The following is a 72,089-nucleotide window of genomic DNA, read 5'->3' on the forward strand; positions in this document are numbered from 1 at the left end:
GGTAGTACCAAAGTTCTATACAATAGCTGGTAGTACCAAAGTTCTATACAATAGCTGGTAGTACCAAAGTTCTATACAATAGCTGGTAGTACCAAAGTTCTATACAATAGCTGGTAGTACCAAAGTTCTATACAATAGCTGGTAGTACCAAAGTTTTATACAATAGCTGGTAGTACCAAAGTTCTATACAATAGCTGGTAGTACCAAAGTTCTATACAATAGCCGGTAGTACCAAAGTTCTATACAATAGCTGGTAGTACCAAAGTTCTATACAATAGCTGGTAGTACCAAAGTTCTATACAATAGCTGGTAGTACCAAAGTTCTATACAATAGCTGGTAGTACCAAAGTTCTATACAATAGCTGGTAGTACCAAAGTTCTATACAATAGCTGGTAGTACCAAAGTTCTATACAATAGCTGGTAGTACCAAAGTTCTATACAATAGCTGGTAGTACCAAAGTTCTATACAATAGCTGGTAGTACCAAAGTTCTATACAATAGCCGGTAGTACCAAAGTTCTATACAATAGCCGGTAGTACCAAAGTTCTATACAATAGCCGGTAGTACCAAAGTTCTATACAATAGCTGGTAGTACCAAAGTTCTATACAATAGCCGGTAGTACCAAAGTTCTATACAATAGCTGGTAGTACCAAAGTTCTATACAATAGCTGGTAGTACCAAAGTTCTATACAATAGCTGGTACTACCAAAGTTCTATACAATAGCTGGTAGTACCAAAGTTCTATACAATAGCTGGTAGTACCAAAGTTCTATACAATAGCTGGTAGTACCAAAGTTCTATACAATAGCCGGTAGTACCAAAGTTCTATACAATAGCTGGTAGTACCAAAGTTCTATACAATGGCTGGTAGTACCAAAGTTCTATACAATAGCTGGTAGTACGAAAGTTCTATACAATAGCTGGTAGTACCAAAGTTCTATACAATGGCTGGTAGTACCAAAGTTCTATACAATAGCTGGTAGTACCAAAGTTCTATACAATAGCTGGTAGTACCAAAGTTCTATACAATAGCTGGTAGTACCAAAGTTCTATACAATAGCTGGTAGTACCAAAGTTCTATACAATAGCTGGTAGTACCAAAGTTCTATACAATAGCTGGTAGTACCAAAGTTCTATACAATAGCTGGTAGTACCAAAGTTCTATACAATAGCTGGTAGTACCAAAGTTCTATACAATAGCTGGTAGTACCAAAGTTCTATACAATAGCTGGTAGTACCAAAGTTCTATACAATAGCTGGTAGTACCAAAGTTCTATACAATAGCTGGTAGTACCAAAGTTCTATACAATAGCTGGTAGTACCAAAGTTCTATACAATGGCTGGTAGTACCAAAGTTCTATACAATAGCTGGTAGTACCAAAGTTCTATACAATAGCTGGTAGTACCAAAGTTCTATACAATAGCTGGTACTACCAAAGTTCTATACAATAGCTGGTAGTACCAAAGTTCTATACAATAGCTGGTAGTACCAAAGTTTTATACAATAGCTGGTAGTACCAAAGTTCTATACAATAGCTGGTAGTACCAAAGTTCTATACAATAGCTGGTAGTACCAAAGTTCTATACAATAGCCGGTAGTACCACAGTTCTATACAATAGCTGGTAGTACCAAAGTTCTATACAATAGCTGGTAGTACCAAAGTTCTATACAATAGCTGGTAGTACCAAAGTTCTATACAATAGCTGGTAGTACCAAAGTTCTATACAATAGCTGGTAGTACCAAAGTTCTATACAATAGCTGGTAGTACCAAAGTTCTATACAATAGCTGGTAGTACCAAAGTTCTATACAATAGCTGGTAGTACCAAAGTTCTATACAATGGCTGGTAGTACCAAAGTTCTATACAATAGCTGGTAGTACCAAAGTTCTATACAATAGCTGGTAGTACCAAAGTTCTATACAATAGCTGGTAGTACCAAAGTTCTATACAATAGCTGGTAGTACCAAAGTTCTATACAATAGCTGGTAGTACCAAAGTTCTATACAATAGCTGGTAGTACCAAAGTTCTATACAATAGCTGGTAGTACCAAAGTTCTATACAATAGCTGGTAGTACCAAAGTTCTATACAATAGCTGGTAGTACCAAAGTTCTATACAATAGCTGGTAGTACCAAAGTTCTATACAATAGCTGGTAGTACCAAAGTTCTATACAATAGCTGGTAGTACCAAAGTTCTATACAATAGCTGGTAGTACCAAAGTTCTATACAATAGCTGGTAGTACCAAAGTTCTATACAATGGCTGGTAGTACCAAAGTTCTATACAATAGCTGGTAGTACCAAAGTTCTATACAATAGCTGGTAGTACCAAAGTTCTATACAATGGCTGGTAGTACCAAAGTTCTATACAATAGCTGGTAGTACCAAAGTTCTATACAATAGCTGGTAGTACCAAAGTTCTATACAATAGCTGGTAGTACCAAAGTTCTTTCACTTTAAAACTTGAAAGATAAGTTCAAGTTCCTGTTCTGTTTATTAAAGTTTGCAAAAACTTCAAAGCTTATCTTCTGAATTTAGCCACAAGTTCTGCTTTTACGCAAATTGTTTTTAAATATTTTTTGCTCAAATATAAAAAACAGAAGACCAGAACTTGTGTAAACCAAACGTATACATATTGAGACGAGCAGGAGTTAAAAACAAACCTGTTGAGAGGATAAACAGCAGGTTGTAATTAGAGTAGTAAAGAGGTTATAAACTAGGTGAAACAAAAATGTAATAACTGCAAGGCTCAGTCCCAAAGAGTCTACTGTATGTAATATCTGTCTGAGTCATCTTGTTGATCGTCAGAATTAAGGTTTGAGTATTATTACTGGAAGTCAGTCTAGACAAATTAAATTGAGTCTCTCATTCCAAAAGTTAATCAAGTTGTTCTTAGTATTAATTTTGTCCCTGTGTCAATAGTCAATGGTTCGGGTAGTGTTAGTGGGTAAGTCCTAAAGTCCTAAAGTCCTAAAGTCCTAAAGTCCTAAAATCCTAAAGTCCTAAAGTCTTGAAGTCCTAAAATCCCAAAGTCCTAAATCCTGACATTTGCAAAGTCATGGAAGGGCTGCATAAGACTGGGCCTTGCGATTAAGGTGGAGTCGGTTGAAGTTGTAATAAAGGAATGAGAGTTTGAAAGAGAATACGACAGAATGAAACTTTACATCTTGTTGTGGAGACTTCCTGTCAAAGAGAAATCAGAGTTTGGTGTTTACAGGCAGATTTAGTCTGTCAGATTTTATTTTTATAAAAATGACAACCATGATGAAACACAAAACATCAAAATGAATGTTTTATGTCGTGACAGAGAAAGCAATTTTAGTACTAACTTGTAGCTAAAAGCACTGACTCAAGTTATTATGTCACACTTTAGAGGTTTGTTTAAGAGCTCTAATTATCTAATTTTTAGAAAGCGCAAAACTTTTGGTTTCTATGCTTTGGTTATGACAGGACAACTCCTTAAAACAGGCAATTGACAGCTTATGTTAGCATCGTGCTAGAGTGTTATGAAATTCTTTTTCTTCTTCATTCATTCGTATGAAAAGAAAAAAGATTTTTTTCTGAAATAAATTCTTCTTTCATTCTTGCCTGCCTCTACTCTCTACTCCGTGTACTACCATTATGTGCAACTCTATTCCCTTCTCTCAATTGATTCCCTTTATTCTTAGCATCTCATCTCTGTTGCTATTACATTGGGGTTGTCATTCATCAATTCTGAACTGTTCCTGCATCTTTCTTTGTCATTCTGTGGCGGCCCTTATTAGTTGTCTGCTGTGTTCATTCATGTTGAGGGTAAACAATTGAAGCTAGTCACAGAAAATTGTTTTTGTTTATTTTAATCAAGAATTTGCTAAAACTATTATTCAAATACTTTAAACAGTAAAAAAATTGAAAGGTCATTGTTTGCAAAAAAGATTAAATAAATTTGTGTAAAAATATACAGTATACTGTATATTATAAACTATATATGAAGTATATACTATATATGAAGTATATACTATAAACTATATACTATATACTAAAAACTATATACTATAGACTATATACTATAAACTGTATACCATATACTATAAACTATATACTATAAACTACATGTATATGCTATAAAGTATATACTACAAACTATATACTGCAAACTATATACTACAAACTATATACTATAAACTATATACTATATACTATATACTATAAACTATATACTATTAACTATATACTATAAAATATATACTATAAACTATATACGTACTATAAACTATATACTATAAACTATATACTATAAACTATATACTATAAACTATATACTAAATACTATAAACTATATACTATAAACTATATACTATAAACTATAAGCTAAATACTATAAACTATATACTATAAACTATATACTATAAACTATATACTATAAACTATATACTAAATACTATAAACTATGTACTATAAACTATATACTATAAACTATATACTATATATTATAAACTATATACTATAAACTATATACTATAAACTATATAATATTAACTATATACTATAAGCTATATACTATTAACTATATACTATAAACTATATACTATAAACTATATACTATAAACTATATACTATATACTATAAACTATATACTATAAACTATATACGTACTATAAACTATATACTATAAACTATATACTATAAACTATATACTATAAACTATATACTAAATACTATAAACTATATACTATAAACTATATACTATAAACTATAAGCTAAATACTATAAACTATATACTATAAACTATATACTATAAACTATATACTATAAACTATAAACTATATATTAAATACTATAAACTATGTACTATAAACTATATACTATATACTATAAACTATAGACTATAAACTATATACTATAAACTATAAACTATATACCATAAACTATATACGATAAACTATATACTATAAACTATATACTATAAACTATATACCATAAACTACATACTATATATATCACTAGCTAGCTAAGCAGTAAAATCAATTATCTCCCTTACATTGAGTACCATCTAAGTAGTTCCCAAACTTTTGGTTACATATTTGGCAGTACATGTTTCTGCAATAAAAACTCTGCTACAAAACTGCTACAAAAACTCATCCTGGATTGCAGTTTTAGCAAATTCAAAATTTAAAATAAAATTGGCTGTGATGCATGAGTTATCCTCTCTTGTTAAAGCACTCAGCAAGGCAAAGAGTATTCTGTCTGAAATACTTTCAACAATTCAAGCAAAAACTAAATAACAAGCCACTTTAGTGAAATGCGGGATCATTTTTGTCTATACAGGACGCCGTATTGAAGCAGCTTAATGCATTGCTTACTTGTACTAGTAGTAAACCAATAATTTATCATTTTTACAAAAAATAAACAAAACGGCATTTTATCTGATCAACTATTACACTTTTTTCAAACTGAAATTATGAAAATAAACCTATTTCCTTCCATACTTTTTTCCAGCAGGATGGATGGCGATTGTGCAGAAAGTACGCATCGGCTTAGTGCATTAGATATGCAAATATTTTATTTCATTGAGTCTCCGAGTCCTTATTTAGTAGTACAAGTAGCAGTGAATCTGATGATTCAGACATTGCCTGTTAGCTTCATGTAACCAATGTTTCTAGGAAAAATAGAATTGAGTGAAATATTTTATGACAAGTTTCCAATGTTTTTTAATCTCAATTTTGAAATTCACTTACAATTATTATTAACAATATTTACACCCTATTTAAAACTAATTCATTTGGTGAGAAAAATGTACTGATCACTCCTATTTTTATTTCATGGCAGTTGAACTGGCACTTTTCAAATTATGGGAAAGAATCTAAGCCCTCGTCAAAAACAACGAAGTTTTCGCAAACTAATTATGACCCAGCTAAAGAATTCATAAGGAACGACTTAGCTAGCAAAATCGTTAGTAAACACTAAAAGTATTAAAACTGAACTGCCAACTTTTTACAATACTTACATTTAAATAAGGCAGTGATCAGGGGTAGTGACTGGTAAGCAAAGCCAGAATCAGGGAAGGAAAACTCCGCTATTTTAAGAAAGGCGGTCACAAATATTGATGCAAGCGAATCAGGTATGCAAGCAAAATCTGTGACATCACTAATTTGTGCAGAGGTCATGACCTATAACTAATCTATTTCTGTAGCTCATTATATATTAAAATTAAATGACTTGAGAATTTTTCTAAGACTATAAACAAATATTTAGTGATTATTAAAATCACTATAAAATCATAAGCTATAAAAGTACATCATGAATAAAGATATTTTATGAGTTTTCACAAATAAGCTATAATTGTGAAATTATAAATAAGATAAGATACATATACAAATAAGATACATACAAAATTGTATGTATCTTATACTCAAATATTGCCTTATCAGGTCTCATTATAGCATCATTTGACCTTGAACTTATTGGTGTGTTTATCAGCACCAACCTTCAGATAGAAGGTCTTATATCATTCTGGCTGGTATTGTAACTGCTGCATTATTGTTTTTTGTTGTTTTCATGGTAAGCACTTTTTTGGTGATCAGTATTGTATAGTGACACACGATATGTGACACATTATCTTGATGACACGCAGAGCAGGTGGCACTCAAGTGTAAGACAATTGCATTAACCTATTGTCCATTCAGACCTACCCTTCTATATGCTCATATATGAAATACAGTGATCCTACTTCACATTTTACCTTTTACCATCTCTGCCTCTCAGATCATTTTGTGTATTTCCATGCTAACCCGTTAATAAAGATGAGAAAAGAGGGAGGGGGGAAAGGGGCAGGTTCAAAATAGATTACACCATAATTCAAACCAATGAATAACCAAGTTGTTAGCCTGTGGGTCTGTTAAGTAAACAACTAGATTTAGAAACAAACTTTTTGTTTGTCAAAGGCTACATGAATGAAGGCTTCTACTCAGAGTAACTGTTTTGACAGCAGAATCTTTCAGAGTTGTCCTCACAATCATAGAACTGAACATGATAGTCCAGTTTTATAAGCAAAACAACATGAGAAACTAAGGATTTTAATTATAGGCTATATTTATTGTACCAAAACTGACACAAAATATATAAACGATGGTTTATCTAACACATGTAGAAAACTATATTTCCAAGTTTCTATATATTTCTATATATTTCTCTATATTTGTCGCTATTTCCAAATTTTTTCATAATTTACCACCAATGCTGTTTTCATTATGAAGATAAAAGAGAGGATTAGTGATGTACAGTCAAACATGGATAACTCGAACTTCACGGGACCGAGCAAAAGTGTTCGAATTATCAGAGCATTCAAGTTATCAGAGCACTGTCACAAGTCCATGTATTTACTTATTTATTAGTAGATACATGTACATATACAAACTATAATATAAATCAAAAGCACAAATGGCTTGTTTCAAATTAAATGCTTCTAATGTAAAGTTTAAAACGTTTTTATGAAAAAGTATAGAGATTTTTCTATCACTTGAGATTGGTTTGTTGTTTGAGGTGATGTTATTGCCAGGACGTTTTTTTAGATTGACATTGGCAAAACTTGATCGTTGTTGAAATACTCAAAAGAAAAGACATCTTTTTCTTTTGAGCGTTTTACCCACGATCAATTTTGCCGATTTTTCTTGAAGTTTATGCAACTTCAAGAAAAAGTTACCAAAGAAAAATCCCTTACTTTACCTGGGATTCGTTAAGAGCAACACTCCGAGGCAGTTCAATTAAAAGTTTTAGGAGGTTTAACGGTACATTGTATATCACTCACGCTTTTTGAATGGATACTTATTGAATGTACACACGTATTCTGTGTTTAGGTCAAACGATGAATAGTTTTTTTAGCTAAGACAACGTATACGTTTAATAAAAACAATTTTAAGACGTTTTAAACATTCAACATTCCGACGTTGATTCAACACGGAATCAACATCGGAAAACTATTCGTCACGGGCTAGCCGGGTCACGCACTCAAGGATTTTCGCCACGCACATACAAAACAACATGCTGTTTTTGTTTTGTATGTGCGTGGCGAAAATCCTTGCGCCCGTGACCCGGCAAGCCCGTGCTATTAATCGTATAGCAGTATAAATCAAATTTGACCAAACCTTTAGAAAAGTCGTTGACAAAATTATTTTGCCGATGGTGGTAATAACAACGCTTATGAATTACGAAAAGATGAGGTTTACCTCTATGGCTTTGAATAAAATGATTTTCTAAAGCGATAACAACCGTTTCGGTAGCCGTTGGGCAAAAAAACAGTTCGAATTAACAGTGTTGAGTTCGAGTTATCTATAGCAATTTATCATTACCTGGGAACGGACCAAAGAAACCGTTCGAATTAACCATGTTTTCGAGCTATCCGTGGCCGAGTTATCCATGTTTGACTGTATTACCAAATCAGCTATTAAAATGTGGAGTTGTCAGCACTTCAACAAACCTTTGGACATGCAGACCAAAGAAGACAAATCCGAAACTAGTTTTATTATACATACATGTAAGTTCAAGAACTATTAGAGCTTGATTGTCATGTCTTTCCGACATTGCATAGCATGCAATGTCGGAAAACTGGTAAACTAGTAAACTGGAAAACCTTTATTTAAAATGAGATATGGTTCAGTCATGATAGAGAGTCATTAATTATAAAGCCAAGTAGTTTAGAGGAAAATTGTCTGGATATGATACTGTGGAATATAGAAATTGTCAGAGAGAAATTCAATGGTAGATTTACTAAGATATAGTGAGACTTTGAGATGTTAAGAGACATTTGTCACGCATCAGTGTTGGATAAGTGTTAGGCTTGCATTTATTTTAGATTTGAGGCATGAATGGTCAGTTTTGGATATAGAGAATAAGTTATCATCATCATAAGCATGAGGTGTGCTATGGAGTGGTAATTTTAGTAAATCATTCATAAAATTTGAAAAAGTGTTGGTGCTGTGGCTAGTTGATGATTTTCTCGTCACACACACAGAATACAATCAGTCAAAGCACATTATTCGCAGCAAGTGATTACACGTACACAGCAGCACTGCTCTATCGAGCCTGCACAATTGCTCTATCGAGCCTACTGCAATGTTTACATAAACATTCCTGTGGCATCTACTCACTGCGAGCACTGTCAATGGGCAACTATAGTTGAAGCTGACAAGAGTAAGCTGTCAGGCTGTAAGCATTACGCACACTGATGATACAGTACAAATATTAGCAAGTATTACTTATACAGAAAAGCATGACATAAGACACAAACAGTATTAAATGAATACTACTTCAACACGTTCAGACAATTCCTATTTACACCTCCTCCCGATTTCTAAATCACATCAGTCAATTACATTGAAATCAGCCAACCATTGTGGTGGGCGGCGTTCTCTATGGCTGACACGAGCCTCATTATGTTCTACTATTTCTTGATTAGCATTGTTTTCGTTTCCAATGTCTATGTAATTATCGTCATCGGGTGGTAATTGGTATGGTAAATCTATAGAAACTTTTGCATCATTGGCTGGATTACTTGGTGAGATTCGATGACAAAGCCGCAGATCTGCTATGTGTCGTGGTATTTCATCTACTTTAGCAGCAGTGTTTGATAAGAGTGCTGTGATTCTGCCAGTCGGCCAAATCGTAGTATACTTTGACTTGACTGGCTTCACATAAACTATATTTCCGGGCTTAAATAGATTCAAGTGCGTCATGTCTCAGTGAGTTGGTTGCAGTGTCAGGCAGCAATCTTAACTGGTAGTTGAACAGTGATTCAGCGGGTGCTACTTTAGCAAAATTTGGAGTGTGGTTGTACCAATACAGCATCTCCTGAACACTTCCGCCAGTCCTGGCTAACATACGTTTTATATAGTCCTATGGTTTCTTTCTACAATCCCATTCCCTGAGGCTTTATGTGCACAACTAAACAAGTGCTGCAAATTCCATTTCTTAGCAAACGCGGAAAATTTGTTACTTTTATAGCATGACCCGTTGTCAGAAAATAATTGCACTGGCGAACCTCGTTCACAAAATAACTGGTCTAATTCCGCAACTACTGCTTCATATGTTTCATTTCGCAGCCTCCTCCAGATTGCAAATCTGCTCCAGTGTAGTGTGTAATATCTGTGGCTAGTTGCCACCAGTTATCTTCCACAATTAGACTTCCTTTTTCCTACTTAACAGGAGGTGGATCGACACGCTTGCATAATTGACTCTCTGAAACAACCTGCTCAACATCTGCATGACTCACTGCTTGACCACATTTATCCTGTGCTGCATAAAGTGTTCTGTCAACTCCAAGATGGTGTGTGTCATGCAAATTCCTTAACATATCTCTGATTTTAGAGTTTGCAGCACGTGTGCATGCAGCAGCACACACCCTTTCCTTCAGCCACTTCTTGGGTACTCGTGTTAGTTTGTCAGCAATATTGTCCTCCGATCTGACCAGTCATATTTCCAGGCTCAACTGATAAACCTCTATCAATTCACTAGTCATACTCAGCCGTCTGCCTATAATCATTTCACCAAGGCCACCTACTTTTGGCCTTTTTGCATCAGAAATGATCAATTTCACCCAGCCGTACACTGTTAGAAAAGCCATACTTTCCACACTGAATGATGGACCACAAAGTGTATGTTACATTAGACCCGGTGCACATGCGAAAGTTAGCGAGGAATGCGCAGGGCACTTTGTGGAGATTTAAATCCCCAGAAAGCGATGTTGACTATACCTACATTGAAAACCTTCATAAACTCCAGGAAGATATCGGGCTAAGACTTGCTAACAAGCTGACAAAACGCCACATGAGCTGGAAAAATAAGACCATGAAAGTCAAGCTCGCCGCTGAGATGCTTAGTTAAAACTATCACCTCCAGATATGTCAGAATTAGAATTTACCATGAGGCTACAAAGGTAGCAGCTAACAAGAGTAATCTCAGATCAAGGCTCAGCTGACTGGCAGTCTTTAGTCATGTGTAGCATGTCACAATATGTCTAGAAAAGTATACCATTTGTCGGTTGTTTTCTACGATTTTTCTGATGTTGTTTGCATAACACCTAAGACCCAACATTTATATTCATGGCAGACTGCGATCAGTGTACCATTTATCATTGTGTATGCATTTGAAATCAGTTGTACACCTAGCTACCCGGCATGTTAGCCCTCAGCATAGGGCAACATTGATAATTTTGCAATATTTTTGAATAGATCCATATACATTTTTACTCGCACTTTACATATGAAATATTTTACTTTATGTTTATAAATTTGCAGGGTAGGAAATGCATAGTGTATAAGCTTTGTATCTAAAATTTTAAACCAATATCTTGCGTACTTTAGTAGTTATGTCAAATTACATGCAGCAACAAAAATGTCTCTTCATTCTGTCAATGTAAACTATGATGACTCACTTGCCTGACCAGCTGCAACTGCAAGTGAACAAAGCATTCACGTTGCGTCACAAAAATGTGGTTATTTATGTGCTGTATATTTATGTATTTCACCGTGGCTTCGGATTGCCCAGTCTAGTATAGTTAATACATGTAGGTCTATTTTTCACTGATTTTTACCCACGGAACTAGTACTCGGATTAACTTTCCGATATGGAACATGCATTACGTATCGCTATCAGTCTAAAAGTCATGTGGCTGCCATTCCAGAGCACCCACATGGCTCTGTTTACAATTATTGCCACGTATTTCCTACCATTGACTGACGCTAAAGTAAATGCGTAAGCCAATCGAGTTAACTTTTGCATACAGGGTTTGGACCAGAAAATTCACATCCATTTTAACCGTTTTCAACTATCTATATCTACTTCCTTCATAATAACAATTTTACTAGGACGATATCGCGAAAAAGTTTGATACGACTTGTTTGTTAGTATGTGATAGATGCGTGTGATTCAGAGAATAATGCTATGCGATACTAACTATAATTTTAGTAATTATTTTGCGTCGGAAAACGATGATGAACGTGTACTCAATGTATATGATGCTACTGTAAAGATTTTCAGAATTTGGTAAAATCGTACGAATTTTTATGGCTTTAGCCAGCAAAGCTCAACAATTTTTTTATATGTTGTGACATTTGCTGTGTGCTAGTGGACAGTTCTAGTAGTTTTTCACAAAGTATCATTGGATTATGAGCATATTTAGATATGTTTAATAAAAGTTTCAAAACATTCTGTCATTTGACAAGTTGTCCAGGGATATTGGTGTTGAGCATATTTAGGGAGAAATTATGTTAGCTACAATTAATCTAAATTCACACATACATCGGTGATAAATGTGCTCTGTTATCTTTTTCTAATTTGACTATGTTTGGTTTATGCCCTTTTGAGTAGTTTGAGTGAATTAATTTGATTACTACTGGTTCAGGTTGTTATGTGTGTTCAGGGAGGAATCAGGTTATACATAGTTAACCCTAAACCACACACAACATCAGTTTTAAATTTGCTTTGTCATCTTATTCTTTCTTTACTATGCTCAGCTGTACACTTTTGCTTAGCTAACATGAACTAATTTAATTGTTGCTGGTTCAGACACTAGCGAATGTGTTTAGCTACTGTGAGCAATAATGATATTCTTCAGTAAAAGATACTTTTATATTCTATAATACAACAATTAAAAACCACAACTAAAAAAGTTCTGAAACAATAATATTAAAGACAAAAGGTTAAAATAATCAATAAAAGATACACCCTTACTCGAACAATCGAATGGACAATTATAGAAGTGTCTATCTCCATCGATTTGTTTGTTTGCTCAATAGCAACAGTTTGATTTTAATGGGGCAGAAGTGCTCCTTTCTCTATGGTCAAAATTTGTATTTGGAGAAATTGATCTCAAGGTCCAGAGGCTTACACATTGAACCATTTAGAACTTTCACTGAAAAGAAACAAAAAATAGTGCATTTTTACATTATTATAATTTTTAATAAAAATTTAACAGAAAGGGCTTATATAGTATCTATTACTACATTAACATTATTACAATCATTTCTTCATGTACAAAAAAGAAGAACATTTTTCCCTTGACAACTGCCAGGGTTTAAAGAGTTAAAAAATTTGTTTTTATGTCAAGGAGTAAAAAACTATGATCAAGGTTTATTGTTTTATTTCTACTATTTCTATTTCTGGACTAATGACAGTAATAAACAGTATCTATTAAGTTTTTGTTTCCTACTACTTAAAAAATTCCATATAACGTAAAGTTTCAAGTCGGGCAAGTTCTAAAATTTGATTTGAGCGTTAATTTAGTTCGTCGCACTTGCAAAAGAAAAATGACATGCATGTAGCGATATATTTATTATATATACCATTTTTGGAACAATTTCGATAAACAATTGATAAATCATCAGATGTGTCTACAAAACAGAGAATAGAATAGCTGCGCAATTGTTCTTAAATACAAAGGCGATCGATTTTATTCTAACCTTGACCCCTGGATGCAGATGGACGGTGAACAGTTGGTACCACTTTTTGTGAATGGTATTGTCAACATATAAAATTCTTGTAGACATAAAATATTGGTTATTAGTTTTACTTTGTAGAAGAAAACTTTGCTATTTAGAAAAAATAAGCAAATCGTTGTAAGTGAATGTTGAAGGTGTGCGCTCCCGTCAACTTGTAAAATTACCGCAATCATGGTCTAGAAAACCAGTGAATATTATCAGAAAAAGGAGAAAGGTTGTCGATGCAAACCAATAATACTGCAGTTACAGTAAGCCCTCAAATTAAAAGAGTTAAGTCAAGTTTTTCCATTTTTGTATGCCAAAAGGGGTGAGTTTGGAAAAATCTTACAACAGATTGAGCAATTTACATGCATTTTGCTGTTCTTATAACGTAAAATCCCTATAACGTAAACGTTTCTAGAACGGATTATTTACGTTGTAGGAGTGCCTACTGTATATGTTATATACAAATGTATATAATATATATATATGTGTAATATATTTTATGTTATATATTTTATTTATATAAATATACATATATATATTTCTTTCTCAAAGTATGTCACAAAGTATGTTACATGTCGGAACTCCGGCTATAGATCTTAAAATCTTGGAATAAATATTCCGTACCGAAGAGGATTTGATCTTGGACCAAGCAGTTTACCAGTCTTACGCCTAGCCCACTAGACTACGGAGCTCGAATTGCTGCACAGCTGATATAAATCATTATATCACAGCAATACCTAACTGCTTTACGTTTGACGCGGGTCATAGCATAACGTCACGAGAAGCTGTTCGCTCACATTATTAAACTGGCTAATAGCAAAACTCTCACTACTTCTCATTGTTTATAAGACAAAAAACTTCTCATGATATGCAGTTTGAAAGTTAGCATGGCAAATGTTGTTATATGTTAAATACAAATCAATGTTCTGTCCAAATACTTTTCTACTACACGGGCAACGCCGGGTGGCACAGCTAGTATATATATATATATATACATTGTATATATATATTATACTTCCAACACTATACATGTATATATATAGTGTTGAAAGTATAATATACTTTCATCACTATATACACACTTTAGGATATATAGTATAATGCTAGTATATTATACTAGAGTGTCGGAATAGGTTAAAGTTACATGTACTTATCTTTTTCCAGGTTGATGTGTTTCTCTGGTGTCACGACAGGTCTGTTTCGCGCTTCTGCACTCTTCAGATGACTGCTGGTGTGACTGGGCGAACTGTTTCTATGTAGCAACTCTATCAGTGATTGTCATTCACCAACAGGAAGTAACTGCCATTTTCATCTGAGTTCCTGTCACAGCAAGGCAAGATGTGAATGAAACTGCTCTTGTAAGATTTATTTCATCTGAGTTCCTGATGGGTTCCTGAGGCAACACTTTTAAAGCCACCTTTGAAAGCTTTCAATAAGATGGTATCATTGAACGCCAAAACTTCCTAATAACACAATCTTTAAATGTATCATGTATGTTTCTCTCTCCCTCCCCTCTTTCCCCCTCCCCCTCTCTTCCCCCTCCCCCTCTTTTCCCCCTCTCCCTCCCTCTCTCTCCCCCTTCTCCCTCCCCCTTCTCCCTCCCCCCCTTCTCCCTTCCCCTCTCTCCCCTTCTCCCTCCCCCTTTCTCCCCCCCTCCCTCCCCCTTTCTTCTCCTCTTTCTCCTCCTCTTACTCCCTCTCTTTCTCCCTCTCTTTCTCCCTCTCTTTCTCCCTCTCTTTCTCCCTCTCTCCCTCTCTATCTCAATCTCTCCCTCTCTCTTCCTTTCTCTCTCTCTCTCCCTTCCTCTCCCCCTTTCCCCCTCTCCTCTCTCTTCTCCCTCTTCCCCCTCTCTCTCTTTCCCCCTCTCGCCTTTCCCCTCTCCTTCTTCCTCCTCTCCTCCCCCTCTTTTCCTTCTCTTCCCGCTCCCTTTCCCTCTGAAGTTTGTTTGTAGTCCTGTCTAATATTGTTTAAGAGTATCCATGAGTTGCGACCTTCAATGCATTATGGCATCATGAGTTTTTATTCTGTTTCAGCTATTTAGTTGAGATTTTAGCAGCAGCTTTAATCTTCTGATGTTATCCTTGCTGATGTCTTCCTTTATTTTTCAATCTTTTATGTCCGATTCCAGCTCACACAGATATTTGTAATCTTTTTGTAAGCCTCTCTCTCATATTTTCTCCATCATCTGTCTTTTTCCTTCTTGCTATATTACTATGTCTGGGCATCATTAAAACCACAACTTCATCTTTATCATTATTGTTATTACTAGAAATTCCACGGTCATACATCCCACGACCAAAGTGATATTGGAAAAAAGAAAGGGTACTGATGGTTGAGAAATGCAATATTAGCAGTCAAATGGCACTGCAGTGCAATAGGATAACTGCAATGGTAGCTGTAATGTACTGGGTGTGGGTGTTATTATATACAACAAACAGCAATAATGAAAGAAAAGATTATATGTTTATATCTCTCCCCCTGCAATAGGAGAAATGCAATATTGGCCAATATTAGAAGTAAAATGTACTGATATTATTAGAATAACCAATATTATTAATATAGTAATACAGTAATAATAGAAAACCAATGAACAATTTTATTTACATTTACAAACGTCATATCTAACAATTTCAAGAAGTATCAAAAAGAATATCCAAACTTAGTAATAGTAATACAGTAATAATAGAAAACCAATGCACAATTTTGTTTACATTTCAAAACGTCATGCATAGCTAACAATATCAAGAAGTATTAAGAAGAATATTCAAACTTATAATTAAATATCGTAATCTCATAAAAATCGTTAGAAAAAAATATCATCTTCATTTCCTTTACTTCCACTGCGTTGGACATCAGTTAGAATACCAAATCACTCAAATGTGTCTGAAATGTCAGTTAATTTGAAATCGGCAAAAATAAAACGATTTCAGTACTCCTTACGTTAATTACCGAAACCTTCGGCAAATCGACAATGCTATAGACTGGTGAAAAGTGCACGTTATATTTTCATGAAATGCGCACGACTTAATCGTTCTATTCTTTGTCGCTCGGCGTTTCAATTTCCGGTCTTAACTTTTATAAAAGTGAGGCTTAACAAGTTTTAATAACGATTTTCGTCTAAATAAATCTGTCTATTTGTGTATAATTCGATCAGATGGGTAAGTTTTAAGATAATAACGACGGTTTACGATGACTTGGTAACATATTTAAATAGGTTTGTATGTGTTTTGTATCGTTATTATACTATAATGACTCTACAAAACGATGGTTAAATTTGTTGATGAAATTTTGATACAAGGGTATCGTCTCATTGTTGATGAATAATTTTCGGGAGTTGTGTGCACATGTGCATTTATCATAAATCTCCCAACCAATCACCTTGCTCTGTTTGGTCGTGGGATTATATAATATTATATAATATAAACTATAATATTATATATTATCATTATATATTCTTCATATTGTTTTTGTTTCTATAGGCTATTTCATGTTTTTGTTTCTCCATCATCTGTTTTTTTTCCTTCTTGCTATATTGCTATGGCTGGACATCATTAAAACCACAACTTCATCTTTATCATTATTATTACTATTATTCTTATCATAGAGAATTTCAACTTGTGCTTGTAGTTGAGCTGTTATTTGTACAAGTCTGCTGAGCTAAGATAGGTAGTACTCTCCCGATGATGTTAGCTGGTACCTAAAGGAGAGTTTGCTATTATTGTTATCATAATTATATAAAGAAAAATCTCAGCTTTTTCTCTTTTAGTATACTGGTATCCGGTAAGGTACCCTTTCCTCAGATATTCAGTACTTTCCGTTATATCCTCACAGACCCCAACAGAGCAGAAAACTGCTTTTTCTGCTTTGACCCCAACAGAGCAGAAACCTGCTCTATCTATCTCTTTCTTTACCATGTTCAACTTCCTTAACTCCTCTCATAGGCTTGCTACTGCCCCCAGTGCTCCAATCTTAACATGTAGCACATTCACTGACATCTTCTACAGTTTCCCTATCTATCTACCCAGTACTTATCTCTACTTTATTTTTCTTTCTCCTTCACTGTCCCATCACCAGGTGCCACAATATTTACCACCTACACATGATCTAGTTCTCTATCTAGCACCAATATGTTCGGTATCTTTGTCTGTACTCTATAGTCTGTTTGTATATTGAAATCCTACAGTACTTTTGCCTTTTTGCTCTCTATAGGTTTTCTGCTACAGGGTCGTACCAGTTTATTGCATATCGTAGTTTATACATACAACATAAGTTCCAGTTCACAAGCCGTGCAACCTTATCATGTCTCTTCTTATATTCAGACTGAGCAAGTTTCCCACACTCACTCAGTATGTGAAATATAGTTCCGTTTCTCTCGTTACACATTCTGCATTTTGGTGTTCCTTCTTAGTTTTCTATAATGACTTTTTTCCATCTCATAGGTTACGCTTGTGATGCAGTTATCAGACCCCCAGTTTTTTTTATATATCCATTTTTTATTCACTTGAAACAATTCTTTTTTATAATTCTTCATCAGCTTTAGAAATTGTCCATGCAGAGCCTTTCTAGACCAATCTTTCTCGTTCTGCTCTTTGATCTCATCGCTATACAACTTTTCACAGTTGTCCTTTATTAGTGCCTTAGCCAGTTTGTTGTATCCCTTGTATACATCTTTGATGTAATCTGACAATCCATGCTCGTCAATTCGTATGGTCACCTCTACTGATTTCAGTCTCCCACCCTCACTCCTCACTAAGTACAGTAATCTGACACTCGCTCTGGGATGTAATCCTCCATTCATAGTCATCATCTTTTCATCTTCTCATCTATATTTGTTATTTCTCCCTGTGTTTAACTTGGTATCTCTCCAGTGTATCTGAACATAGCCACTGCACATGTGTTGATGGCTTTGATTATAGTGCCTCCATTTAGTTTCAATTCTAGTAGCAGCTTTGTTTCTTCTATATTCCTTTGTTACTTTTACCTTCATTTCTTTCATATTGATGTCATCTCTTTGTAGGTTTCCCAAGTATTTGTATTCATTTCCTTAGGTATTTCATCATCTTTCCGTCAGGCAGCCATATAACCAACCTCTTATCGTTTCCCTCTTTTCATCACTACTGTAGCACACTTCACAACTCCAAGCCACATCCTGATGTCTTCCATGTATTTCCTTACTGTCCGCACTAGCGGTTCTAGATCATTCTTTGTTTTGCTAAATAATTTCAGGTCGTTCGTGTAAACCAAGTTATTGATCTCATTATATTGAGATCTGCTAAGGCTATATCCCTGCTTAGACTCTCTGTGTAGCACAGACAGTGGAATCAGGCAAACAACAAAAAGTAGATGTGACAGTGAGTCTCTTTATAAGATTCCTCTGTATATCAAGCGGAGCCAGGTTTTGATCTGTCGATATGAATGACATTTCCCATTTAGTCATACGTTGTTTCATCAGCTTCCTTTCATCCCTGGTAACTCCAACCATGCTCATTGTTTCCAACATCTACAAATATGGTACTAAATCAGGAGCCTTCTGGGAATCTATTGCATCATTGGTTTGTCTTTCTTCTCATGCAGTTCTTTAAGATCACTTTGTTCAGCATCAGATGATTTTCACTTTCTCTATAGCCTCTTCTACATCCTTTCTGCTTTTCTCCAATCAATTTGTTACATTTCAGATAATTTGTATATTTCAGCAGACAGTATTGATGTAAGCACCTTCCACACTATAGGCAGGCAGGTACTTGGTCTATATTTTCCTGGGACATATCTCTTTTTCTTATTGTTTTGTCTTAACACCATCTGTCGAATGTCATTCATTCAGGTGTTCACACTGTCTCCAGGCACTCCTTCGAATATTTCACTGACATATTAAGCAGTTTGGTCAGGTTTTCTGCTTTAAAATCTCTTTACAGTTTCAGAGCCTGGTACTTTCCAGCTAAAGAGTTTCACTAGCACCTTTTCACATCTTCTCTTTAAAAACTATTTCTGTCTGTTGTTCCGTTATCAACTTCTTTCCTACTCTGTTCATCCATGGTGCATTTCTATAATGTTCCATGGCACATCCTCAGATAGACAGATACCCTGCCAAATTTTTTTACTTTCTCTGTATTAGGAGTTTCTCTACTTCTTTCCTCTGATTTCTCTATAATCTCATAAAACATCTTCTGACTGTTTGTAAACAATCTGTTCTCATGCTATAACTCTACTTCATCTTTATATCTGTTTATTTTAACTGTTGTTAGCCTCTGCTTTAGTTCTTCAATAACTTGTCCTTTCTTATTCATGTCAAATTTCCTTTCCATCTTCCTCTCTACTTCTTTCCTCTGATTTCTCTATAATCTCATAGACCTTCTTCTGATTGTTTGTAAACAATCTGTTCTGTTGATATAACTCTACTTCATCTTCATATCTGTTTATTTTAACTGTTGTTAGCCTCTGTTTTAGTTCTTCAATAACTTGTCCTTTCTTATGCATGTCAAATTCCCTTTCCATCTTCCTCTTTACTTCTTTCCTCTGATTTCTCTATAATCTCATAGACCTTCTTCTGACTGTTTGTAAACAATCTGTTCTGTTGATATAACTCTACTTCATCTTCATATCTGTTTATTTTAACTGTTGTTAGCCTCTGCTTTAGTTCTTCAATAACTTGTCCTTTCTTATTCATGTCACATTTCCTTTCCATCTTCCTTTTTACTTCTTTCCTCTGATTTCTCTATAATCTCATGGACCATCTTCTGACTGTCTGTAAACAATCTGTTCTGTTGATATAACTCTACTTCATTTTCATATCTGTTTATTTTAACTGTTGTTAGCCTCTGCTTTAGTTCTTCAATAACTTGTCCTTTCTTATTCATGTCACATTTCCTTTCCATCTTCCTTTTTACTTCTTTCCTCTGATTTCTCTATAATCTCATGGACCATCTTCTGACTGTCTGTAAACAATCTGTTCTGTTGATATAACTTTACTTCATTTTCATATCTGTTTATTTTAACTGTTGTTAGCCTCTGCTTTAGTTCTTCAATAACTTGTCCTTTCTTATTCATGTCAAATTTCCTTTCCATCTTCCTCTTTACTTCTTTCCTCTGATTTCTCTATAATCTCATAGACCTTCTTCTGACTGTTTGTAAACAATCTGTTCTGTTGATATAACTTTACTTCATTTTCATATCTGTTTATTTTAACTGTTGTTAGCCTCTGCTTTAGTTCTTCAATAACTTGTCCTTTCTTATTCATGTCAAATTTCCTTTCCATCTTCCTCTCTACTTCTTTCCTCTGATTTCTCTATAATCTCATAGACCTTCTTCTGACTCTCTGTAAACAATCTGTTCTGTTGATATAACTCTACTTCATCTTCATATCTGTTTATTTTAACTGTTGTTAGCCTCTGCTTTAGTTCTTCAATAACTTGTCCTTTCTTATTCATGTCAAATTTCCTTTCCATCTTCCCCTTCATTCAGCCATTATAATTTCTGCTCTTTGCTTCTTTTAGACTGCTGATATCTAATTGTAGTTCTATCTCCTTCTTCAACCTTGCTTTACATGCTGGTTTTTTCTTCTGTTCTGTTTTCTCTTTTACGAACTTTCTTGTTACAATAACTGCTCATCAATAAAATGTGCCATTAAAACCAAGGATGCTATTTTGTTTCGCGCTTTCTTATCTTCTCAATTAATTTTCTCTGGTCTATATGCCTAACATTTGGTAGTTGCTTTCTCATTTCCTACATCTCCTCTTTTATGTTCTTTATCTTCTCAATCAATTCTTGTTTTGCAACAGGCAGGTGCTCTAGCAAGTGGTTATCTATTGTAGCTTCTGTTCCAGAAATTGCTTTTCTGCATTTTGCTACAAAGTATAGAGCAAATGCGGATCCTACAAATTTAGCATATTATTTTTGGAATGAAGTTTTTGGCGCAGACATTCTGGTGCTGGACTTCTTGACATGGTGAATTCTGGTGCAGGACTTAATGGCGTAAGTTACAAGTTCAGAATTTATCCATCTTTTATTGTGAGTAATGACTCAACAATGTATTAAATGATATGATGATTTAAGAGTCCAAAACTAAAAAGTAGGTGAGTTCTTGGTTAAAGGTTGACTTGCAACAAAATTCACATTACAGTTATTTGGTATCAACAGGTTCACTATGTCTTACTTTGCTGTGTGATAGGTGCAAAATATGTGGAAATGTGATTACAAGCTTTTAAAAGCTAAAAAACGAACAGTTAATCGCAGCCACACAAGACCGCCATAGTTTGGAATCTCTTTCCAAAACGGCTCAAATGGGACATAGTTGTACAAGGTGGCTTCTGTTTACATTTCCACGCAACCTCGTTCGTCGAAATATTTTCACAAATATACTTCATGCATTCAATAAAACCATGTCTATTGTTCTTACTTGTCTATTTTATTGTCATTGTAATGCTGTCACTTTCAGCACTGATATCCTATAACCTACCGTAAAACTTCGTTTAAATTTTCAACCTTAGCTCGAAGGAGTACATATCATTGTCTGATAAACATGATGACCTGTGATAATCGAAAAATGCTGCAGAAATTATTCGTGAAGTATGGGCCACATGATCAGATTACGACTAGACGATTAAATCAAGCCGAAATAAAACTGTAAAGTAGCGAGCATTTATATTTGATACGAGGTCTTCGGTAAAGCCCGAAGTGTTGGTCATAAACTAGTGCTACGACAAGTTTTATATTGAGCTTTCTATTGGCCTTTTAATTCACCTAAGAACATCACGTGACAAAACAATAACCAAATGTAATGACTACGTCAGAGCGGCTTTTCGTTTTTGAGTTTTTAAGAGCTTTTAATCACATTTCCACATATTTGGCACCTACAACACAGCAGAGTAAAACATGGTGAATCTTTTTATACTAAATAACTGTAATGTGAATTTTGTTGCAAGTCAACCTTTAACACTAACGGTTATATACATGCATATATAATTGTTTGTATTATAATTGTAACAAATATATAGATATACATGTTATATGCTTATTTATTATAGTGTTACATGAGTTGTCTTATGCTGTTGGACCATTATGCTTTTCTTAACCATTGAAACTACTAACATTGCGTGTCAGCTATCAACCCCTCAACATTATGAAGAATCATGCTAATTTTCATCTATAGCCTGTCAGCTTTTACTTACAATGTACCTGAACACACATGTACATAAAACTACATACACATAATAGTAATATCTGCTAATAGCTTTCTCTTTTCTATGAGAGCTATTGTGGACGTCTGCTGTACTATCTGGTTAAGTTATATAAACTTCATTTTATATATATTGTAACTATGGTGATGGTGGAATTCCCACACAAATGAAGACGTGTCTGTATTTGTCCAATATTCCTTAATTTTCCTCCTGTCCAAGTTTTTTTAAACTAAGACAAGTAATACTTTCCTGATGATGTTAGCTAATGCCTGAAAGACAGCTTGTTACATGCTACTTAGCAAATTGATTTTCCGGTCAACTTGAAGTACTTCTACTCAGTCATCCAATATTATAAAGAATGGTAAGAGATGTGTCTGTATAGCGGAGACTATTATGGCCAAATTTTGATCACTTTATGAATATTTTGCAGCCAATACCAGATTTGGGGAGGTACACAGTTTTATTGTCTGCTACAGTCCAGATGACAGATTTGTTTAGGCATTCTACAGACGCCAACTCAGGTTGTTTTTGGAAACGATTGTGATGAAACCCAAGAGTTTAGTTGTTATGAATTTGGAGTTCTTCACTGGTTTTTCAACACGATAGAAAATAAATCCAAACTCATTTGCAACACAGGCAGCCATCGTAGACCCCGCTTCATATTGATACCCCAGCTCACTTGTTTATTGCTACAGCAGAGGATCAATCTGCATATGTTAACCTCACTGACGGCAAACACGAACAGCTCTACACTGCTGAAACAGTGGAGATGGCTCGCTTGCTTATTGACACAGCAGAAGATAAATCTGCCTATGTTAACCTCACTGAGAGCTATGGTCAAACTGCACTACATCATGCTGAAACAGTGGAGATAGCTCGCTTGCTTGTTAACACAGCTCAAGATAAATCTGCATATGTTAACCTCACTGACCGCGATGATCAAACAGCTCTACACTGTGCTAAAACAGTGGAGATGGCTCGCTTGCTTATTGTTACAGCAGAGGATAAATCGGCATATGTTAACCTCCCTGACAGCGATGGTCAAACGGCGCTACACCATGCTGAGACAGTGGAGATAGCTCGTTTGCTTATTGACACAGCTGAAGATAAATCTGCATATGTTAACCTCGCTGACAGTTGTGGTCAAACAGCTCTACACCGTGCTAAAACAGTAGAGATAGCTCGCTTGCTTATTAACACAGCAGAAGATAAATCTGCCTATGTTACGCTCACTGACAGATTTGGTCAAACACCATTACACCGTGCTCAAACAGTGGAGATAGCTCGCTTGCTTATTGATACAGCTGAGGAGAAATCTGCACATGTTACCCTCACTGACAAACTTGGTCGAACACCATTACACTCTGCTCAATCAGTGGAGATAGCTCGCTTGCTTATTGAAACAGTAGAGGATAAATCTGCATATGTTAATGTTAACCTCACTGACAGACTTGGTGGAACGCCATTACACTGGGCTCAAACAGTGGAGATAGCTCGCTTGCTTATAGATACAGCAAAGGATAAATCTGCATATGTTAACCTACTTGATAGCGATGGTCAAACAGCTCTACACCGTGCTAAATCAGTAGAGATAGCTTGTCTGCTTATTGTTACAAATGAGGATAAATTTGGATATGTTAACCTCACTGACCCATTTGGTCGAACACCATTACACCGTGCTAAAACAGTAGAGATAGCTCGCTTGCTTATTGATACAGCAGAGGATAAATCTGCCTATGTTAACCTCACTGACAGACTTGGTCAAACAGCACTACACCGTGCTAAAACAGTAGAAATGGCTCGCTTGCTGATTGAGTCAGCAGAGGATAAATCTGCGTATGTTAACCTCACTGGCAGCAACAGTCAAACAGCTCTACATGGTGCTAAGACAGTAGAAATGGCTCGCTTGCTTATTGAGGTAGCTGAAAACCCATCTGCATACATTAGCTTATCTGATAATGCAGGTAGAACAGCACTCCACTATCAAAAACATTTTGACTCTTTTGAAATAATTCTCTTGCTTATTGATACAGCAGATGATAAACTAGCTTACATCAACATGACTGACCATAAAGGTAATACAGCGCTGATGTCTATGGTAGAACAGGTTGACCATTTTCATGGTGAAAAACTGGAAAACTGTGCTGAAAAACTGCTGCAGTATACTTTAGAAAAGCTGAGATATGAGCTTCAGCCTTGCGAAATCAAAGATATTTTGGCGACAAAAAATAATAACCAGCAAAATATATTTCACCTGACTTGCATGTCACAAAATGCCGATCAGTGGTACGAAGTGTTTAGGGACTATCTAGAAGACATGGAGCTGAAGGACATAATTACACCAGATATATTCAGCAACACTCCTTTTACTTTTTTGGCAGCAAGAGTTTCAACATCCTTACTCGCTGAACTCATCCTCAAATATCCACTGTATGAAAGGAGAGATATCCTGAGTAAGCCTAACAAGAAGAAAACAAGCTGTCTATCTCTTGCTTCACGGCAACATGATTCAGCAGAATACATGGAGCGTGTTCTATGCAGTGATGGTGTAAAGTACTATGATAGATTTAATAGATTCTTGTACCATGAAACTGACAAACTGTCCTCTCTGGCAAATCCAGAAAGTTTGAAAATAGACCATGAAATTATGTGGAAGGTAATCAAATACGCATTAAATGAGTATTCCTTGAGACATTTGCAAATTTCATCACCCCAACATTCTCTTCCTCTTCTCTACTTTGATGGTGAGAAGATTGCTCTACAGGCTATACAGAGAAGACTTTATGATCTGGACATTCCAGCTAACCACAGCAAACCAAAGGTTTTCCTATCTACATATTTTTGACTCATGATCATGCCCAGTATTTCATTAACTAGCATAAAAATGTAGATAATGTTTTTCTTGTTCACAGTTGATCGTGGTCATACATCATGGGGACCAGATTCAGTATGCATCTCCTCCAGGACCAGATTTCATCATCATTTCTGTGGTGCCTCTACACTCAGGCTCTGATATGTACATATCTTAGATTTCTGTCTCGATTTTACTAAAGACAATTATTCACTGATCGAACCTAATAAAGTAGGGATTTTTCTTTGTCAATGTGCTTTCTTTTATGCGCAGACCCAAAAGGTGCTCAAATGTTAACATATTCATTTGAATTCTTATCACACTGATTGTATTACAGATACTCAGACCTTCTGGGAGAAACATTTGTTGGTATTGGACCTCTCTTGGGCTTCTTGAAGAACCATGAGCTCACAAAGTATGTCAACATCAACTCTACTATGGGAAAGCATTTTGGAACATCTATTTCTCACCCTACAGAAGATGAGATTCTCCTAACTGGAGGAAAAGCTCTCATTATGTGTAACACTGCACACAGAGCCTTCTGGGAACTAGATCATCAAAGGGCTTGCCAAATTTTAGAAAATCAACTTGGCTTAAAGGTATGTTTTAGAGCTTAAATCCTTTTCACACCTTAACTATTTAGTTGGACTCTTGTCTTACCAATGTATCATTGTAGCAGCTAGCCAAAGTTATACTAGAATCAGCTGTTTAACCATGGCTGTCAGAGCCAAGCAAAGTGGGATTAGAAAACCTGGAATTGAACTACTTTTTAAATTGCTTCCACAGGGTAGTATTTTAAATAGAGCAAAAACAGCTGAGTCTCTCACACTTTTGAAAAAGCATTTGCATGGGAATATTTCAAATTTAAAAAGACAGCCGAGTAGAATATAACAAGTTGTCTTTCCTTGATTACTAATTACTGTTTATAAGACTGATCACTTGTCTCTCACTCAGCGGATTCACTATAGTCAGATATGAAGGCCTTTAAGATAGTTACAGCCTTCTATTTACTTATCAATATTTTATAAACTGTATTAGCCAGCTTATATAGTTTGAAAAGACAGAATACTTCATCATTTGACCTCACTTCCTGTTTCTTTATCAAAGCTCTGACTAACGCTTGTTCATCCTACTACTGATATTTATCTCACATTTTATTTGTTTGGTTGGGTTTACTAAAAAGATAAAAATGATGACCAGCTAATTACTTTTAATTCTTACAAGATTCTACAAGTAATGGTAATAAAATTGGGTTTTTAGGTTAAATGTCTGTTTGACAAGTCAGCAGACAAAATGCTGAGAGAGATCAAAAATTTCTCTCAACAACCTGATCATGGCTCTGTGGTGGCTCTAGTCATTATGTCTCATGGAGATATGAATGGAAACATTTCTGGTAATGCTGATGGAACCCACTGCTCTGTACAAGAAGTGGTAGATGCGCTGTGTCAACCTGAGCTAAAGTCTTCTAGTAAGGTAGTAAATAGTATTAATAACATTTTACAATTTTTCCTACATCTATTTACATGTGTATATATGTAAACCTCAGTGTTTGTGTGTTCGTTATTCCGTGACTCTGAACCTGTTAATTGGTGTGTCCAGCTATAGCTATTAAAATATTTGAATGAAAAAACAATTTTATTTTCTACATCAATCATTGATGACCAGTTACTATTATATCTAATTCTGTTGCATTCTGACCACCCAGAAATGTCAACATTAATGACTAGTTACTATTGTATCTAATTCTATCTGATGCTGACCACCCAAAAGTGTCAACATTAATAACTAGTTACTATTGTATATAATTCTATCTGACGCTGACCACCCAGAAGTGTCAACATTAATAACTAGTTACTATTGTATGTAGTTCTATCTGACGCTGACCACCCAGAAGTGTCAACATTAATAACTAGTTATTAGTGTATCTAATTCTATCTGATGTTGACCACCCAGAAGTGGCAACATTAATAACTAGTTACTATTGTATCTAATTCTATTTGATGCTGACCACCCAGAAGTGTCAATATTAAGGACTAGTTACTATTCTATCTAATTCTATCTGATGCTGACCACCCAGAAGTGGTAACATTAATAACTAGTTACTATTGTATCTAATTCTATTTGATGCTGACCACCCTAAAGTGTCAATATTAATGACTAGTTACTATTCTATCTAATTCTATTTAATGCTGACCACCCAGAAGTGTCAACATTAATAAATAGTTACTATTGTATTTATTTCTATCTGATGCTGACCACCCAGAAGTGTCAACATTAATGACTCTTGCTATTGTGCCTTCGCTTGGCCACCCAGAAATATGTATCAACTTAGATCACACAATCTCCAACTTCAGAAATGTGCAATCAAGGAAGGGGACCAGACGCTCCTGTTTATATTAAGAGTAGTACCCGAAAGCCTTAGGCTCTTACTTTCAATAATGGTGGCACCTAAAAGCCTTCTTAAAGGCTTCTTAATTTTAACATAAGTCTAGGTTGATGTGTACTATTTTAGTTGGTCTTTCTGACATTCTGTCGAGGATTCATTGGTAGCAGGGGTACTAGATGTAATAGGACAAATAAGGGTTGGGAGACGACAACTCTTAAACCTCTTGCTATGCTGCCAGAGTTCAATCCTATTACAAGAGGTGTGTTTGAAGAACACCTAAAGAAAGTACGAGCTGAACACCCTTTTCCTTCAGTAGATGTACCAGTCAACTGCTACTTCTGTTACTCTACACTGCCTGACAGCTGGTAAGCTCTTAAAGTTGCCATTGAGTGCTGCTAGAGTTTTACTTCTAAAGTTCACAAATGACTATATTGTATCAGTACAGACTTCAGCATTGACACGGCTTTATTTTCACTTTAATTAGATGAAGTAAAATAAAGTACATATAGCTTAATCACATGGTACAGTAGATATCCACAATAGCTCTCATATAAAAGTGAAAGCTATTAGCAGATATTACTATCATGTGTATGTAGTTGTATGTACATGTGTGTTTAGGTACATTGTAGCTAGAAGCTGACAGGCTATAGATGAAAGTTAGCATGAATCTTCATGATGTTGAGGGATTGATAGCTGACACCTCAATGTTAGTAGTTTCAGTGGTTAAGTAAAGCATAATGGTCCAACAGTATAGGACAACTCCTATAACACTATATTAAACAAATATATACATGTATACTTATATGTATATATTTGTTAGTGCTAACCAAAAACTCAACTTTTCAGTTTTGGACTTTTAAATCGTCAAATCATCTAATACATTGTTTAGTCATTACTCACAATAATAGATGGATAAATTCTGAACTTGTAACCAACGCCATTAGGTCATCATGACACCAGAAAACATCATGCCAAAAAGTCCTGCGCCGGAATGTCTGCGCCAAAAAGTTCCATTTCAAAAACGATATGCTCAGTCTATAGGATCCGCCTTTGCTCAAACTGTGTACAAAAAGGCAGAAAAGCATATTTAAACTATTGTTGGAGTTTCGTAACTTAGTGATCTTGACTGATACCTTAAAATAAAAAGTCTATGGGTAGTCATCATTTCACTGACAAGCCCTTTTATCAACTGATGTGTGTTGCACTTTAGAATTCATGCTATGGCGATCTGTTGAGTATTTTGAAAAGTCTGGCTTTCTTATAAAAAGCAAAAACTACTCAACTGCAGACATACCTTTAGTGTATGAATGCCTTCCACCTCAAATCAATTTGGTATCTTGAAGCATTTGGGTTCAAGCTGTTGTTAAATAGTTGAAACGTGGGTTTCTGTTCGTAAAGCTTGTTTTGTATCATTTACAGTATAGATCTGTCAAAAACGTGTCTTGCTACAGCAAAACCTAAAACCTAAGCGTATGGTTTCTTTTTGTACCATTTAGGTCCATTCGTTATAACCAAACAACAAACGCTACCAACTTGATGTGGCAATGTCTAGAAGAGCTCCTATCAAACCTCTACACACGAGAGACCAACATACAGGTAACTAGTACAACTACTGCATCTGTGCTCAACGCTAAAAGAATGAATGCAAGACGGAACATTCTAGAAGAAAATGAGCTTTCATCTGGACAAAGTTCAGCTGTTCAGACTCAACCAATAACTACAGTGGAGTTAACTTCTCTTCTCATAGACTTATCCGGTGTAGTCAGAGAGAGATCAGAATTCACTCAGTATCTCAACTTCTGCTACGCACTCGACAAAGACTCTGAACCTGTAGCACTACAAGTGTTACCTGCTGATCTACAAACATAGATATCTGTTAATAAGCTTTTACTGTTTGTGAACATGTTGCATACAACTATAATTTTGTGACTAACATCGGTAATGGTTACTAACTTATGATATCTTGTGTTACTGTTAGTATTTATTATCTTTATTACTATTATGTGTTTGAGTGCTATTATGTCAGCGGTTCTTCACTACCTTAATCTTATTATTGTTTGTGATTCTCTAGCTCTTTATATATCAATAAAATAGCATGGGTTTTGTGAAATCTATTGCTGTTATTATCAAAGGGCTTTAAACTATAACCATGAAGTTCCTCAATTAGCCACACAAAGGAGGTGCCCACTAACCAGCACTTTGGAGACAGCATTTTAAAATAATCTTCAGCTAATAATCTTCTTCTAATAATTCATCAGCCATTAGATGAGAGAAAGGTTGGTGTAGATGTTAAAGAAATATTGGTTAGGCTGCCAGCTGAGATAACTCATGTACTTAGTGCTCCATATTGAGCAGCCATTAGAATAGATAAAGTTAGGGGAAGATGTTAAAGAAATATTGGTTAGGCTGCCAGCTGATATAACTCATGTACTTAGTGCTGCGTATTGAGCAGTCATTAGATGAGAGAAAGGTTGGTGTAGATGTTAAAGAAACATTGGTTAGGCTGCCAGCTGGTATAACTCATGTACTTAGTGCTCCGTATTGAGCAGCCATTAGAATAGATAAAGTTAGGGGAAGATATTAAAGAAACATTGGTTAGGCTGCCAGCTGATATAACTCATATACTTAGTGCTCTGTATTGAGCAGCCATTAGATGGGAGAAAGGTTGGTGTAGATGTTAAAGAAACATTAGTTAGGCTGCCAGCTGATATAACTCATGTACTTAGTGCTGCATATTGAGCAGCTATTAGATTAGATAAAGGTAGGTGAAGATGTTAAAGAAATATTGGTTAGGCTGCCAGCTGGTATAACTCATGTACTTAGTGCTCCATATTGAGCAGCCATTAGAATAGATAAAGTTAGGTGAAGATGTTAAAGAAATATTGGTTAGGCTGCCAGCTGATATAACTCATGTACTTAGTGCTTCGTATTGAGCAGCTATTAGATTAGATAAAGGTAGGTGAAGATGTTAAGGAAACATTGGTTAGGTTTCCATCTGATATAACTCTTGTACTTAGTGCTGCGTATTGAGCAGCCATTAGATGAGAGAAAGGTTGGTGTAGATGTTAAAGAAATATTGGTTAAGCTGCCAGCTGATATAACTCATGTACTTAGTGCTCCGTATTGGACAGCCATTAGATGAGAGAAAGGTTGGTGCAGATGTTAAAGAAACATTGGTTAGGCTGCCAACTGATATAACTCATGTAGTTAGTGCTCCGTATTGAGCAGTCATTAGATGAGAGAAAGGTTGGTGTAGATGTGAAAGAAACATTGGTTAGGCTGCCAGCTGGTATAACTCATGTACTTAGTGCTCCGTATGGAGCAGCTATTAGATGAGAGAAAGGTTGGTGTAGTTGTTAAAGAAACATTGGTTAGGCTGCCAGCTGATATAATTCATGTACTTAGTGCTCCGTATTGAGCAGTCATTAGATGAGAGAAAGGTTGGTGTAGTTGTTAAAGAAACATTGGTTAGGCTGCCAGCTGATATAATTCATGTACTTAGTGCTCCGTATTGAGCAGTCATTAGATGAGAGAAAGGTTGGTGTAGATGTTAAAGAAATATTGGTTAGGCTGCCAGCTGCTATAACTCATGTACTTAGTGCTCCGTATTGAGCAGCCATTAGATGAGAGAAAGGTTGGTGTAGATGTTGAAGAAACATTGGTTAGGCTGCCAGCTGATATAATTCATGTACTTAGTGCTCCGTATTGAGCAGCCATTAGATGAGAGAAAGGTTGGTGTAGATGTTAAGGAAACATTGGTTAGGTTTCCATCTGATATAACTCATATACTTAGTGCTCTGTATTGAGCAGCCATTAGATGAGAGAAAGGTTGGTGTAGATGTTAAAGAAATATTGGTTAGGCTGCCAGCTGATATAACTCATGTACTTAGTGCTCCGTATTGAGCAGTCATTAGATGAGAGAAAGGTTGGTGTAGATGTTAAAGAAACATTGGTTAGGCTGCCAGCTGATATAATTCATGTACTTAGTGCTCCGTATTGAGCAGCCATTAGATGAGAGAAAGGTTGGTGTAGATGTTAAGGAAACATTGGTTAGGTTTCCATCTGATATAACTCATATACTTAGTGCTCTGTATTGAGCAGCCATTAGATGAGAGAAAGGTTGGTGTAGATGTTAAAGAAACATTGGTTAGGCTGCCAGCTGATATAACTCATGTACTTAGTGCTCCGTATTGAGCAGTCATTAGATGAGAGAAAGGTTGGTGTAGATGTTAAAGAAATATTGGTTAGGCTGCCAGCTGATATAACTCATGTACTTAGTGCTCCGTATTGAGCAGTCATTAGATGAGAGAAAGGTTGGTGTAGATGTTGAAGAAACATTGGTTAGGCTGCCAGCTGATATAATTCATGTACTTAGTGCTCCGTATTGAGCAGCCATTAGATGAGAGAAAGGTTGGTGTAGATGTTAAGGAAACATTGGTTAGGTTTCCATCTGATATAACTCATATACTTAGTGCTCTGTATTGAGCAGCCATTAGATGAGAGAAAGGTTGGTGTAGATGTTAAAGAAACATTGGTTAGGCTGCCAGCTGATATAACTCATGTACTTAGTGCTCCGTATTGAGCAGTCATTAGATGAGAGAAAGGTTGGTGTAGATGTTAAAGAAACATTGGTTAGGCTGCCAGCTGATATAACTCATGTACTTAGTGCTCCGTATTGAGCAGCCATTAGATGAGAGAAAGGTTGGTGTAGATGTTAAAGAAACATTGGTTAGGCTGCCAGCTGATATAACTCATGTACTTAGTGCTCCGTATTGAGCAGTCATTAGATGAGAGAAAGGTTGGTGTAGATGTTAAAGAAACATTGGTTGGGCTGCCAGCTGATATAACTCATGTACTTAGTGCTTCGTATTGAGCAGCCATTAGATGAGAGAAAGGTTGGTGTAGATGTTAAAGAAACATTGGTTAGGCTGCCAGCTGATATAACTCATGTACTTAGGGCTCCGTATTGAGCAGCCATTAGATGAGAGAAAGGTTGGTGTAGAGGTTAAAGAAACATTGGTTAGGCTGCCAGCTGATATAACTCATGTACTTAGTGCTTCGTATTGAGCAGCCATTAGATGAGAGAAAGGTTGGTGTAGATGTTAAAGAAACATTGGTTAGGCTGCCAGCTGATATAACTCATGTACTTAGTGCTCCGTATTGAGCAGTCATTAGATGAGAGAAAGGTTTGTGTAGATGTTAAAGAAACATTGATTAAGCTGCCAGCTGATATAACTCATGTACTTACATGTAGTTCTCTGTATTGAGCAGCCATTGACTGTAGACAAAGTAGTTTTTTAATTTGGTTTCAAATTAAAGACAAAACAGCAAACTGACAGGCTGTAGAATTATTAAAGGTTGACTTGCAACAAAATTCACATCACAGTTATTTGGTATCATAAGATTCACCATGTCTTACTCTGTTGTGTTGTAGGTGCAAAATATATGGGAATGTGATTACAAGCTCTTAGAAGCTAAAAAACAAACAGTTAATGCAGCCACACGAGACCACCGTAGTTTGGATTCCCTTTTCAAAACGGCTCACATGGGACATAGTTGTTACAGGATGGTTTCTGTTTACACTTTCATGCAACCTCATTCGTCGAAATATTTTCACAAATATACTTCACGCATTCAATAAAACCATGTCTTTTGTTTTTACACGTCTGTTTCATCGTCATTGTAATGCTGTCACTTTTAGCACTGATATCTTATGACTTACCGCGAAAAATCGTTAAACTTTTTAACCTTAGTTCGAAGAAGTACACATCATTGTCTGATAATCATGACAAGCCTGTTGGTCACCTGTGATAATCGAAAAGCGCTGCAAAAACTATTTGCGAAGTATTGGGTCACGTGATCAGATTACGACTTGACAATTGAATAATGCCAAAACAAAACTGTAAAGTAGCGAGCATCGATAATTGATACGGGGTCTTCGGTAAAACCCGAAGTGCTTGTCCTAAACTAGTGCTGCGATAAGTTTTATATTGAGCTTTTTATTGGCCTTTCAACTCATGTGAGAACATCACGTGACCAGACGATAACCAAACTGTAATGACTACGTCAGAGAAATAAATAGATTCCAATCTATGGCGGCTTTTCGTTTTTGAGCTTCTAAGAGCTTGTATTCACATTTCCACGTATTTGGCACCTACAACACAACAGAGTAAGACATGGTGAATCTTTTGATACCAAATAACTGTAATGTGAATTTTGTTGCAAGTCAACCTTTAAGGCATTCCTCTTGACAGGCTGTAGGTGACAGGAATATTAATATTAATACTATAGGTGACAGGAGTATTAATACTATAGGTGACAGGAATATTAATACTATAAGTGACAGGAGTATTAATACTGTAAGTGACAGGAGTATTAATACTATAGGTGACAGGAGTATTAATACTATAGGTGACAGGAATATTAATTCTATAAGTGACAGGAGTATTAATACTATAAGTGACAGGAGTATTAATACTATAAGTGACAGGAGTATTAATATTATAAGTGACAGGAGTATTAATGCTATGGGTGACAGGAGTATTAATGTTATAAGTGACAAGAGTATTAATATTATAAGTGACAGGAGTATTAATACTATAGGTGACAGGAGTATTAATACTATAAGTGACAGGAGTATTAATACTATAAGTGACAGGAGTATTAATACTATAAGTGACAAGAGTATTAATACTATAGGTGGCAAGTGTATTAATGCTATAGGTGGCAGGAGTACTATTGTTATAGGTGGCAGGAATATTAATACTATAAGTGACAGGGGTATTAATGTTATAAGTGACAGGAGTATTAATGTTATCGGGGACAGGAGTATTAATGCTACAAGTGACAGGAATATTAATACTATAAGTGACAGGAGTATTAATACTGTAGGTGACAGGAGTATTAATACTATAAGTGACAGGAGTATTAATACTATAGGTGACAGGAGTATTAATGTTTTAGGTGACAGGAGTATTAATGCTATAAGTGACAGGATTAATAATACTATAAGTGACAGGAGTATTAATACTATAAGTGACAGGAGTATTAATACTATAGGTGACAGGAGTAATAAAACTATAGGTGACAAGAGTATTAATGCTATAAGTGACAGAAGTATTAATGCTATAAGTGACAGGAGTATTAATGCTATAAGTGACAGGAGTATTAATATTATAAGTGACAGGAGTATTAATGCTATAAGTGACAGGATTAATAATACTATAAGTGACAGGAGTATTAATACTATAAGTGACAGGAGTATTAATACTATAGGTGACAGGAGTAATAAAACTATAGGTGACAAGAGTATTAATGCTATAAGTGACAGAAGTATTAATGTTATAAGTGACAGGAGTATTAATGCTATAAGTGACAGGAGTATTAATGCTATAAGTGACAGGATTAATAATACTATAAGTGACAGAAGTATTAATGCTATAAGTGACAGGAGTATTAATGCTATAAGTGACAGGAGTATTAATATTATAAGTGACAGGAGTATTAATGCTATAAGTGACAGGATTAATAATACTATAAGTGACAGGAGTATTAATACTATAAGTGACAGGAGTATTAATACTATAGGTGACAGGAGTAATAAAACTATAGGTGACAAGAGTATTAATACTATAGGTGACAGGAGTATTAATGTTTTAGGTGACAGGAGTATTAATGCTATAAGTGACAGGATTAATAATACTATAAGTGACAGGAGTATTAATACTATAAGTGACAGGAGTATTAATACTATAGGTGACAGGAGTAATAAAACTATAGGTGACAAGAGTATTAATGCTATAAGTGACAGAAGTATTAATGCTATAAGTGACAGGAGTATTAATGCTATAAGTGACAGGAGTATTAATATTATAAGTGACAGGAGTATTAATGCTATAAGTGACAGGATTAATAATACTATAAGTGACAGGAGTATTAATACTATAAGTGACAGGAGTATTAATACTATAAGTGACAGGAGTATTAATACTATAGGTGACAGGAGTAATAAAACTATAGGTGACAAGAGTATTAATGCTATAAGTGACAGAAGTATTAATGTTATAGGTGACAGGATTATTAATACTGTAGGTGACAGGAGTATTAATACTACAAGTGACAGGAATATTAATACTATAAGTGACAGGAGTATTAATACTGTAGGTGACAGGAGTATTAATGCTATAAGTGACAGGAGTATTAATGCTACAAGTGACAGGAATATTAATACTATAAGTGACAGGAGTATTAATACTGTAGGTGACAGGAGTATTAATACTATAAGTGACAGGAGTATTAATACTATAGGTGACAGGAGTATTAATGTTTTAGGTGACAGGAGTATTAATGCTATAAGTGACAGGATTAATAATACTATAAGTGACAGGAGTATTAATACTATAGGTGACAGGAGTATTAATGCTATAGGTGACAGGAGTATTAATACTATAGGTGACAGGAGTATTAATATTATAAGTGACAGGAGTATTAATGTTATAAGTGACAGGAATATTAATACTGTAGGTGACAGGAGTATTAATACTATAAGTGACAGGAGTATTAATACTGTAGGTGACAGGAGTATTAATACTATAAGTGACAGGAGTATTAATACTATAGGTGACAGGAGTATTAATGTTTTAGGTGACAGGAGTATTAATGCTATAAGTGACAGGATTAATAATACTATAAGTGACAGGAGTATTAATACTATAAGTGACAGGAGTATTAATACTATAGGTGACAGGAGTAATAAAACTATAGGTGACAAGAGTATTAATATTATAAGTGACAGGAGTATTAATATTATAAGTGACAGGAGTATTAATATTATAAGTGACAGGAGTATTAATGCTATAAGTGACAGGAGTATTAATGCTATAAGTGACAGGAGTATTAATGCTATAAGTGACAGACATATTAATGTTATAGGTGACAGGAGTATTAATGCTATAAGTTACAGGAGTATTAATATTATAGGTGACAGGAGTATTAATGCTATAGGTGACAGGAGTATTAATACTATAGGTGACAGGAGTATTAATGCTATAAGTGACAGAAGTATTAATGCTATAAGTGACAGAAGTATTAATGCTATAAGTGACAGGATTAATAATACTATAAGTGACAGGAGTATTAATACTATAGGTGACAGGAGTATTAATGCTATAGGTGACAGGAGTATTAATACTATAGGTGACAGGAGTATTAATATTATAAGTGACAGGAGTATTAATGTTATAAGTGACAGGAATATTAATACTGTAGGTGACAGGAGTATTAATACTATAAGTGACAGGAGTATTAATACTGTAGGTGACAGGAGTATTAATACTATAAGTGACAGGAGTATTAATACTATAGGTGACAGGAGTATTAATGTTTTAGGTGACAGGAGTATTAATGCTATAAGTGACAGGATTAATAATACTATAAGTGACAGGAGTATTAATACTATAAGTGACAGGAGTATTAATACTATAGGTGACAGGAGTAATAAAACTATAGGTGACAAGAGTATTAATATTATAAGTGACAGGAGTATTAATATTATAAGTGACAGGAGTATTAATATTATAAGTGACAGGAGTATTAATGTTATAGGTGACAGGAGTATTAATGCTATAAGTGACAGAAGTATTAATACTATAAGTGACAGGAGTATTAATACTATAAGTGACAGGAGTATTAATACTATAGGTGACAGGAGTAATAAAACTATAGGTGACAAGAGTATTAATATTATAAGTGACAGGAGTATTAATATTATAAGTGACAGGAGTATTAATGTTATAGGTGACAGGAGTATTAATATTATAAGTGACAGGAGTATTAATGTTATAGGTGACAGGAATATTAATGCTATAAGTGACAGAAGTATTAATATTATAAGTGACAGGAGTATTAATGCTATAAGTGACAGAAGTATTAATACTATAAGTGACAGAAGTATTAATACTATAAGTGACAGGAGTATTAATACTATAAGTGACAGGAGTATTAATACTATAGGTGACAGGAGTAATAAAACTATAGGTGACAAGAGTATTAATATTATAAGTGACAGGAGTATTAATATTATAAGTGACAGGAGTATTAATGTTATAGGTGACAGGAGTATTAATATTATAAGTGACAGGAGTATTAATGTTATAGGTGACAGGAATATTAATGCTATAAGTGACAGAAGTATTAATATTATAAGTGACAGGAGTATTAATGCTATAAGTGACAGAAGTATTAATACTATAAGTGACAGGAGTATTAATACTGTAGGTGACAGGAGTATTAATACTATAAGTGACAGGAGTATTAATACTATAGGTGACAGGAGTATTAATGTTTTAGGTGACAGGAGTATTAATGCTATAAGTGACAGGATTAATAATACTATAAGTGACAGGAGTATTAATACTATAGGTGACAGGAGTATTAATGCTATAGGTGACAGGAGTATTAATACTATAGGTGACAGGAGTATTAATATTATAAGTGACAGGAGTATTAATGTTATAAGTGACAGGAATATTAATACTGTAGGTGACAGGAGTATTAATACTATAAGTGACAGGAGTATTAATACTGTAGGTGACAGGAGTATTAATACTATAAGTGACAGGAGTATTAATACTATAGGTGACAGGAGTATTAATGTTTTAGGTGACAGGAGTATTAATGCTATAAGTGACAGGATTAATAATACTATAAGTGACAGGAGTATTAATACTATAAGTGACAGGAGTATTAATACTATAGGTGACAGGAGTAATAAAACTATAGGTGACAAGAGTATTAATATTATAAGTGACAGGAGTATTAATATTATAAGTGACAGGAGTATTAATATTATAAGTGACAGGAGTATTAATGCTATAAGTGACAGGAGTATTAATGCTATAAGTGACAGGAGTATTAATGCTATAAGTGACAGACATATTAATGTTATAGGTGACAGGAGTATTAATGCTATAAGTTACAGGAGTATTAATATTATAGGTGACAGGAGTATTAATGCTATAGGTGACAGGAGTATTAATACTATAGGTGACAGGAGTATTAATGCTATAAGTGACAGAAGTATTAATGCTATAAGTGACAGAAGTATTAATGCTATAAGTGACAGGATTAATAATACTATAAGTGACAGGAGTATTAATACTATAGGTGACAGGAGTATTAATGCTATAGGTGACAGGAGTATTAATACTATAGGTGACAGGAGTATTAATATTATAAGTGACAGGAGTATTAATGTTATAAGTGACAGGAATATTAATACTGTAGGTGACAGGAGTATTAATACTATAAGTGACAGGAGTATTAATACTGTAGGTGACAGGAGTATTAATACTATAAGTGACAGGAGTATTAATACTATAGGTGACAGGAGTATTAATGTTTTAGGTGACAGGAGTATTAATGCTATAAGTGACAGGATTAATAATACTATAAGTGACAGGAGTATTAATACTATAAGTGACAGGAGTATTAATACTATAGGTGACAGGAGTAATAAAACTATAGGTGACAAGAGTATTAATATTATAAGTGACAGGAGTATTAATATTATAAGTGACAGGAGTATTAATATTATAAGTGACAGGAGTATTAATGTTATAGGTGACAGGAGTATTAATGCTATAAGTGACAGAAGTATTAATACTATAAGTGACAGGAGTATTAATACTATAAGTGACAGGAGTATTAATACTATAGGTGACAGGAGTAATAAAACTATAGGTGACAAGAGTATTAATATTATAAGTGACAGGAGTATTAATATTATAAGTGACAGGAGTATTAATGTTATAGGTGACAGGAGTATTAATATTATAAGTGACAGGAGTATTAATGTTATAGGTGACAGGAATATTAATGCTATAAGTGACAGAAGTATTAATATTATAAGTGACAGGAGTATTAATGCTATAAGTGACAGAAGTATTAATACTATAAGTGACAGGAGTATTAATACTATAAGTGACAGGAGTATTAATACTATAGGTGACAGGAGTAATAAAACTATAGGTGACAAGAGTATTAATATTATAAGTGACAGGAGTATTAATATTATAAGTGACAGGAGTATTAATGTTATAAGTGACAGGAGTATTAATATTATAAGTGACAGGAGTATTAATGCTATAAGTGACAGGAGTATTAATGCTATAAGTGACAGAAGTATTAATATTATAAGTGACAGGAGTATTAATGCTATAAGTGACAGAAGTATTAATGCTATAAGTGACAGGATTAATAATACTATAAGTGACAGGAGTATTAATACTATAAGTGACAGGAGTATTAATACTATAGGTGACAGGAGTAATAAAACTATAGGTGACAAGAGTATTAATATTATAAGTGACAGGAGTATTAATATTATAAGTGACAGGAGTATTAATATTATAAGTGACAGGAGTATTAATGCTATAAGTGACAGAAGTATTAATGCTATAAGTGACAGAAGTATTAATGCTATAAGTGACAGACATATTAATGTTATAGGTGACAGGAGTATTAATGCTATAAGTTACAGGAGTATTAATACTATAAGTGACAGAAGTATTAATGCTATAAGTGACAGAAGTATTAATGCTATAAGTGACAGAAGTATTAATACTATATGTGACAGAAGTATTAATGCTATAAGTGACAGAAGTATTAATGCTATAGGTGACAGGAGTATTAATGCTATAAGTGACAGGAGTATTAATGCTATAAGTGACAGAAGTATTAATGCTATAAGTGACAGAAGTATTAATGCTATAAGTGACAGGAATATTAATACTATAAGTGACAGGAGTATTAATGCTATAAGTGACAGAAGTATTAATACTGTAGGTGACAGAAGTATTAATGCTATAAGTGACAGGAATATTAATACTATATGTGACAGGAGTATTAATGCTATAAGTGACAGAAGTATTAATGCTATAAGTGACAGAAGTATTAATGCTATAAGTGACAGGAATATTAATACTATAAGTGACAGGAGTATTAATGCTATAAGTGACAGAAGTATTAATGCTATAAGTGACAGAAGTATTAATGCTATAAGTGACAGAAGTATTAATACTATATGTGACAGAAGTATTAATGCTATAAGTGACAGAAGTATTAATACTATAAGTGACAGAAGTATTAATGCTATAGGTGACAGGAGTATTAATATTATAAGTGACAGAAGTATCAATGTCATATGTCAATGTTGTTAATGTTGAACATAATCTGCTGACTGTCGAAAGTTCCACACCTTTCACCTTCTCTCCTGATGGGATTAGCACACTCTTCATTGTTCTCAGCTAGTTAAAATATTAGCATTTCAATTGAGGGACAAGTAGCAGGTACAATAGACATAAGTGCAAAGACATAAGACTAGTTATTATAAAAGACTAGTGGAACTTTTCTTGTGTTCTTATAATAGACTACTAGGTGAATGCCATGCATTGCACGGGTAGTAAAAAACAGCTTGTAAACGCTACATTACTTTACCCGCTACATTACATTTACATTGCATTACCTGCAACTGTTTATAAGCCGTTTTTATTAATCGTGCAAAGCCAGGCATTCACCTCATGAGGCCAGCTTCCAATCGTCATTTGTGACGCAACATCATTATGCGTATGTTAACTGGTGTAATGAATATCTTCACCATTGTTGATCACAATGAACGCAGGAAATGATGTCATCAGTTGAAAATCGTCAACAGTGATGGTGTATCATATCCACTCTACACAATAAGTTTTGGCCAAAAGTTTAGACCAAAACAGATTGACAAAAGAAATGTTCAATTGATGACATCATGTCCCGCATAGTTTCTGCAGTATCACCAAAGGAAAAGGTTCACAAAAGAAATTGTAATATCCATTATTTTCTACATTCTCTTGTCTATCATCTGTCAGTCTCTTCACCTTAGAATAGATATGGCCGTACTCTCATTGCTACACCAAAATATATCTAGTTTAGTTTACGAGACAAAATAACATTCTCTTTTCATCCTTGTTTACTAAAAATCAATAACTTCGTGTTTTGAAATTTTAAATCTTTATATATATCCATGGGTTATACTTTTTTTCTGAACTTCAGTGCCGTGCATAATACATAATGCATATACATACATAATACGTACGAGTTATCATTTCATTTTGTTGAATAAGGGAAGCTAACTTCCAAGTTCCCAAATGTTAAAAATTACTTTTAGTGAATTGAATTAGAACTGAAGATCAGTACTTCCACAACTATTTATCATTGTTGTTACCAGCAATAAAAACACCAGACAAGCTGGAAAGCTGTTTTATAATCACTCACCACGTCTTCACTAGCTTAAAGCAGGAAGAAGAATGCTTTCCAATACACCTCCGTATATATAAACTCAATAAGCTGAGAAAGCTACATAATCCTGTACGCCTGTGTAAGAGGCTTTGCCCCCTATAGCCGATCTGGTTTCTTTAGCCCAAATTCTTGAAACATAGTTAGGCGCGAGTGATGCTTGCATATACAGCATGCCCTTTTTTTCTTTGAGCCCTGAACATAGTCACTGTAACTGTTGGGGTTCAAACATAGGTTTTACCACCACCGAAATCATTTTAAGAAGCAGCAAGTTTCAGACACGGTGTCTGACACGCAGGTATACTATCCTCTGGTACACTAGTAATAGGGCCTACAGTCATCATGAGCTTGCCATGGTATTATTCACATGGGGAGCAGGGAAGTTAGCACGCTTATCCAAAGTGTTAAACAGGAGCATAGTAATCATACATGAGCATGAATATAGCCTGTGAACCAGATTGTAGCCTCGTGCTAAAATAAAAATTGGCCTTACCTGTATTGGTTGGGTCATCTCTTCTCTACTTATTCTCCGGGCTGTAGTAACTCTCACCATCCTAACCTGTAACAGTTGTCTTCAGCTCTAACCTGCAAGTCCTGAGTACCTACCTGTTCCTGTTTTTACCCGCTTCCGTGCCTTGACTAGGCATCCAGGTCACTATCTCCTCCTACCGACATCATCGAGTCATCTGAGTCATACAGAGAGTGGATCTTAAGCTCCTCTCCAGAGCCTGTCTCTTCTTTTATCATGGCATCCTGCAGCTCCATTTCTTTAGCCCAAGATGTCTTTTCTTAGGCTACTACAAATACAGGCAGCAAAAGTACCTTTGCAAAATCTGATTCATGCTCAACCTGAGTATGAGTAGGCACACAAATTGATCACAATTAGCATTTTGTATACATATAGTTGAAACTAAAATATATTATGGTTTTGATACATAATGTAAATAAAAATACCACACAGGTACTGCAAGTTTATCGGTCGTAAAGGTGATAATGCTCGACTCCCTACTCTTAAAAGATATGTTAGTTAGAGCACAAGTTCATGAGTTTGCTAAACATAGCGTCTGGCAATTTAGTACCATGCGGTACAGATGCTTGTAAAGTCAGAAGTGTCAGGTCATTCACAGTGTCAACTTCATACTAATGCGCAGTTGCAGTATGCATGCAGTTTTAAGTTTTGAAGAATGCTCATTTGCAGTTTGCATGAATTGTTGGATTTTAGATGATGCGCCATGTAAGCAAATATGCAGTAGATTACAGTGGGCAATTTGCAGTAGAAGTGCAGTAGCAGTAAATGTCTACGCGCATTAGAAAGTTGCTAGGCATTGCAAAATTACTACGCACTGCAGTGCCCTGCAATGACAAAATGAAGTTTTAATTTTGCACAATTCTAGTATGAGGTTCTTTTAGACTCCCAACTTTTAAGCATCAATATTTTGTTCTTAATCTTATTCCAGCGGAATCGCTGTCTCCTCCATAAAAAGTCTCAACCAAGATTATGTGACATTAACCATGGATTATGTATCACTTCAGTTAGGTCTAGATATGACGATGGAATCTACTAGTATTGCACTAATCAGCAGACAATACTAATAACTTTCTTTACAGAGGCTATACAAAGTTGCCTCACCTTCATCAAAAAAGTTTTCGAAGCTGCGTACTTTTGTTGGAAATATCCCCAAGTTGTTGGAAGTAAGACAGTTTTTATTGAACTACAAGTTTTATACAACAGCTTGCTGGTACTAGCAAAGTTCTTTCACTTTAAAACTTGCAAGATAAGTTAATGTTTCTGTCCTTTTTATTAAAGTTTGCAAAAGTTTCAAAGTTTACTTTTTGAATTTAGCCACAAGTTCTGCTTTTACACTAACTCTTTTTTAAATATTTTTTGCTCAAACATCAAAAACAGAAGACTAGCAACTTTGTAAACCACAAATATACATATTGAGAAAAGCAAGTTACAGACCAAACCTGTTGAAAGGATAATCAGTAGGTTGTATTTACTGTAGTAAATAGGTTAGAAATGAAGTAAAACCCAAATGTAATAACTTCAAGGTCCAGTCCCAAAGAGTTGGTCAACTGAATGTAAAATCTGTCAGGGTCATCTTGTTGGTCGTCAGAGTTAAGGTTTAAGTATTGCGTCGTCTCATTCCAAAAGTTCATCAAGCTAATCCGAGTAAATGTAGTTGTCGCTGTGTCAATAGTTTGTGGTTTGGGTAATGTTAGTGGGCGAGTCCTTAAAATAATAATATTTGCAAACTGACGGAGGGGTTGCATATAACTAAGTCTTGCAGTTAAGGTAGAGTTGGTTGAAGTTGTAAAAAAAATTAGAGTTTGAAAGAGAAGACAAGATGGAATGAGACTATAGACCTCGTTGTGGAGACTTCCTGTCAAAGAGAAATTGAAGTTTAATGTATACAAACAGGTTTACGCTGTCAGATTGTATTTTTATAAAATTGAAAACAATGATGAAGCACAAAACTTAAAAACGAATGTTTTATGTTGCGACAAAAGAAACACTTTCAGTACTAAGTTGTAGCTAAAAGCATCTACTCAAATTATTATGTCACACTCTTTAGAGGTTTGTTTAAAAGTTTTTTTGTTAAATATTTCGATGCTCTAATTATCTGACTGGTGAAAAAATGAAGTTTTCTATTCTTTGTTTAGTGACAACACCTTGTTCTTTTTATTTTGAATCAAGAATTTGCTGAAAAGATTCTTCAAACACTAAATAGTAAACAATTGAAAGGTCAATGTTTGAAAAAAAGATTAAACAATTTTGCGCAAAACTATAAACTATTATAAACTATATACTATAAACTGAAACTAAAAACTATAAACTATATACTATAAACTATAAACTATATACTATATACTATAAACTATATACTATATCCTATAAACTTTATACTGTAAACTACATACTATAAACTATGCACTATGAACTATATACTAAAAACTGTACACTATAAACTATATACTATAAACTATATACTATATACTATAAACTACATACTATAAACTATGTACTATGAATTATAAACTTTATACTACAAACTATATACTATGTACCATAAACTATAAACTATATACTATAAAATAAATACTATATAATATAAACTATATACTATTTACTATCAACTAAATACTATATACTATATACTATATAATATAAACTATATACTATAGACTAAAAACTATATACTATAAACTATATACCATAAACTATATACTATAAATTATATACTATAAACTATATACTATAAACTATATACTATAAACTATATACTATAAACTATATACTATAAACTGTAACTATATACTATATACTATATACTAAACAATATTCTATGAACTATATACTATAAACTATATACTATAAAATATATACTATATACTATAAACTATATACTGTAAAATATATACTATATACTATATACTATAAAATATATGCTTTAAACTTTATACTATATACTATATACTATCAATTACATACTATATACTATAAACTATATACTATATACTATAAACTATATACTATACACTATATACTATAAACTATATACTATACACTATATACTGTAAACTATAAACTATGTACTATAAACTATATACTACATGTATATGCTATAAACTATATACTATATACTATTAACTATATACCTTAAAATATATATTATATACTATAAACTATATACTATAAACTATATACTATATACTATAAACTATATACTATATACTATAAACTTTATACTATATACTATATACTATCAATTACATACTATATACTATAAACTATATACTATATACTATAAACTATATACTATAAACTATATACTATAAACTATATACTATAAACTATATACTATAAACTATATTCTATAAACTCTATACTATCAACAATATACTATATACTATAAACTCTATGCTATAAACTATTTACTATATACTATCAACTATATACTATATTCTATACTAGCTGCATTACCCGCCTACAGTAACAGATTCACGGGCAGCATAAGGTTTATTGAGAGTTGGCTTTCATACTGTAAAACAACTCCAAATATGCAGTTACATCTGCCTCTCTCCTTCTCTCCCTCTCTCCCTCTTTCCCCTCTCCGTCTCTCCCCTCTCTCTCTCCCCTCTTCCTCTCTCCCCTCTCTCTCTCTCTCCCTCCCTGTTCCCCCTTTCCCTCTCTCTCTCCCCCTCTCTCTCCCCCTCTCTCTCCCTCTTTTTCTCCCTCTTTCTCTCCCTCTCTCTCTCCCCTCTCCTCCTCGCTCTCCCTCTCTCTCCCCTTCTCTCCCTCCCTCTCTCTCCCTCTCTCTCTCCCTCTCTCCCCCCCCCCCCCTTTCTCTCTCCCTCTCTCTTCTCTCTCCCTCTCTCTTCCTCTCTCTCTCCCCCTCTCCTCCTCGCTCTCTCCCTCTCTCTCCCCTTCTCTCCCTCCCTCTCTTTCCCTCCCCCCCTCTCCCTCTCTCCCCCTCTCCCTCTCTCTCCCTTTCTCCCCCCTCCTCTCTCTCCCTTTCTCTCCCTCTCTCCCCCTCTCTCTCTCCCTTAGTTCAACGCAACACTTGCGGATAGACAACATTTTTGGTTTTTCTGTCGGGCGTATGAAAAAACAGATTTCGGCGTGTGCCTACTTTTGAGCAGGCGACGTATAGCTGGTCATGGCTGATGCAGGGTGACAGTAAGTCGATAGCAGCTGCTCTTTTTCTTTTCACAATAGCGTATCACAACCCTCGGAGTCCTCGTGAAAGTTCTGTAATAGTAAGTTACAGTAGGCCTACTCGTAGCTAGAAAAAAATTAGTAACTCGGCTGCTGAAGGAAATGAACATGACCCACTATCACGAACAGCGGCAAATCCAACGTTATTAAGTAGTGGAGATGTGGCAATTCATATACAATACAACATCGTATAAGAAACACTTACCTTTTTGATGTGGAAATTTAGTAGGTGAGAAATGCGTTTTTCCAGTGGCTCCAAGAAACAAACGTTTACGTGACCTTCTCGGTACACGTTGGCAGTAAATATTAATTGCATGTAAATAACTACTCGTTAATTTATTTTATTTAATAAATAGTATATTTGTATAGCTGTATAGACACCTTTGTATAGGCCGCAGAACTCAGGAAGGCGCTTTTTAACACGGCAGAAAATTTGCTGTTTAAAAAGCGTGCTGACCGGGGATTTCGGTTAATGCGCCCGAGCGGTGAAAGAAAAACAACAGAATTGCCACACCTTTATATAAGCCGCTTGGCTCAAATCGTCAGAGAAAAGTAGCGGCTAATAGTCCATATTACGAAGTTACGATATTTAGTATTCATATTAGTTCGGTTGGCTTCGTTCGACCGAATGGAAAAAGAAAGACCGCTCTATAATTTATTTACTGTTACTACACATATTAATTCAGTTCGCTTCGTACGACCGAAATTCGTACGACGATAAAAGGAAAGACCGCTCTATAAGGCGGACACTCAATCAAACAGACAGACAACGATTGCCGTTTATATAGTAGATAGAGAACAGCGTTTTTCTAGTGGTTGCAAGAAACAAATGTTCACATGACCTTCCCGGTACACGTTGGCAGTAAATATTAATTAGATGTAATTTACTACTCATTAATTTATTTAAAGAGTAGTAAATTTTATTTAATTCACTACTAATATTTACTACTAATTTAATTTTACTACTTACACATATTAATTAAGTTTGCTTCGTACGATCGAATCTGTTACAATCTTGCCGCAATCAATACTCATAGAGGATCTATTCTTCAGCCCTGAACCCTTGTATATAGTACATATCAATCAATTTATCTTTGTATAAGCTATCCTGCATTACTTATTTGAAGTCATCCTCTCATGTAAAGTTTCTTTTAACTTTTACACAAATAATCTCAAACTAAATATGAATTGTTCACTACTATCTTGCATTCAGGATTCTTCTAAAGTTTCCGTTTTATTGGATAATATGCCTGCAAATAGAGGCTTTTTGTTATTTTGTTATCAGCAAAATAAAAGACTACTAACTAACGATCGAATCGAAAAAAAAGACCACCATATAATTTATTTATACTGCTCATATTTGGGAGTTATTGGTGACTCAATATATCGAAAAGACAATTCATACTATTAGCATATCAGTATTTATCGTTCATCCCTACGATGAATAGCAGGTTATGTATTATAATAGAGGCGTGTACTAACCGGAGATTCCCGTTAATGCGCCCTAGCGGTGAAAAAAACACAGAATAGACACGCCCTTATATAAAAGTAGCGGCTAATAGTCGGAAAAGCACGGTACTCTATAAAGCGGACAGACAAATACACAACGATTGCCGTTTATATAGTAGATACTGTATACTATAAACTATATACTATAAACTATGTACTATATGGTATAAACTATATACTATCTACTATATACTATAAACTATATACTATAAACTATATACTATAAACTACATACTATAAACTATATACTATATACTATCATATATATACTATATACTATATACTATCAACTATATACTAAATACTATATACTACATACTATAAACTATATACTATAAACTATATACTATCAACTATATACTATCAACTATATACTATACACTATCAACTATATACTATCAACTATATACTATTTACTATATTCTACATACTATAAACTATATACTATAAACTATATACTATAAACTTTATACTATAAACTATATACTATATACTATCATATATATACTATATACTATATACTATCAACTATATACTACATACTATAAACTGTATACTATATACTATAAACTATATACTATGAACTATATACTATATGCTATAAACTATATACTATTAACTACATACTATAAAATATATACTATATACTATAAACTATATACTACAAACAATATACTATATACTATAAACTATATACTATCAACTATATACTACATGCTATATACTATCAACTATATACTATATACTATATACTACATACTATAAACTATATACTATAAACTATATACTATAAACTATTTACTATAAACTCTATACTATCAACAATATACTATTTACTATAAACTATATACTATAAACTATATACTATATACTATCAACTATATACTATATACTATCAACTATATACTATATTCTATATACTATCAACTTTATACCAATTTCTATATACTATATACTATAAACTATATACTATAAACTATATACTATAAACTATTTACTTTATAGTATAAACTATATACTATCTACTATATACTATAAACTATATACTATAAACTATATACTATATACTATCAACTATATACTATATTCTATATACTATCAACTTTATACTAATTTCTATATACTATATACTATAAACTATATACTATAAACTATTTACTTTATAGTATAAACTATATACTATCTACTATATACTATAAACTATATACTATAAACTATATACTATAAACTATCTACTATAAACTATATACTATAAACTATATACTATAAACTATATACTATAAACTATATACCATAAACTATATACTATAAACTATATACTTTAAACTTTATACTTTTTACTATATACTATAAACTATATACTCTATACTATAAACTATATACTATAAACTATATACTATAAACTATATACTATGTACTATTAACTATTTACTGTAAACTATATACTATATAATCCCACGACCAAACGAGCGGAGTGAAGTTTGAGAGTTTTTATGATAAATAGTGGAGCAGCAGCCTACCATAAAGTGCTCAAAAAAAGTGATTTATTTTATATTAGGATGGACAATATGCTGAAATAATGTACTAGAACAGAATTTTATGCTGATTCTGAATATCTAGTTTCTACACTTCTAAACTAGCCACCAGACTAATTATAATGTATTACATGATACAATAAATTAATAATATAATTTTTATAATTTACAAGTTCGACCAGTACAGAGCGGGACTGTGATACATCAAACTAGATCCAAATTTGTAGCTGATTTCAAATATCATATAATGAGATTTCAAAAACGCATGGATTTGAATTTATATTACATAATATTATTATGTAAGTTATATGCATAACTTGAAGTATGTATTAAATATAATTGTGAATACCACTCAATTCCATGTGGTTTTGGACCAAAAATTGGAGCTTGTTCTGAGTATGTAATTGACAATTCTCTCAAATGGCCACAAAATTTTCATAATGTATTATGTAATACATGAATTTAATGACACAATTTCAAATTTCACCAGTTTATCATTTTGGGAAGGCAAAGAGGTTGCAATACATCAATCAGTATCATAATTTGTAGCATATTTCAGATTTAATATTTATATCTTTCCAAGTTGCATAGAGTTTAACATACACACAATATTATATAACCATTTATTTGGATGAACATCCTGTCTTACATCGACATAACATGTCTTTCATCACACCAGAAGGCGATGGGTCTGTGTCATCCATGTGATTTTGAGATTTCCATTATACAAAGTCCAGCCATGATTAGTGGGTAGGGGTGGATCAATTGTTGGCTGCACAGCTCTACGCCATATGGCTGCTTGGTAACCAGCTCTCATAATATGCAGCCTCAATTCATCTTGGGTTGGAGGAAGGTTAGCTTGGGAAATCCTTGAGGGAGAGCAATAAACCAAATATCTTACTTCATTGACCTTTTCAGCTGTGTCAATATTATAAAGTCTGCATATGAGTTTCTCTATAGAGTGCTGAGTATCATCATCTACCTCAAACTCTAAGCCCAAAGAGCTTAATACGTTGATGAACTCAGGGTTCTGATTGAGCAAATTCAGAAAGGATTTCTTTCCCTTTGAATAACATGCGCTGATACTATCACAACCGCTGAGTGCATGTAGACCCAGAAGTGCCTGGCAGTAGGGCGGTGTTAGAATACCTGATACATTTCCAATGTGTATGCATCACATTCGTTCTTTCTTCCCACAGAAGTAGTACAATTGATCTGATGGAAGCTCATGTACCAAAGATATACAAATCATAAACACATCTGTATCTTGACACTTTATCATCACCGTACAGTTCGATCCTTTGTCTTCCACGATGGACTTCATATGTGCTATCATTCTTGTGTCAGCTTCCTCATGATCTGATGTTAGACTCACTATATTTTTGTTACTGGTTTTCCCATCAATTTGAAAACTGATTTTGTTGCACTTGGAAGAAAATGCTATGTATACATCAAGATCCTGTTTGATCTGTGCACTGCTCCACTCCTTACTCAAGAATGGCATAAAGTATTTCCGGTACGTTTCATTGTATGGATCTGATTCTCTGAAAGCATCAATATAAAAAGCAATGAAAAACTTTCACCAATGACCACAAAAAGCCCAGAGTAATCAGTCTATTTGGCAAGGTAATGTGTCATTGCTAGATAGCTCTATTCTAAGATAATATAAGATATACAGTATATGTTCAAGTTAGATTGATTGCAGACAAACAAAATGGCTTACCTTTGTACGGCTGGCTGTGTTGTCCTAGTGTCTTGGCGGGTGAATTCTCTGAAACATACTTTGTGGTATCTTGCTTCCATAGCTACCAAGTCAGGGTCCTGACCAATTAAATCCAATACCTTTTGTCCATCTGGCCGTCTTCTGGCGGAGTCAATCAGCAATCCTATAAAAAAGTGAATGCCAAAAATTTGTGTTGTTTGGTTACTTTGGAAGTAATAGAGGGCTGAGTAGGTCGTCATAATTATGCAGCTTATTAGTAACAAGACTTGATGCATCACCTGCTGTCAAGGTTTGTGCTTTGACTAGCGTATCTCTTACAGTTTTCTTTCCCGATTTCTTCAACCATTTATCTTCTGACATATGATGTACAACTGAGGTAAAAGAGGACCAGTTCCTCTAACAGTGCCAAATGACCTTGTTCTTTTTGTGGTTGTCTAGAATAAACCCATGACACAAATAATCAGTCATTGTAACAGTGCATGACTATAACATGGACGGAAGTCACCAACATACCTGCCAACTCTCACGCATTGGGCGTGAGACTCACGCAATCACCCCAAAGAAAAAATGAAAATACGTGAGATTTTTGCCCTAATTTCCACAATTTTACACATACTATCATTGATACATCAATTGCCCCAAAACCAAATCTCACGCATTGCCCCACTCTTGGGTTGGCAGGCCTGGTCACCAAACACCATATAGACTTTCAAATACACAAATGGGGCACAAATGACATTGCTCTGCTCTTACTAAACTTGTAAAACAATATGAACATAGAGATTTATTAATGATAAATATATAATTTATGTGTTTCACAATGGCAATAAAAACAATGAGGAGCAACACTATTCAGTGCCCAGTGGTGAAATGGATTGACACCACAGCACCCACCTCTTCAGAGCTGACAGTATCCTCTGCTGATTTTCTCTTCGTATGTCTGGCCTCAGCTCTTTCCGAGAGTAACTTATTGCAGTATTTTTTGTGGCATGCATAGTGACAGACAAGGTTTGTGTGTGAGTCATGTTCAAGAATGTTTGCTGCAATTACTATGTTAAGTTCATCATCCAACTCAGTTCACTTCTGTGTGTACCCCTGAGCAGTTTTTCACTGCTGTGCTGTGACTCTAACCAAGGTTTCCTCACAATTTTTCCAAACAATGGAAGACACACTCCTTATCCTCCATGCTTTTTTAACTCTTAAATGTGAAAACTTGACTCGTAGCAGTAATTTCAAACGGAAAAATACCAATTTTCCGAAATTTTAGGAGTTGTCCTCCCTCAAAATAAAATCGTCCTAGAACTTCTAAATGTGACCAGTTATAGGTGTAGAAACTATATCATTGAACTCAGCATAAAATTCTGGCCAAGAATCTGATCTTACTTTATTCTCCATATTTATATAAATAAGAGTGAAAGATAGCTCTAGGCTGCTTCTCCACTAAAATGCATGTGCACACAATTTACCTACGAAAATTTTTCTTCAACAACGTCGCAAACCCTTGTTTCGAAATCTCATCAACAAGTTTAACCATCGTTTTGTAGAGTCGTTAAAGTATAATAACGATACAAAACACATATAAGCCTATTTAAATATGTTACCAAGTCTTTGTAAATTGTCGATAGTATCTTAAAACTTATCCATCTAATCGGATTATACACATATAGACAGATTAATTTGGCCGAAATTGGCCACAAAACGCTTGAAAAGCTTGGTTTAACAAAAGTTAAGACCGGCCTACAATACGCCAATAAAGCCGTGCGACAAATAGTAGAACTAGTTAGCAGTCTGCATTTCGCGAAAAAACCGTGCTCATTTCACCAGTCTATGGCATTGTTTACTTGTAATCAAATTTATCCGAAGGTTTCTGTATTAAACGTAGACCGTTTGAGGCGTAGACCGATTTACAGGTACGAAATTGTGGTACACAGTTTATTAGCCTATGTTTTTTGGCCAATTACCGAAGGTTTCATTAGAATATTTAAAACGTTAGCCAAAATCTTTTACAACTTATGTACAAGTTAGGGCCAAACTACAATGCCGATGACGAGAACATTTTTTTTATTTTGCTCCAGTTTGCTGAAAACTTCCAGACGCGTGAACGCTCATACTTGCTTTCTGTTAAATATCGCTATCAAAACCATTCTAAATTTAACACAACCAACTTTCAAGCTGTGTATAGTACACAGTAGCTTGCCATTTTACTTCTAATTTTGCATTTCAGAGTTATAATAAACATATTTCTTTATTGTTGTTGTTAAATTACATACATTACATTAAATGACTTACATGTTAACAACTTCGCTAAGGAGCGCATCACTCGATTAGCTATCAATGACCAAATCCTACAACGTAAAAGAGAGGAGACTAGATTGCGTGACCTTTAACAGAACGCTGAACTTATCGCGAAGCATCCCTTGGTTACGTCAAAGTGTTCCTCTGAGCAGGTTTTAGACCAGCTGTATTTGCCAGAGTATAGTATGGACTTTTTGGCGTGTGTTATGATATTTCTTTCATACTCTGAAATGTTGTAATATTTACTAGCAAAGTCTAGGGCTGCGTTTAAGAGTTTGGCTGAGATGAAAGGATAAAATTCTACGATATCGAATATTATAAATGCATTTTGATCTCTGCGTGGTATGTTAGAGAACCATTAGATGACATCTGTTGTTTTCTTTCATTGGTTCTTCCACTCGTCAGTGCTTGCAGACATGGTAGCAAGTTTCTACTGTCCAATTTTAAAACATAATGCTTCTATGAATCCATAATTTTCCAGCTATGAAGTTTTAGTAATTTCAATAGTTCCAGCTGTATATAAGTAACCAAAAACTGGTGCTGACATTTTATTTGAAAATTGCTCTTACCACGCATGAAACTAATAGTAATAAAGTGTTTTATCTGAAGTTATAATCTGTTTTATTGATTTTATATATATATACATACAGTATATACCGTACTTGTCGGACTATTCGCCGCTACTTTTTTCTGATGATTTTAGCCATGCGGCTTATATAAGGGTGCGGCTATTCTGTGATTTTTTCTTTCACCGCTAGGGCGCATTAGCCAGAATCTCCGGTTAGTGCGTGTCTCTAGTGGTGAAAGAAAATACAAAACAATGCCTAACGGCACTGTTCCGTTAGACACTAGATTAAAAAGCGTCGATTAATACGAAACAGTGCCTAACGGCACTGTTTTGTTTTAAACAGCAAAGTTGCTGCCACGTTAAAAAGCACTGTCCTGAGTTCTGCGGCCCATACAAAGGTGCGGCCTGTGTATTGTTTTATTATTGTTTTTGGAAAATAAAGCAGATGTGGCTTATATAAGGGTGCGGTGTATAGTCCAAAAAGTACAGTATATGTATATATATATATATATATTTATACAGTTATATATATATATATATATATATATATATATATATATATATATATTTATACAGTTATATATATATATATTTATACAGTTATATATATATTTATATACTTACATATATATATTTTTATATATAGTTATATATATTTCCACGACCAAACGAGCGGGAGTGAAGTTTGAGAGTTTTTATGATGAGTGCATGTGCACACAACTTCTGAGAATTATTCATCAACAATGAGACGATCCCTTGTCTCGAAATCTTATCAACAAATTTAACCATCGTTTTGTAAAGTCATTAAAGTATAATAACGATACAAACCACATATAAGCCTATTTAAATATGTTACCAAGTCTTTGTAAATTGTCGACATTCTCTTAAAACTTACCCATCTGAACGGATTATACACAAATAGACAAATTAATTTGGCTGAAATTCTTCACAAAACGCTTGACAAGCTTGGTGTAATAAATGTTAAGACCGGAAATTCAAACGTTGAGCGACAGAGAATAGAAAGATTAAGTCGTGCGCATTTCACGGAAAAATAACGTGCACATTTCACCAGTCTATAGCATTGTCAAATTGCCGAAGGTTTCTGTAATTAACGTAGGAGTACTGAAATCGTTTCATTTTTGCCGATTTCAAAGTAACTGACATTTTAGATACTTTTGAGTACTTTGGTATTCTAGCTGATGTCTAACGCAGTGTAAGTAAAGGAAATGACGATGATTTTTTTCTATCGATCCTTTTGAGGTTATTACAATATTTAATTATAAGTTTGGATGACTACAGAACAATGACTACGTAGTACAGATTTTCCAAAAATCTATTTAAATATCACAACTTCTTGATATTGCTAGATATGACGTTTTTAAATGTAAACAAAATTGTGCATTGGTTTTATATTATTACTATATTAATAATATTGGTTATTCTAATAATATCAGTGCATTTTACTTCTAATATTGGCCAATATTGCATTTCTCCTATGGCAGGGGGAAAAATATAAACATATAATCTTTTCCTTTCATTGTTGCTGTTTGTTGTATATAATAAAACTCACACCCAGTACACTACAGCTACTATTGCAGTTATCCTATTGCGCTGCAGTGCCATTTGACTGCTAATATTGCATTTCTCAACCATCAGTACCCCTTCTTTTTTTCCAATATCACTTTGGTCGTGGGCTGTATGACAGTGGAATTGCTAGTATAAACTATATACTATAAACTATACACTATAAACTATATACTATAAACTATATACTATAAACTATATACTATAAATGTATGTAACCTCTCTAAAATACTGTCAGCAACTCAAGCAATAGTTAAATAACAAGCTACTTTATTGAAATGCTGAATCATTTTTTCCATATGAGATGCCCCTTTGGAAGCAGCTCAATGCTTTGATAGGAGAAAGTTGAATTGCTTACTTGTACTAGGAGTAGACCTATCATTTATCATTTTTTATAAACTATGTATTATAAACTATATACTATAAACGATAAACCAGATACTATATACTATAAACTATATACCATATACTATAAACTATATACTATAAACTATACACTGTATACTATATATTATAAACTATACACTGTAAACTACGTATATACTATAAACTATATACTCTATACTATTTACTATAAATGTATGTAATTTCTCTAAAATACTGTCATCAAATCTAGGAATAGTTAAATAACACGCTACTTTAGTGAAATGCTGAATCATAGTTTTCCATACGAGATGCCACTTCGGAAGCAGCTCAATGCGCTGATAGGAAAAAGTAGAATTGCTTACTTGTACTAGGAGTAGACCTATCATTTATCATTTTTTACAAAAATAAAAAAACAGCATTTTATCTGATCAGCGATTACGCTCTTTTCAAAACTGGAAATATGAAAATAAAACTGTTTCATTCCATACTTTTTTCAGCAGGATGAATGAAGATCGCATAGAAAATACGATTCGGCTTAGTACATTAAATGCTGCAAATATTTTATATCATTGGACCTCTGAGTTCTCATTTAGTAGTACAAGTAGAAGCGAGTCTGATGATTCAGATGTTGACTGTTAGTTTGTTGTAACCAATGTCTCTAGGAAAAAATGTAATTGAGTTATATTTCATGGTAAAATTGTGATGTTTTTTTATTTTAAATTAGAAAGAAATTTATAATTATTATTATTTACAGTGTTTGCAGCTAGTTTATTTAGTAGAAAATATACTGATCACTCTCATTTTTATTTCGTGGCATTTGGGTTGGTACTTTTCAAATTATGGGAAAGAATCTAAGCCCATGTCAAAAACAGCGAAGTTTTCGACTATTAATTATGCCCAAGCTAAAAAATATGTAAGGGATGACTCAACTAGCGAAATCGTTAGTAAACACTAAAACTATTAAAATTGAACTGCAAATTTTTTACAATTTTTCCATTTGAATAAGGCAGTGGTCAAAGGTAGTGACTGGTAAGCAAAGCTGGACTCAGGAAAGGAAAACTCCGATGTTTTAAAGAAGGCTGTCACAAATGTTGATACAAGTGAATGAGCGTTATGTAAATCAGATCTGTGACATCACTAATTTCGTCATGACCTATAATCCATGACCTATGTCTTGTAGCCCTTTGTATTTTGAGTTTTATGACTTGAAAAGTTGTTTAAAATTTAAAAATTATAAAATAGTGTTTAGGAATAATTCAAAACACTATAAAATCATAAGGTATAAAAGTACATGATGAATAAAAATGTTTTATGAGTTTTCACAAAAAACAATATTTTTATGTCTTTAACCCACAAACACTGCTTTATTGGATCTTATTATAACAAGGTTGACCTCATTTGACCTTGAACTTGTTACTATGTTTATGCCAAAGTAACATGTTCAGGGTAAAATGCCAACCTTCAGATAGAAGTTCTTGTATCATTTTGGCTGGTTTTTAACTACTGCATGATTCTTTTTTGTTGTTTTCATCTTTGATAATCAGTAGGTTGACACACGATGTATATGTGACACATTATCTTTGTGACACACAGAGCAGGTGGCACTCAAGTGTAAGACAATTGCACTAACCTATTGTCCATACAAACCTACCTTTCTATATGCTCATATATGAAATACAGTGATCCCCTCCCATCAGGTTCTGCGCCTTGATTAGCCTTGCTATTCCGCACAGGGACCTCATCATCACCTTCTCTGGAGTGACATTTTTTTTTCTATTTCTCTTATCCTCTTATACTGTGAGAAACACTTTTCATATTACTTTTTGTAGTTATATTATAGATGAAAATAAACAAACTTCAAATTTTACATTTTACGTTCTCAGATCATTTTGTATATTTCTATACTGACCGGTTTATCAGGATGAGGAGGCAAACAGGTTACATATAACACCATAATTCACACCAATGAAAAACCAAGTTGTTAGCCTGTGGGTCTGTAAAGTAAACAACTAGATTTAGAAACAAACTTTGTTGAACTACCTTGTTGTTTGTCAAAGGCTACATAAATGAAGACTGCTACTCAGAGTAACTGTTTTGACAGCAGAATCTCACAAAGTTGCCCTCACAATCATAGAGCTAAACAACACAGTCTAGTTTTACTAGCAAAACAAGATGAGAAACTAAGTATTTTAATTATAGGCTATATTTCTTGTACCAAAACTGGCTCAAAATATATAAACTATAGTTTATCTAACGCATGTAGAAAATGACAAGTTGTCACTATTTCTAGGGCTTTTCATTAATTACCACCGATGCTATTTCAATATTAAGATAAAAGAGAGATTAGTGATGTATTACTGAATCAGCTATTAAAATGTGGAGTTGTCAGCACTTTAACAAACCTTTGGACATGCAGACCAAAGAAGACAAATCCGTAATATGTTTTATTATATGTACATGTAAATTCAAAAACTATTAGAGCTTGATTGTCATGTATTTAACCCTTTGAACTCTGGCGACCAGTTTTCTGGAATTGCATAGCGTGTGTCAGAAGCTGTGATGACTGGCATGCAGTCATCCGTATGACTCTGTTTACAAATGCTGTTTTTAAGTAACAGCATGAACCAATCAAATTAATTTTAACACAAGGCGTTAGACCTATGTTAAAATTTTTAAACAGTTTCAATTACTGTGGTATTTTGTGGTAAAACAGTAATAAGTAATCATAGTAAGCTAGCATAAGTAATCTTATAATAATAGGATAAGCTGACTCAGCTACTGTAGGGCTGGTAGAGTCATTAGCATTCAGTGTAAGCACACACTGTGACACTATATACTATAAACTATATACTATATACTATAATCTATATACTATAAACTATGCACTATAAACTATATACTATAAACTACATACTGTAAACTATATACTATAAACTATGCACTATAAACTATATACTATAAACTACATACTATAAACTATATACTATATATTATTAACTATATACTATGAACTATATTTTTTGTGCAACATTTTTGTGGTAATTAATGGTCATATTACATTATATGTTTTCTACAAAGTACCACAGCAAGTAAACTAAATAGCAGTATGCATAATTAGAAAAATAAATGAATAGTCTAACTAATATAATAATGTTGGAACTGAAAGCATAAAGTATGTAAAAAGTAAGCTTGAGGATTGATATGAGTATTATTTAAACAAAAAGTGGCCAATTATAATCTCTGTGAATATAGCTATGCATATCTATGACAACAAATTTCTAGTTGTGAAAACAGAAATGTAGTACAGAAATGTTAAAATAGGTAAAGCTCTTCGATGAATCTATATATATATATATATATATATATATATATATATATATATATATACATATATATATATATACATGTATATTTCTCAAAGTATGTGTATATATCTGTGTGTCATTCCGGCTATAGCTATTATTAGAATGGCATAGCTGGGCAACAATGTTGACGCAATGTAATTGTCTACTGGCATTAGAAGCTTACTAACCAACTTGGTGGAATTTTCCATTGGCAATGCGCCAGGTCACTTGGCAATGGACTGCCACTTGCTGGAGAGTTGCCGGCCATCAAGTGGTAGGCAACTCTCATCACTTCTCATTGTTTATAAGCTGATTTTCAGTCCCCTGGCAACGCCGGAGGGCACAGCTAGTGCTATTATAAGTCAGAGGATAGTAAGTGTAGTTTAGGTTTTGTTTTAAAAGATTGCAGAGGCAGAGTTCTTAAACGAGTGAAGAGGCTATTAAATGAATTTAGTAGGTTACCGTTGAGTTTCTTGTGGTTCATGGCACGAGGTAATTAAAATCTGGTCCTGATTTTGTGATCATGGTTTATGGTTTGAAAGTTATAATAGCCAAGATATTTAGGGCAGTTATTGTGGAGTATTAATTGAGCAGTGAGGCAGGTAAAATACTGTGATAGGTTAGGTAAGGTTGTAAGCGACGGTCTTTATAGGATATGTTTAGGTCTTTGCATGTAAGTCGCAAAGTTTTTTTGGTAACACAATTAATGTGTTGGTATATTTTAAATGTGTTGTAGAGTAGAACACAAGAAGACTGTATATAAGATAAAATTATAGTAATATAGTCTGGCAGTAGTAAAGTTTATAAGATGACAAAGGTTATAAAATAAGTGTAGGTTAGATGGCATTTAATTTGAAATAAATGAGATGTGGTCCAGTTATAATAAAGAGTCGTTAACGATAAAGTCAAGTAGTTTAAAAGTAGATTGTCCTGTTATGGTACTGTGGAATATAGAAATTGTCAGAGAGAAGGTCAATGGTAGATTTTACTAGAAGATAGTGAGACTTTGAGATGTTAAAAGACATTTGATTTGTCATCCACCACTGTTGGATAAGTGTTAGGCCTGCATTTATTTTAGATTAGAGGCACCTCAGCATAAGCATGAGGTGTGCTGTGGAGTAGTAACTTTAGTAAATCATTCATAAAAAGTTTAAATAGTGTGGGTGTAAGAGTTGAACTTTAGGGAACGCCGATAGCTATAGGAAGAGCATCTGAACAGATTTTTTTAGGCATTGTTGTCGTGCAGTCAGGTATGACCTGATGGTGTCTAGAAATTTACCGGTTAATCCTATGTTTGCAAGTTTTGAAATAAAAATACTGTGATTAGCCATGTCAAAAGCTTTTTGAAAGCCAAAACAGATTGATTTTTAACCACATTTGACCAAGTTAAGTAGAAATGACTAATGGTGGTGATGCAAGAGGGTTTTTCTAAATCCTGACTGGAAGCTGCTTATAGTATGTTGCTATCTAAGTGTATTTGAAGCGCAGTAAGTATATGTCTTCCATAAATTTTAGAAAGTATAGAAGTAGAGATATGGTTCTATTATAAGATAAATTATTTTTATCATAACCCTTGTGTGGTGGGGTAAGCATAGCAGTTGTTCACAGCTCAGAGAAAGTTGTTTCCTTTATAGCTGTATTGATTATATCTGTGAGCAGAATGATTATAAATGGCAGTGATGCGTGAAGAATTCGAATTGAGATATTGTCAATAGCTTTGTTCAAATGAACGCAATGCAGTACGTTTACTACGTAGGTGAATAGCTTTGTGGAATAGCAGTCCAACTACGTTCGTTTTTTGATATTTGAACTTCTAGAATTGTTGACAAAATGCTTGTCAAGCGAATTACCCAATGAGCATTTCAGGGTTTCAGTTTCTGATGGCATATCTAGATTTGTAATATTTTTGTTAGTGTTGCGCACAACTTGCCACAACTTCTTGGTTTGCTTAGCTTTTGACTCTGAAATTAAGTTAGAAATATAAAGTTTCTTCTTTTTACGTATCGGATTTGTCGGGTAATTTCTCTGTGTTTTATATTCATTCCATAATTGCTGACTTTAAGTTTATCTCTCTTTTCCATACTTTTTAGAACTCTGCTGTACAGCCAGGGAAGAAGAGTTGAGAACTTGACAAATCTGGTTTTAATCTTCAAGTGATGCAAGATAATTGAGTTTAGTTTAGAAGCAAATGACTTAAACATAGTCTCAATGGAAGGTGATTGGTAAATAGATAGCCAGTCAGCTCTTCTCAATTCTTCTTGAAAAGCTTGAATTGAGAAGCTTTTCAAGTCAAAATATGTTAGTTTTTGAGTGTCTAACTTACGAGCAGCAAAGATTAGATAATGATCCCTCATACCAGTTTTTAGCACACCTTATTGATGAATATTATCTATTTTTGTTGTGTGTATGTGGTCAACAAGTGATTCAGAATTTTTCTGGGCTCTGTTTTGTTTGACTAATTGAACCAGATTCAGTTGTTTTAGAACATTACTCCGTTTGAGATAGGGAGTATTTAGACTTATATTAAGGTCCTTTAAGATGATAAGCTCATGACAGATAACTTTACAATTTGCAATATAATTTTCAAATGTATCTATCTAACAGAGGAATTGGGAGGCTGGTAAACAACTGAGGTAAGAAATGGCTTCGAATATGGTGGAGAGATTTTTATGAAGTTAATAGAAGAGTGAACATAGATCCAAACACCACATCCTTGCCTACCTATTCTTATTTTTACGCTGTTTAACATAATTAAAAACATATAAAATATTACTATTAAATTTAACTAGTTACCAATGTTTCATCAAAAGAAAAAGTGTTAAATTTTGTTATTGATTAGATATTTTACATCATCTATTTTGATAAGAAGTCTCTGTATGTTTACGTGAGCAATAGGTAATCTGACTAATTTGATGAACATTGTTGTGTCCATTGAGGTTTGTGTTGGCATAGAGATGTTCTACTCTGAAGATCACGTTTAACTTGAAAAGTAATAGGCTATTTTCTACTGCTTGTTTTAGCTGAAGTTCATCTTTGAATGTTATTTTCAATATCCCTATAGTGGTTATTGATCTTTGACAAGCCTAATAAATGAGGCGCCAGATTATTTCACTTGTATGACATCAAATATTTCTGAGCCAGCTATATCTCTAAGAACTCCTTTTACCATACCAATATGTTCCAATGAGTCTTTGAGGTTGGTAGTCATCTTCATAGTAGAGTTGCCAAAACTATCGGCTTTCCAGTCTTTAGCGATCCTAGCTGCTGGCGCTGCAGATTTGAGCTGTATGATAAATCTCAGATTTGATGAATGAAATTTATACTGTTGACCATGTCTATTAGACATGGTCAACAGTAGTGCTGGGCACGGGTAATAAAACTCGTTAAACTCACGGGTTTATCTTCTCTCGAGTCTCGGGTAATGGAGATTTCGAGCATTACGATCTCGCGGGTTCGGGTTTTGACTTGCGAGTTCGGGTTTTGCTACACGGATCCGTCAAGTAGAGTGGACAAAAACTCAGTCTATTTCGCCCTGCACTCTAAACACTGCTTAATAATCCGCCTGTTAACCTTTTGAACCCTGGCCTTTTTTGTCAATGCGCGTCAGTAACCCTGGGCAATCTTTGCAAGGATTTGAAGTTTTTAAACTTTTATTATACATATCTGAACGTGCTCATAATACAATGACATTTGGTAAAGAATCATAAAAGAAAGAGATAAAAGTTTGTACGATTTTAAAAAACTCATAAAAACATTTACAATAGCATCATATCCATTGAACACATGTTCATCATTATTTTATGACTCAAAATATACTGGAAAATTGTAATTAGTATTATAAAATTCTTTATTTGCATCGCAATCATTTATGACCTACCAACAAACGATTCGTGTCGATTTTTTCGTGATACCGTTCAAATAAAATTTGTTATTAAAACGATGGAAGTAGGTAAAAATATTTGAAAACTGTTACAAATAGAAAAGAAATTTCTGGTCTAATATCTTGGGCAAAAATTAATTTGATTTGTTTACACTGTTACTTAAAAACAGCTTTTGTAAATAAAGCGATGTGAATGCCGGACTTCCGGCCGATAGAGATTCTGACACACCCTACGCAATGCCTGAAAACCGACAATTGGGATTCAAACTTCAAAGGGTTAAGGCTAGGAGCTCGAATATCGGTCGTTAGAAAATAGTAAAAACAATAAATAAATTGAATAAAATTATAATTGTACTGTGAATTTTAGAATATGTCTGATGTTTGGAAATTTTAGACATAAATCTCGTATCAACCAACCGATACCCGAAAAAACTGTTGGCAATGAAGTACTCGTGCCAAGCACTACTATCTACCCGATACTCGAAAAACTTGAGTGGAAAGGGACAAGCCTAAACTCGTTGGCCAAGAAGTACTCGTGCCCAGCACTAGAGAGGACCATGGTTAACACATAGCATTTGTCGTGTCATTCCAATTGCTTTTGATGAGAGTTACACGAGTATAAGCCAGACTCCTTGTTTGGTAAAGCATTTTAGCAAATAGAGTTATTACTTTATTAATACTTTTATTAATAGAGTTTAGTATATACATGTACAAGAGTATAAGCCAGATTCCTGTCAGAGTTCCACTCATATAAGCTGTACTCCTTAATTTAGTATAGCATTTTGGGGTCTAGAATAGGTTTATACGCGGGGATATATGGTAGGTTTAAGCTGAAAAGACCTTCAAGTAAAAATACGTATTGATTGTTGATAGTATAATTTTGAGTAATACCTTTTTGTGGTATAAATAATTATTTGTATATGTTTTTTTACTAAATAGTTTTTCATTTGAAAGAAACAAATTTTATTTAAGTCCTTTAATCTAGAAACATAATATTAGTGTTATAAACTCCCATAACCACTGCTCTACACACAAAGAGCTTGTCACCAATAATGAGTGTATTGAAATGCCTTTCTATACAAATGTAGACTAAAAAGGGATATTGTTTAACTCATTGTTGGTCAAATGTTATTTTTAAGCTTTCAAGCAAACACAAAAAGGAATTCACGCGGTCTCTGATTCAGGTCTAGTGTTCCACAGCTAGTGTTTATAAGCTGCTGCAGTACACTAACATATTGGATAGGGAGCAAGATTTGAGGTTTGACACTCCCTGACTACCTATTTCTAGTTATATTATTACTAGCTGAAGCTCTAAAGGTAACTCATACATCTTTACCAGTAGCTTATTATAGTATAACAGATAGTTACTAGTAGTATGGAGAGTTAAGCTAAATCAAAAGCTCCAAAACTTTTTTGTTCAAGTACGCTTTGAGAGTTGCTTGGAAAACCATGTACCCCTTTTCAAAACTGAGTTTAATCAAGGATATCTTTTGTTTGACTTAAATATTATAAACAAGTAAACAAATTCAATCTGGTACAAACTTGCTATTTAAGTTAGGGTTTTTCCGTCTTACGATGTGGAACATGATGTTTTTCATTTTCTTGTTACTGCATTTTTTTGCGATATGACATAAACAAAAATGTTTCTTGAAATTGAAAATTAGCATTCGGTGTGCTGAATACGTTAAAATCACGGAAACGCCAATATCCTATTCTCCGAAAACGCCTGGAAAAGAAGGCAATACTGAAGGCAATACTGCTGATTAGCTATCTAACATGTCAAATGATTGGATCATGTGAAGGTAATACTGCTGACTAGCTATGTAACATGTCAAATGATTGAATCATGTGAAGGTAATACTGCGGACTGGCTGTTTAACATGTCAAATGATTGAATCATGTGAAGGTAATACTGCTGACTAGTTGTCTAACATGTCTAATGATTGAATGATCTAGCGGCAATACTGATGACTAGCTATCTAACACGTCAAATGATTGAATCATGTGAAGGCAATACTGATGACTAGCTATCTAACACGTCAAATGATTGAATCATGTGAAAGTAATACTGATGACTAGCTATCTAACACGTCAAATGATTGGATCATGTGAGGGTAATACTGCTGACTAGTTATCTAACATGTCAAATGATTGGATCGTGTGAAGGTAATACTGCTGACAAGCTATCTAACATGTCAAAGGATTGAATCATGTGAAGGCAATACTGCTGACTAGCTATCTAACATGTCAAATGATTCAGCGTTAACTTTTTCTCTCCAGATCTAGCTTGTCTGTAGAATATATAATACTATAGTGGTAGAGTCCCCTTGTGGTGACCTGTCGAGAGTTTTTATTCTGAGAAAAAGATCTCAGATATGATGCTTTGTACTTTCCGAAGTCTTTCACTTGAAACCATATCTCAGAGTGTTTGCATAATGTACATAGTTTGATGTACTATAATGTATATAAAAGTATGTACATTTTAGTACATAGTTCTACGAGGTACATGTACTCCTACGGGTACATGTACCCCTAGGATTACATGTACTCCTAGGTATGCACTAAGGATTCTAGATCATTCTTTGTTTTGTCATCCATGTAGGACAAGTGATTGATCTTATCATATTGAGTAAGGATATATCCTTGCATAGCTTTTCTGAGTATCGCAGACAGCGGAATCAGGCATGCAACATAAAGTAGATGTGACAGTGAGTCTCTCTGGAAGATTCCTCTCTGTATATTAACTGTGGCCAAGATTTGATCTGCCATTATCAATGACATTTTCCATTTAGTCATACATTGTTTCATCAGCTTCCTTTCATCCCTGGCAACTCCAACCATGCTCATTGTTTCCAATACCTACAAATATGGTACTGAATCATAAACTTTTTGATAATCTATTACATCATTGGTTTGTCTATCTTCTCATGCAGCTCTTTAAGCTCACTTTGTTCAGCATCAGATGATTTTCACTTCCTCTATAGCCTCTTCTACATCCTTTCTGCTTTTCTCCAATCAATTTCTTACATTTCAGGTAATCTGTATATTTCAGCAGACAGTATTGATGTAAGCACCTTCCACACTAAAGGTAGGCAGGTAATGGGTCTATAGTTTCCGTAGGACACCGCTCCGCCAGATGTCATCCATTCAGGTGTTTGCGCTGTCTTCAGGCACTCATTCAAATATTTCACCATCATATTATGCAGTTTGGTCAGGTTTTTGCAACAATCACAACACAGCTATCCGAGCGATTGAAGAAAATATCTTTGTTTGAAAAACGCTCATTTTTGTTTCTGCATGTAAAGTAAGTATGGTTTGCCTATGTGACTTGTTTGTGAATATATAATGGTAATCTTTGATAGATATTCATTATATAACTTATATATTTTCAGATTCATACCACATTATTTGATAGCATCATTGCGATGATCTGATTTTACAATTGATCGACGCTCGTAACTCCTCTTCTATTGCACATAAAAAGCTAGTTGTGGCTGCAAACTGTAGCAAACAAATTAATGAGTGTAATGGGCTTTTATGCAACATTGGTAAACAATAACATAAAACAAAAATATTTTCAAATTTAGAATGAAAAAAATTGAAAGCTCCGACAAATTGCAAAGCAGGACACAGGCTATAATAATATCGCAAGTAAATTGCAAGCGATAGATATCAACTGGTAGAGATATTTCTCGGTTCTTAAATCTTTGCACAGCCTCAGGGCCTGGTGCTGTCTAACTGGGAAGTTTCACTAGCACCTTTTCAACATCCTCTTTTTGAAAACTATTTCTGTCTGTTGTTGTGTTTTCAATCTCTTTTTTACTATGTTCATCCGTGGTGCATTTCTATAATGTTCCGTGGCACATCCTCATATACTCTGCCAAAATTGTTTACTTCTTCTGTACTAGGAGTTTCACCACTTCTTTCCTCTGATTTCTCTAGAATCTCATAAAACTTCTGACTGTTTGTAAACAATTTGTTCTGTTGATATTACTTTACTTCATTGTCATATTTATTTATTTTAACTGTTGTTAGCCTCTGTTTTAGTTCTTCAATAACTTGTCCTTTCTTATTCATGTCAAATTTCCTTTTCATCTTCCTCTCTACTTCTTTCCTCTGATTTCTCTATAATTTCATAAAACATCTTCTGACTGTTTGTAAACAATCTGTTCTGTTGATATTACTCTACTTTATCTTCATATCTATTTATTTTAACTGCTGTTAGCCTCTGCTGTAGTTCTTCAATAACTTGTCCTTTCTTATTCATGTCAAATTTCCTTTTCATCTTCCTTCTCATTCAACCATTATAAGTGCTGCTCTTTGCTTCTTTTAGACTGCTGATATCTGATTGTAGTTCTATCTCCTTCTTCAACCTTGATTTCCATGCTGGTTTTTTCTTTCGTTCTGTTCTCTCTTTTGCTAAGTTTCTTGTTACAATAACTGCTCATCAATAGAATGTGCCATTAAAACCCAGGATGCTATTTTGTTTCGCGCTTTCTTATCTTCTCAACTAATTTTCTCTGGTCTATATGCCCAACATTTGGTACTTGCTTTCTCATTTCCTACAACTCCTCTTATGCTTTTTATCTTCTCAATCAATTCTTGTTTTGCAACTGGCAGGTGCTTTAGCAACTGGTTATTCATTGTAGATCTTTGTTCCAGAAGTTGATTTTCTGCATTTTCGTATAGAGTAATAAACAAATGCGGCTCTTATAGATTTGGCATATTAATTTTGGAACAGACTTTTTGGCGCAGACATTCTGATGCTGGACCTAACGGCATAGGTTACAAGTTCAAAATTTATCCATCTTTTATTGTGAGTAATGACTTAACGATGCATTAGATGATTTAATGATTTAACAGTACGAAACTAAAAAGTTGGGAAGTTCTCGGTTAGCACCAACAAATATATACATACACATGTATATATACATATAATTTATACATGTACACATACATGTATATGCTTGTTTAAAATAGTGCTATATGAGTTGTCTACTGTTGGAGCATTATGTTTCATTTAACCATACCATTTTCATTTAACTACTACCATTGTGGTGTCAGTTATCAACCCCTCAAGATCGTGAAGAATCACCCTAATTTTCATCATAATTTTCATAATTATCCTGTCAGCTTTTACTCAGCGCCGATTACTTTTTACTCAGCGTCAATATCAGCAAAATATGAGATATTATTATTTTCATAGAAAAGTTCACCTAGTGCTGGTAGTTGAACTGTTATTTGTCCAAGTTTCTTAAACTAAGACAGGTAATACTCTCCTGATGATGTTAGCTGCTTCCTGAAATACAGCTTGTTAAATGCTACTCAGCTGTTTCTGGTCAATTTGAAGTACTTCCATTCAGTCACCCAATACTACAAAGAGTGGTAAGAGCTGTGTTTGTATTAGAGAGACAATTATGGTCAAGTTTTGATCACTTTATGAATATTTTGCAGCCAATACCAGACTTCAAGAGATTCCCAAATTTATTGTCTGCTACAATCCAGATGGCAAACTTTCTTACACATTCTACAGACTCTAACTCAGATTAAGTTTCTGGAAATAACTGCGATAAAACCCAAGAGTTTAGTTGCACTGAGCTTGCATCTCTTAACTTGCAGATCAAACCAGTAGAAGATAACTCTAAATTCATTTGTAATGCAGACCTCCACCGTAGACCACTGCTTCATTGTGCCAAATCAGTAGAAATAGCCCGTCGGCATATTGATACAGCAGAGGATAAATCTGCATATGTTAGCCTCACTGACAGCGATAGTCAAACAGCTCTACACCGTGCTGAAACATTTGAGATGGCTCGCTTGCTTATTGATACAGCAGAAGATAAATCTGCATATGTTAACCTCACTGACAGCAATGGTCAAACAGCTCTACACTATGCGCAAACAGTGAAGATAGCTCGCTTGCTCATTGACACAGCAGAGGATAAATCTGCATATGTTAACATCACTGACAGCAATGGTCAAACTGCACTACATCATGCTCAAACAGTGAAGATAGTTTGCTTGCTCATTGACACAGCAGAGGATAAATCTGCATATGTTAACCTCACTGACAGCGATGGTCAAACTGCACTACATCATGCTCAAACAGTGGAGATAGCTCGCTTGCTTATTGACACAGTAGAGAATAAATCTGTATACGTTAACCTCACCGACAGCAATGGTCAAACAGCTCTACACCATGCTCAAACAGTAGAGATAGCTCGCTTGCTCATTGACACAGCAGAGGATAAATCTGCATATGTTAACCTCAGTGACAGCGATGGTCAAACTGCACTACATCATGCTCAAACAGTGGAGATAGCTCGCTTGCTTATTGACACAGCAGAGGATAAATCTGCATATGTTAACCCCACTGACAACGACGATCAAACAGCTCTACACTGTGCTAAAACAGTGGAGATAGCTTGCTTGCTCATTGACACAGCAGAGGATAAATCTGCATATGTTAACCTCACTGACAGCGATGGTCAAACTGCACTACATCATGCTCAAACAGTGGAGATGGCTCGCTTGCTTATTGACACAGCAGAAGATAAATCTGCATATGTTAATCTCACTAACAGTGATGGTAAAACACCATTACACTGTGCTCAAACAGTGGAGATAGCTCGTTTGCTTATTGATACAGCAGAGGATAAATCTGCATATGTTAACCTCACTGACAGCAATGATCAAACAGCTCTACACCGTGCTAAAACAGTGGAGATAGCTTGCTTGCTCATTGACACAGCAGAGGATAAATCTGCATATGTTAACCTCAGTGACAGCGATGGTCAAACTGCACTACATCATGCTCAAACAGTGGAGATAGCTCGCGTGCTTATTGACACAGCAGAGGATAAATCTGCATATGTTAATCTCACTGACAACGACGATCAAACAGCTCTACACCGTGCTAAAACGGTGGAGATAGCTTGCTTGCTCATTGACACAGCAGAGGATAAATCTGCATATGTTAACCTCACTGACAGCGATGGTCAAACTGCACTACATCATGCTCAAACAGTGGAGATAGCTCGCTTGCTTATTGACACAGCAGAAGATAAATCTGCATATGTTAATCTCACTAACAGTGATGGTAAAACACCATTACACTGTGCTCAAACAGTGGAGATAGCTCGTTTGCTTATTGATACAGCAGAGGATAAATCTGCATATGTTAACCTCACTGACAGCAATGATCAAACAGCTCTACACCGTGCTAAAACAGTGGAGATAGCTTGCTTGCTCATTGACACAGCAGAGGATAAATCTGCATATGTTAACCTCACTGAAAGCGATAGTCAAACTGCACTACATCATGCTCAAACAGTGGAGATAGCTCGCTTGCTTATTGACACAGCAGAGGATAAATCTGCATATGTTAACCTAGCTGACAGCGGCGATCAAACAGCTCTACACCGTGCTAAAACAGTGGAGATAGCTTGCTTGCTCATTGACACAGCAGAGGATAAAATTGCATATGTTAACCTCATTGACAGCGATGGTCAAACTGCACTACATCATGCTCAAACAGTGGAGATAGCTCGCTTGCTTATTGATACAGCAGAGGATAAATCTGCATATGTTAACGTCACTGACTCATTTGGTCGAACACCATTACACTTGGCTCAAACAGTGGAGATTGCTCGCCTGTTTATTGAGACAGCTGAAGATAAACCTGCATATGTTAACCTCACTGACAGCATTGATCACACAGCTCTGCACTATGCTAAATCAGTGGAGATAGCTCATGTGTTTATTGATGCAGCTGAGGATAAATGTGCATGTTAACCTAACTGACAGCACCGTCAAACAGCACTACACTGTGCTCAAACAGTGGAGATGGCTCTGCTTGCTTATTGACACAGCAGAAAATAAATCTGCATATGTTAGCCTCACCGACAGCATTGGTCACACAGCTCTGCACTATCCTTAATCAGTAGAGATAGATTGTGTGTTTATTGATACAGCATAGAATAAATCTGCATATGTTAACCTAGCTGACAGCGGTCGTCAAACAGCTTTACACTGCGCTCAAACGGTCGAGATGGCTCATTTGCTTATTGACACAGCAGAAGATAAAATTGTGCAGTATATGTGAACCTCACTGACAGCAACTGCCAAACAGCACTACACCGTGCTGAAACTAAGATAGCTTGTGTGCTTATTGAAACAGCAGAAGATAAATCTGCATATGCTAACCTCGCTGACAGCAATGGTCAAACAGCTCTACACAGTGCTAAGACAGTAGGGGTTGCTCGCTTGCTTATTGAAGCAGCTGAAAATCTATCCACATACATTAGCCTAACTGCTAATGCAGGTAGAACGGCACTACATAGTTGAAAACTTTTCCACTCATTT

The 72,089-nt window shown here is 34.5% G+C and overlaps 2 protein-coding genes across 2 annotated transcripts; one reads left to right on the forward strand and one right to left on the reverse strand.

Moving 5' to 3' along the window:
* Window positions 1-15,215: 15,215 nt before the first annotated feature.
* On the reverse strand, window positions 15,216-19,934 carry LOC137388197 (high mobility group nucleosome-binding domain-containing protein 5-like). The gene is made up of 3 exons (XM_068074701.1): window positions 19,775-19,934; window positions 17,962-18,209; window positions 15,216-15,413 (listed from the first exon to the last, which is right to left on the reverse strand). The coding sequence occupies exons 1-3, from the start codon at window positions 19,932-19,934 to the stop codon at window positions 15,216-15,218; spliced, it is 606 nt and encodes a 201-aa protein (XP_067930802.1).
* A 6,802-nt stretch (window positions 19,935-26,736) lies between these two features.
* LOC137388198 (uncharacterized) lies at window positions 26,737-29,739 on the forward strand. Its single transcript, XM_068074702.1, has 3 exons — window positions 26,737-26,957; window positions 27,997-28,235; window positions 29,367-29,739. Exons 1-3 carry the CDS (start codon window positions 26,778-26,780, stop codon window positions 29,737-29,739), a joined length of 792 nt encoding a protein of 263 aa, XP_067930803.1. The 5' UTR covers window positions 26,737-26,777.
* The last annotated feature ends 42,350 nt before the right edge of the window (window positions 29,740-72,089 follow it).

The sequence above is a fragment of the Watersipora subatra genome, chromosome 2, assembly GCF_963576615.1.
Source record: "Watersipora subatra chromosome 2, tzWatSuba1.1, whole genome shotgun sequence".
Lineage (NCBI taxonomy): Eukaryota > Metazoa > Bryozoa > Gymnolaemata > Cheilostomatida > Watersiporidae > Watersipora > Watersipora subatra.

Coding starts and splice junctions, on each gene's coding strand:
- LOC137388197 (XM_068074701.1), bottom strand. CDS start 19,934: ATGCATAAGAAAGGACAAGTTATTGAAGAACTAAAACAGAGGCTAACA. Junction 18,210..19,774: donor AGAGAAATCAGAGGAAAGAA/GTAGAGAGGAAG, acceptor TACTGTACTTAG/TGAGGAGTGAGGGTGGGAGA. Junction 15,414..17,961: donor ATAAAAAAGAATTGTTTCAA/GTGAATAAAAAA, acceptor AATATTAGACAG/GACTACAAACAAACTTCAGA.
- LOC137388198 (XM_068074702.1), top strand. CDS start 26,778: ATGCTGAGAGAGATCAAAAATTTCTCTCAACAACCTGATCATGGCTCT. Junction 26,958..27,996: donor AGCTAAAGTCTTCTAGTAAG/GTAGTAAATAGT, acceptor GTACTATTTTAG/TTGGTCTTTCTGACATTCTG. Junction 28,236..29,366: donor TCTACACTGCCTGACAGCTG/GTAAGCTCTTAA, acceptor TGTACCATTTAG/GTCCATTCGTTATAACCAAA.